Below are 72,089 nucleotides of genomic sequence, written 5' to 3' on the forward strand. Positions count from 1 at the left end.
TACTTACTGTATATAATTTTTCTTATATTAATAAAAGCCTTTTTATTTTAGGCAAAATGTAGAACTATACTGTTATATATTTGTGTTTTAGTAAATAAAGCTTGCCTAAAGATCAGAGTGCAAAGCTTTTCACTCTTGTCAGACATACAAGAGTGATGCGGCTTAATAACCAGGCTAGCTTAATATGAAATGCAAACTTTAATGAAAGGATAGCTTACAACACCATGGATCCAGCAATGAGCAGGAAATACAAAGATGGCGGCGGGGCTCACGCCTGCCAGATTTATACATAAACATTAGCCCGAGGCAAACACGCCCCCTTTGGCTGGGCTTCCCCATTTTGTCTAAATAAGACAGAACCAAACCAAATACAATTATATACAATAGGAACAAATAGTAAATAAAAATTACAAATAGCAAACAATATTGAGCAGGAAACATATAACAAAAGTTTTACTAAACATTTTATTTCAAGGACTTTAAATAATGTAGAGAGTAACTACAATTATCTAACCTTCAACTCTGTCAAAGATCTGAGAAGGGAAGTAATATTACTTAAGCAACTAGGAAGTACAAACAAGAAACTTTCAAAACATACACAAATGTAGAGACAACTGACTACTTGGGCAATTACCCAAAGTCTCATTTGTAATGTTGAGTCAACCAACTTTGGCTAAGGCCTAACATAACTGACATACCATTATTAAAGGCAAGGAACTTTCTTAGAACTATCCTACCCTGTCTTGGCAGGATAAGACAATCCTGTTTTTTCCACTTATGGATATTCTGTATCTTTGTCAGAAGTTGAGGTATGGGCTTTTCTTAACCCAAAGGCCAGTTCTGTCAAGAAGATGAGCTCTCAGTGGAGTGTCTTTGGTGCTCAACATTCTCTCGGGAGTAGAGTGGCATTGCCAGGAGTAATTGTGTCTCGTTGGCACATAGTTCTAGGTTAGATTAAGAAGATTCTAGGTTAGATTAAAGGCCATTTTCTACAGCTCTTCAAAGAGGCTGAAGATTATACTATCTATACTAAATATAATCTCTGTGTATCTAAAAGACCTGATTAACCTAGAAATAAATATGACAAACATATAATTCTCAATACCTATCTAACTTGAAGACTAAGAGAATAAACAACTATGCAATATATGAAGACAATGATCTTCAACTGTAAACAATGTTATTATATAAATAGTATCAGAGGTAGAAATGTACATTGTAATATGGTAGATGTATCAATACAATATAAACAAAGTTATAAGCATATTCTTATACAAAAATAGAGGTAGGAACACTCACATTCAATATTCAATATATCAATATACAAGAAACAGTACCAATACAATTTTCTAAAAACAGTAATTCACAAATACCAATCATCACATCAAACCAGTTAATCCTTCCCCCCCTTTTTTTGTAAAAATATATACAGCTTTAATGGGGAAATAGACTTACAGAACCAGAGGTTCCCGTGGTGAACAGGAAAGCAGAAGGGGCGGCTGGGAGTGCACCCGCAATCTTTATAAGTAAAAAATATCCTCGGGGGACCCCGCCCCCAAGTAAAGTGATTGGCTGGGTTTCTCCTACATCTCCCCTTGTTGTCTAAATAAGATAGAGCCAGACCAAATACAACTATATACAATAGTAACAAATAATAAATATAACAAACAATATTGAAAACAAAAGTTTTGCTAAACATTCTATCTCAAGGAGTCTAAATAATGTAGAGAGTAACTACTATTAAATAATCTTCAACTCCATCAAAGATCTGAGAAGGGAATAAATATTACTTAACAAATGAGATATATCCAAAATGTGCAACAATTGACAGAGACAACTGACTACCTGGGCAGTCACCCAAAGTCTCGTTTGCAATGTTGAGTCAACCAACTTTGGCTAAGGCCTAACATAACTGACATACCATTATTAAAGGCAAGGAACATTTTTAGAACTATCCTACCCTGTCTTGGCAAGATAAGACAATCCTGTTTTTTCCACTTATGGATATTTTGTATTTTTGTTAGTAGTTGAGGTATGGGCTTTTTTTAACCTAACGGCCAGTTCTGTCAAGAAGACAAACTCCCAGTGGAGTGTCTTTGGTGTTCAGCGTTCTCTCAGGAGTAGAGCGGTGTTGTCGGGAGTATTTGTGTCTTGTTTGCATGGAATTTTAGGTTAAATTAAAGGCCATTTTTTTACAGCTCTTTGAAGAGGTTGAAGATTATACTATCCATACTAAATATAATCTCTATGTATCTAAAAAACCTGATTATCCTAAATATAAATATGACAAACATATATGACTATTGATTTATAATTGTTTTAGTGCCATAGTCAAATGTATCAACATATAGTATATGTAAGACCTATTCTTTAAAGGGCTCTGATCTGATCTTTAAAGGCTCCAAGACCCTTTTGTATTCCACATTTGTATTTTTGTAAGCCAAAGACTCAATTATTATACATCTTGTTTTGGGGTCAGATATCCCTATTTGTACAGCTTTAGTTAGTCTTTGTAGAAAGTTACTAAAGGGTTCTTTCTGACCCTGTTTTAACTCTGATATATGATTCCATTCTCTGTCCTAGGTCTTGAACCCTGTCCCAAGCCCTTAAGGTTGCTGTAGTACGTATGGATAGGGTATGGTCATCATAATTAGCTTGTTCCTGAGGGTCGGAAAAGAGCCCTTCACCTAGAATTTGATCTAGGGAAATCTCAATTCCCTTTGCTCTTTTATGCTGTTTTAAAATTCTAGCCTCTTGCCTGAAGAAGCATTTTTAATTTAATTGTGGTCCACTCTCAAGGACAGCAGAAGCCAATTGAATCCAGTCATAGGGCATGGCCTTGTTGGTTACAGACCATGTTTTTAGCATCTCTTTAACAAAGGAGGCATGCATCCCAAAATTTATAACAGCCTGTTTAATTTCTTTTAGATCATTTATATGGACAGGCTTCCATGTATGTTCCTTGATGACCCTAGGGTTTCTGGAACCAGTCATTTTTTCTGTTGTCAATATTGGAAAGGCAGGTAGAGCTTCACGGGAAGTATCCCAGAGAGTTTTACTCATTGGTAGAGTTAAATTTTTCCTTTTTTACCATTTGTTCCTGTTCATCAGAATTTAGAATTTCCTCAATCTTTTTAAATAATTTTTTACCATTGCCTTCTGTAAGGCCTGAATCTCCTGTCAAGAATTATGCTCCAAAGCCTTCACTGAGGATTCTAAGGCATGAAGTTTGTCCATTAGAGATAACATCTCATCTTTGGACATAATTTTCATGGCATGAATTGTGTCTTCTTGTATTGACAATCTGTCAGCCAATCTGTCATATCCTTTAGACAAAATCTGATTGTCATTTTTAGCAGTTTTGATTCTCTCAGTTAATGTTTCAGTTCCTACAGAAAGGGACTGAGGTTTACGATCCAAATCAGCTGTTCCCTCTTTTATAGTAACGAATTTCTCCTTAATATCAGACTGTACCTTTTTAAAATTTTGTTCAGTTGACCGAGTCATGTTAGACAAAGATCTATTCTCTTTCTGGAGAACTTTAAATTGATTTTTGAGGAGATTGTTGTCAGTCTCAATTGTTTTTAACCGTTTAACCTCTGCCTTAAGAATCCTGGATTCGTCTTGTAAGGACTTAACATATTTTTATTATCAAACCATATAGTACCAAGGAAAACTACGAATGCCAGAAAGATCCATAGATTTGGGGTGGCAGACACCTCTTGTAAAATCTCCCATATGGTATAGTCAAAAAGGCTGTGAAAGCCTTGAACAGTGATGTTTTTAGACATTTTTAATCAAATCTGTATTTATTTTTATCTTTATTTATTGATGGATTGATTAAAAGAAATTTTTACCTGTAATGACCGTTGTCTGTCAGTAGGTGGCAGGGTGCACCTGAGTCCCTGTGACTGGGAAGTCAGAGCGGGTCTCAGCCCCTGCGGGGAGGGAACGTAGAGCAGTCACGTGCATGGAGTGGCTTTGTGTTGCTGCTAGGCGCTCAGGGAGGGTCCCTAGGAACAAAGGGGCTTGTGCAGCTGTTGCTGCTAGGCATGAACAAGTCCAGCGGGTGGGGCGGGTCTGCACTGCGCAGGAGACTCACTCCACAGTCACTGGGCAGAGGGGTTAGAGTGGCCACGGAAGGGCACCAGTCGAGTCCCGTGCCCTGCGTGCCTTTTGCCTTATTTCCACAATCGCCTGCGGGTGGCTGCTCAGCCTGATGGTGGGAGAACCAGGCCAAGTCTGCTGCTGTGGCGGCTGTGGTGGGACAAATGGGGGACTGCCCTGGTGCCATAGAGCAGCAGGGGCCTGAGCTCCATTTGCTCGTGCGTGTGACCCGGAGCTAGGCACTGTAGGTGCTGGCGCCTGTGGTTGGGGGCGCGCTGTAAAAGCTGTGGCAGGCTAGCTGGCTAGGTGCCGTCTAGCCGAGTCACTCTCCCTGAGCTCCAACAGCTCGCAAGCTCTGGAAAAAATCAGGCGAAGCTGGAGCCGCCACCGCAGCCTTTGTTGCTAGGCACCGGCAAGTCCTGCAAGTGGTCCTGCATTGGACTGAGGGAGGAGTATTTTCCAGTGGAGAAGTCACCGGGTTCGACCGGGGTGGTCGAAAAACACCAAGTTGGGTGCCAAATTGATGTGGCTTAATAACCAGGCTAGCTTAATATGAAATAGCAAACTTCAATGTAAGGATAGCTTACACCACCATGGATCCAGCAATGGGCAAGAAATACAAAGAGGGCTGCAGGGCTCATGCCTGCCAAATTTATACATAAACATTAGCCTGAGGTGAACACGCCCCCTTGGGCTGGGCTTCCCCTACACAAGAGAGGCAATGGTTGCACATGCCTTTAATCCCAACAGTCACACTAGGTAGCCATTGAAGCCAGGCAGTGTTGGTTTACTTCTCTAATCCCAGCACTAGAAAGGAATAGAAGATAGAAGGTGAGAGGAACTCAGGTTCTCAATCTAGATTCTGCAGTAATGCTGTAGACAGGATCACCCAGTCTTAGTAGAGGTTTGAACTCTCTATTATTTGTTTTTCTAATCTTCATATTGAACCCTAGTATCTCTTACAGGATTCTCATCATTACCATTATACTCCTTGCTCCCCTATTTTCAGAGTAGATGGACAACCTTTTCTTCCTCACAAAACCCTACCATTTAGTTGTATTTTTAGTGATATCCCCCTTGTTCAATTCTTCCTAGTAGTAACAACCTGTGCTGTGCTTTGCAGAGTACGGATCTAATAGCCAGAGTGGGAAAATCTATTTCTTTTGATCCCCCATCTGCTTGATGCCAGATCCCTGACATTCCCCTGTCCTTCAAACCACACAATCTGACACACCGTTCCCTTACTGGCCTCCTAGGTGTATCCCTAAATATGGGACATCCAAAAACCCTTCTAGACCCAAATATCATTCCCCACATATCATCCAATTGCAAAATACTACCAGTTACATCACCTAGGCTCAATATCCACTCTCTCTTAAAATTTTTACAGGACTTAAGTCTTTTACCTTTGACCACTTAAGGAAGACTCTTCTGTCCTCCCACATCTTTCCCCATAGTTACTGTTAAAAACCCCAACTGAACCACCTACTTGTTTCAGGGTCCCCAACTTAATCAACTTGGATTAAGTCTCCCTTCAACCTGTAGTAGTCCACCCATATAAGCTACATTGGGCCGTCCCAGCATGAAACTAACCAAAAGGATAAACATTTCTTACTCATGTCTTTCAAGTATTATGAAGACATGGTAACTCAGAACCAAGATTCATACTTGTTGAATAAAACCAAGATTTTATTCAAGTTGCTGGTTTGACTATCTTAAAGTGCATAGAGACCAGTTGTTTCTGATGATTTATTCTACCCGCTTATCATTGGTTCCAAATTATAGTGTCTGTCTCTTCAGCTGTTTCTTCCCTCTATGTGTGTTAACCATCTGTCTCTTTTTGCTTCTCTCTGTTACCTTGAGCCCTCTATGCCCTCCAGTGCCTGACCACATTGGCAACTCTCTAGTTATTAAAACACTGACTCCTCACCCTCTATTAGAACCCTCCCTGTTTCCTTGTCTCCTCATCTTAGTGATTGCCTGCTAAATTTGTAGCATCCTTCAGCACTTCTGGGTCTCTGTGATCTTGTTCTCCTGTCTGTCAGCTCTGTCCTAAAAGTATCACAGTTTTTCTGTCTCATCATGGCCTTCTCTCTTGCCTCCTCAGGTACCACTTGGAGCTTATAGAAACTCCCTCTGCTGGAGTTAATTTTATAATCTTTCTTCTCTTCCTCCATGAACTTGAATTTATTAAAACCCCACTCTATAAATACAAACAACGTGACCAAAGTACAGCTCAATGGCCAAAACTGGCATGCTCAATTTTGAATGGTGGCAACTTCTGTCACTGCATAAAAACATGACTTGAAAAATCACTTGAATCTAAACTGGCTCCGTCTTCCTCTATTTCTTCCTATCTATACCTGTTTGCAGTATATCTTCTATATGGATGTTTATTGTCCAAAGGACTCTCCCCTCTAAACGACAGCCTATTCTAATAAGTAAAAAGGTTTGTGGCCCAGTAAGCCTCTCTGCCGATGCAATAATCTAAATCAAAACAAAGCAAACCAAATTAGAAATAGCCAAAATTTAATGGGTGCCAATGCTTTCTGGTGGCCAGTAAGGAAGACCACAAAGTCAGGGATATGGGAAAAGAAGACTAGGAAATCCATGTGTTCATTCTCTGGGGGTCAGTTTAAATAACCTGTGGAAGTGGTCTTGAGCATGTCTGAGGAAGGGTCACCATTTGGTGGGCTTTCTGTGAGATGGAATCTGGACTGAGGCAGTTCCCAGGGGAGGGGGCATGGAATGGATGTTTTTGCCCAGATATTCCAGAATCCTTAGATGTATGGATGTCAGTTTCTGGAGTGTAGCCTGTACCCAACTATTCTATTCTCTTTGGGTATAAGGATGTCAGTGGCTGAGGTGAATCTTCCAACCAAACATCCCAGACTCTGCGCATAGGAGCACTGGCTCAATCTGGTTACTTCTTGTGAGCATGGGGCAACATGGGAGAGGGGAGAGTTAGGAGATGGTGGGCACATGCTCAGCTGAAGGTGTGGTTGTAGAAGCATACAGTTTCTTGTTATCTTGGGGTCCTTGGGCATATTTTTCTCAGGGTATATGAGAAGACACATTGCTAAGAGAAAAAATAGATTGCTGTCACTGATACTATGAATGGGGCTAGCCATGGAAAAGGTCAATCACTGCCAGAAAGAATGAGGCAGGGAAATTTTCCAGATATACAGGAGAGGTTCAGATGAATAAGATTTGGATCCACCTTATCTACATGTGCCTCCTGTAATTTTTCCTCAACCATAGTCAGTTCCTTTTCTGCTTCATCTATTAACTCTCTGGGACTATTCAAATCTTTGTCACCATCTAAGGTTTTGTTTAAATGAATTATTAGATCAGGTGTTATCTCAGCAGACAGTCATAGACTGGAAATGTCTCCTAACAATCTTTGAAAATCATTAAGACTCTGTAATCAGTCTCTCCTAATTTGTGCCTTTTGTGTCCTAATTTTCTGTAAACCTATTCTGTAACCTAGGTAATTAACAGAATCTCTTCTTTGAATCTTTTCAGGAGCAATTTGTAATCCCCATTTAGGCAAAATTATCTTTACTTTCTCAAACATTCTTTCTAAAGTATCTATGTTTGAATTAGATAGCAAAATGTCATCCATGTAATAGTATATTATAGATTTAGGGAATTGCTTATGTATTATTTCCAATGGTTGACTTACAAAGTATTGACACAGGCTGGGGCTATTGAGCATTCCCTGTGGGAGGATAGTCTACTGGTATCTCTTGTAGGCTGGGAGTTATTATAACTAGGCACTGTGAAGGCAAATTTTTCTCTATCCTTTTCTTGTAATGGTAAGGGGAAGAAGCAATCCTTCAAGTCAATAACTATAAGGGGCCATTCTTTGGGTAACAGAGAAGGCAGAGGAAGTCCAGACTGTAGAGGGCACATAGGTTGAATTACCTTATTGACAGCCCTTAGATCTGTCACCATTCTCCATTTGCCTGATTTCTTTTTTACAACAAACACAGGAGAATTCCAAGGGCTAGTTGACTCTTCAATATGTCGAGCATCTAATTGCTCCTGTACCAATTGTTCTAAAGCCTGCAATTTATGTTCAGCTAAAGGCCATTGTTTAACCCATAATGGCTTCTCAGTTAGCCATTTTAAAGATAGGGCTGTTGGTACCTCTAAAGGTTTGTTAGTTGCTTTATGTTCTTGTTCACCTCCATGTACATACTCATATACAGGAATGTAAATCGTGCTGGTACCTGAACTTTGCAATGTAACTGTCTCCTACTTCATATTAGGTTTTAAAAGACAAAGAGTTCATGGAGAGCAACTGAGACTTGTCACTGTGATGCAGAACTGAAATTCTTAAAGAGAGCACAGGAGAGGCTATAGTCCAAAATGCAGCTTAGTTGCAATGAAAGTGTAATAATGTCTGAGGATGAGAAAGCACAAGAAAGTTTTGAAGCTATAAGAATGTTGTTAAAGTATGTAATTAAAAGTTCTGCAAAATTCATAAGAGATTTAAGAAGGTAAATAATGTCTCAGACTTCTTTCCCTATCTATGCCATTGTTAAATAAATATTTCAACAGCTCAGGAAACCTATACCAAAAGGTTTAACCAGAATACCCATGTGGTGGAGTCTAGAGACTGCTTACCAGCAGGTTGCCAAATGGAGATAATTATTCTTATATAACCTAAATATATTTCTAAAACACCTGTAACCTTTACTTGCTTTCTCTATGATCAACTAGATCTTGCAGTTTACATTGAGCAGAAACTTATGAAGGTTGTTTTTATTGGCTTTGAAAAAACATGATCCATATTCAAGAGCATTTAACTTTTATGCAATGTGGGGATTTTCTTTTTTGTATCATAGTTGAGGACCCATGGCACCCCTGATGAAAAGTAGTTATTGGTAATCTTTACTATAGCATCTAACATAACCATCCACTGATTATAGCAAATTTTACAAGAAGATGTGATAGCATTTAGGAAAGTTAGATTGTCAGGTTTGGGCTGTAAAAACGTTTTAACTAAATGAGAGAAAGCCTGGCTATTAGGGTGAAAGAATTCATGCACACAAGATAGAATCTATGGAGCATCTGAGCATAATAGTATAAATGTGGTATATAAAGTAAATATGTGTTTGGGGTGTGAGAGAGATGCAGCCCTGTGAGAGACATGGCTCTAGTCATCTCACAGGCTTGGTTATTTCTGTTAGAGGTAATGAAATTGTCTGCTTTGTACTTTTGGCAATGGGCATTTTCTATGACTGTAGAAAAATGATAGAACTTTAGCAGGTCCATAATTTGGTCCAAATTACTGACCTTCTGTTTGTTGTTAGTTCATGTTTATTCCAGATAACTGTATGTGATAAGAGAATATGGAAGGTACTTTTGGAATCCTTATTAAGGTTTAGGGACTGCCTCTTTACTAATTGAGAGGCACAAGTAAAAGTCACAAGTTTGGCCAGCTGGCTTGTAGTTCATGCTAGAAGGGTCTGCTGAACCTTACCAAATAGTTTAATAAGCAGTGCAAGAAGGGGATCATGTGAGGTGTCAAGGGCTGCCTCACATAGGTGCTGAGAAAAAAAGGGAGAAAGAAGGGTTCTTAGAGTATAAGAAACCAGATAACACATATGGCAGGCAACAACAATCTATAACACCCTCTTCTGATGTGGAACTCACCTCTTTGTGCTGTGATTACCATTAATGAATAAAGAAAACTGCTTTAGCCTGTTGATAGGGCAGAACTTAGGTAGGTGGGGAAGACAGAACTTGATGCTGAGAGAAAGGAGTGTCAGGAGAGATGCTATGGAGCCTCTGGAGACAGAAGCTGGAAATTTTATCTGGTAAGCCACTGCCACATGATGATATGAAGATTATTAGTAATGGGTTAAATTAAGATGTAAGCGTTAGCCAATAAGAAACTAGAGAAGGGGGGCCTAGCAGTGATTTAATGAATAGAGTTTCTATGTGATTATTTCATGTGTAAGCTAGCCAGGTGGCCCAAAAGAACAAGCAGCTCACCACAACAGATTGGTACTCATGTGACCAACTAAGTCCACATAAAACCTGAGAGGGCTTGAAAAGGAATGTTAGACACAAAAATACAGAGTTTAAGACATCTTCTTGCTGTTTGCTAGTGGCTTGCCACAGCTCCTTTAACAAAGACTTTTCTGAATTAGCCTCATCAGAAAAAAAAAGTGGCTGTTTTGAAATGGTGGCTTTCTGGGTTAAGCTTCCAGCCTGACCTCTGGTTCTATCTGTAGCAAGGAGCTGTGAGGTTGCCTCCCTGCCACCCCAGCTCGCAGCCATCTGCTAGCTTTACCCGAAATAATTACATGGAAACTGTATTCTTTTAAACATTGCTTGGCCCATTAGTTTTAACCTCTTATTGGCTAGCTCTTACATATTGATCTAACCCATTTCTGATATTCTGTGTAGCCCCATGAGGTGCTTACCAGGGAGATCTTAACCTATGTCGATGTCTGGTGGGAGAATCATAGCAACTGCCTGACTCGGCTTCTTTCTCCAAGCATTCTGTTCTGTCTACTCCACCTACCTAATATTCTGTCCTATCAGGGCCAAGGCAATCTCTTTATTTAACCAATGAAATTAACACAAAACAGAAGGCTCTCCCCCATCATCTATCAGGAGAAGGAACATTTGGATGGGGTTTGTGAGTAGTGTGCTTCAATTTGCTTGATCACAACATGGACCAGCTTTATGCCTGGAACCGAAGTAGTATATGTGGCTCAGAGGTTCAAGCTGTTTTGCCATGCTGGACTGTGTTGATCAAGCAGGGAGTACCATAAACACCATAGTAATACACAGATCATTTTTTAGACTGGGCTGGCAAGCAGGAAGTATTGTATATGCCATACTACTGACACATCTTAAATTTAATAAACACTTCCCATTTTAAAAAAAAGTGTTCTTGGACAGTAAATAATCATAGATATGCAATAAAGCCAAATCCAGATCAGTCAAAGTGTTGGATAAATACACATAGGCTTAGAAGAGAGAAGAAAAAGAGTATAGAGAGTTTAAAAAGGAGTAAAAAAAGGCTTTAAAGAGAGAGAGCGTACAGACAGTCAAAGATTAAAAGAAGTAAAGAAAAATAAGCCAGTAAAAATGGAAAATTCACAGAGTCTGGATTATGCACATTATTGTGTGTTCTTTGAATTTTTTGACTGTGAAGGAGCTAAGTACAGAGAGACATTTCATTGTATGGACTGTCAAGCTAAACAAGCACGTATATTATAAAGGTATCATAACTTACAAATTTGAATCTAAGAATATGTTGCTTTGGAAAAGAGTTTTTCTCTTGTTTCCACAGAAGATGAGAACCTGTGTATTGCTTCCAGACCAATATGGTTTCATGGAACAAGACCGCCTGAAAGGTGACTGTGAACACCCCCACAAAGAAAATACGTTGCCCAACTGCTGACAGAGATGAACTTAGCAAACACTATATACCATGAAACACCTGATAACAAAGAGTCCCCAAACATCAGAAAGTAGTATGGATAGAACGAGGCTTATATTTCCAAATATCATTTATAATTGTTTGTTTATATTTAAAGGGTGATATGATATAGATATGAATGCTTTGCATTAATATGGATCTTGGTTTCTTGATACAAATTAAGGGCAATTTTTATGTGTATTTGTATGTATATTTCTGTGTGAATATTTGTATGTTTATATATGTATATATTTACATGTGTGTGTAAATATATGTATGAATATTTGCATGTATATTTGTACATATTTCTGTATGAAATTTGTATGTATATTTCTGCTCTTTATTAAGATATTGTGATTGTGTAGTTCATTTAAAACTATAATGTATAATTAAGAAATATAGGTTAATAGATAGTCATCTAAATAATAGTCAAGATTTTAGTCATGTTAGTTACATGTTTTAGGAATAAAAATATAGTACCTGTTCTACCAACTGCTTACAAATTACCACACAGAGACTTAAAATTATTTATAAATGCTCAGGCTTACTGTGAACTAACTCTTACACTTAAATTAACCCATATTTCTACTTATGCTTTGTCAAAATCTCAAAGTATTAGGTATTCTTCAAATCTTTCAGAGAACTTCAGAATATGGCATTTAAAATGCTTTAAGCAGTTAGGACTTTTCATGATGGTGAGACACATCTGCTCCTGGCAGTACCAAGCTACTTCAGAAAGATGATGGGCATTGAAAAGGCTCTTTATGGAGGTGGTTAGCCATTTGGGCAAGAAACTGCTCTAGCCTGGACTGCTTCAGTGGACATGCAGGACCCACGGAAAAATGACTGCTGAACTTGCCTTAAGGTGAGAAGTCTTTTCAGAGTTCTGGCTTCAGGAAAGAATCTGCTAGAAATTGTGCATGACACAGAAAATTTTGATAGACATAGAGGTAGGACTGTCATAAAATTTCCTGCTTTGTAGAAAAGTCTGCTGGATATTGTGGGCCTGTATGATGGATGCCCCAATGGTACAGAAAACTTTGGGTGACTGTTCAGATATTGAGAAGTCTCTGTCAATTCTAGAGTTTTGGAAATTGCTTACAATGTACTTTTAATTTACTTAGGTAATATCATATCCTTTTGGAGTCTTTGATGGAGTTGAAGAATTTATAGTTATAGTTTTCCTTAGTTACGATAAAAGATAAGGTAGATATAAATATTGTAACTGTAATTCTTAATTGATACCATTTTTATATGTAATTTTACTATGTTAAAGTTAAAGCTTTTCTTTCTGTTTAAACAGAAAAAGGGAGGTGATGTGGGAGTCCCCTCTGTGTGCTGTGATTACCTTTAATGAATAAATAACCTGCCTTGGCCTCAACAGGTAACTTATGTAGGTGGGGAAAATGTAACTGAATCCCGGGAGAAAAGAGGGCAGGAAAGATGCTATGGTGCCACTGGAAACAGATGCTGGAAATATTACCAGTTAAGCCACTGCCATGTGGCAATACATAGAATAATAGAAATGGGTTAAATTTAGATGTAAGAATTAGCCAATAAAAAGCTAGAGCTAATGTATCAAGTAGTAATTTAATTAGTACAGTTTCTTTGTGATTATTTCAGATGTAAGCTAATCAGGCAGCTGGAAAGAACTGGTAGCCTCCTCCTACACTCTTCTGACATGCAGGCATATAAGTAGACAGAACACTAATATATGTAAATGAATAAGTTTTAAAACAAACAAAAAATTAATATGAAAATAGTAGGTATTTAAAAATAAATACTAAGATAAACCCTATGTGGTGATACATAACTATAATTCTAGCATCTGAGAATTAAAGAGAAACCATATTACAAAATAAAGATTATAGAAAGGAATGGTATAAGAGATTAATAGGGTATGCTTGCCAAACATGTGTGAGTAGATTCAGCATATATATACAAGTCTGTAGCATGAGGGTCAGGCTTGTTGGGGTTTCTGTCCTGCTCAATCCCCCCAGCCATTTAGTCCCAGAGAAAAATCACACATAGATTCCACATTAGATATAAACTGATTGGCCCGTTAGCTCAGACTTTGTATTAGCTCTTATAACTATATTAACCCATTATTTTAGTATATGTTAGCCACATGGCTCAATACCTTTTTCAGTGGGGTAGGTCACATCCTGCTTCTTTGGTGTCTGGGAAGAACTGGGGGGAAGAGCTTTCTTCTTCCCAGAATACTCCCAATTTCATTTCTCTGCCTCTTCTTCCTGTCTGGTTTTCCTGCCTGTACTTTCTTCCTGGCTATCAGCCAATCAGCATTTATTTAAAATATAATTGATAGAATATAGAATTGTCTCACACCATTTTCCCTTCTTTTATTTTTTAAGAAAACAAGAACATCCATAGTCGATTTTTTGGGAATGTGGGCGTAGTTTTCCAGGCTACTTCTGGCTGGTTTGGGGCACTGATAATCTTATGGGGACCTAAAGAAAATTTAGAGTTATGACCAAGTCCTGACTGGAATATCCTGTGAGTCTTGATCATCTTAGGCAGCAGTCTTGAATCTGTTCTGGTTGTAGAACTCTGACATCTGGGCCACCTGTTCCTACTGGAGATTTCTCAGGTGGTCTTCTTTCATCAAACATGATTTTTCTTAACTCAGAATGAATCCATGGCCTCTCATTTCCTGTGGAAACAAAATCAAATCCTCTTCTCCAAAGTAACACACCTTTTGACTTCAGTTTTGTAGTAAAGGTATTTTCAAAATACATATCTTGGATTAGTTCAGCAGCATTTGCAAACAAATGTATTTTAGCAAGTGTTGCTCCTTCCTCAACATTCAAACAATTTAAAGAGAGTATAATAACGTACAGTATGCAGATTCTCTGTGTTTTTTCCATCTTTATGCGGCTTTATTTTAAACTCTATTTCTTTTATTTTTAATTTTTGGAGTTTTGAGACATGGTTTCTGTGTATCTTTGTCCTGGAACTCAGTCTGTAAACTGGACTGTCCTTGAACTTACAGAGATCCACCTGCCTAAGCCTCCCAAGTGCTGAGAAAAAAGGTGTGTGCCATCAAACCTTGAACTCAGAAGAATCTGTCTACCTCTGCCTCCTAGGCATTGGGATTAAAGGCACAAATCAAAAGACAATTTTAACTAAACAGATGTTTGTGACCCATAATCTTGTTCTTGTGGGGACTTATCAGTGCAGTGCAGTGAAAGATCAAACAAAAACTTAAGTATTTTGTACTTAGAACTCAATAATATGTTAACATTAGAAGTCAAATGTTTATGGTGCTTCAGTATCAAATAAAATACATTAAAATGGCACTCTTAAATGTGGAATTTTTAAAAATTAAATAGATAAAGTAAAATGGCATTACTTGTAATTGTTATTGATCACTTGTAATTAAAAAATTGTACTGAGAATATTCCAAAAACATTTTGAACTAAATTATAGTTTGTATGGTATTGATTTTAATCCCATCTAGATTTCCCTTTATGTTTGTCATTCAATTTTGTAAAATATGTTGAATGTTCCAGAAAATATTCAAAGGAATAACAAATTATCTTTCCTGGGATTATTGAAATATTTACATGGTTTCACTCGCCCATCAATTCTTAAAGTGCCAGGCCTTCAAAAGAGGAAGTAATGACAAATGTTTATAAGTGGACATAAAGTAGAGGTCACTAATATTGTTTTTGTACTTTAGCTTTCAGATACGTGTACCAACTTCTACCTGAACACCTATTTAACTTAAAATCATCTATGGTCTCCCAAACACCTCTAAGGGTTGTACTCTAAGATAGTTTTTATCCTTAATGTTATCACACAATACAAATTGATTTTGTATACTGGTATTAGCAGTTCAAAAATGAGGACTCACCATGGGTAACATGTAATAGATTTCCAACAAATGCTTTGACACTTTCCCTACCTTAAAGAACAATGGACATTGAGTAGTGTAAAGTACGGTTGTTGAACTTGTTACAAATCCAATATCTTCTTGAGTAGCCGAAGTCATTGGCAATTATATAGTAATACAGTGTACCTATAGGGCCACCTCCTAAAACAGGTTCCCTAAAACAAACAAACAAAAAAAAACTAAATTTCTACAGAGGCCAACACTCTTGCAATGAAATTTTACCCACCTCCATTGCTTATTTCCAGAATGAATCAAAGAAAGGCAGAATCCATGAGGAATCAACAACACTGGTTTTCATCTAGTGTCTTTTATATCCCATGGTTCAACTTGAACACTACATCTTTATTATTGATCCATATTCAACCTTGAAATGTGTATCTAAGGCATTTGATAGGTGCTTGCTGCCATGTTAAAAGGAATTGCCACTACCCTGACTTGCCTCACTGAGGGTGATGTTAAATTCTACCTTGAAGTATTTTACAAATGTATACTAATGCTGAAATCTCCCTTCATAGTAAATTGCTAACAGGGATTTAATGATGGAAATGACTGGGCATATGTTTTGTCATTTCAGTAAAGTGGCTCCATTCAAAATGGCTATCAATGCTCATGACTAAGAGCTGTCTTAGTGCAGACTTTCTAGGAGGTTCCTAATGTGCCAGGAGTCTCTGTATGTGAGAACAGGTACAACTGTGTAAACAGTTGCCTGGCAAGTCTTGCCCCAGCCATTCTGCAATGGCTTTCTGAAATTTTAGAACCCTCGTAGCCCATCTGCAGTTCTGTAGACATGCCACAAGGTCATTTCTCAGGAGAAAGTGTTTTACATTGATGATGGAGCAGAAAAGCTTATCCCCAGATGCCATCAAAATGTTAAAGATTTTGAGTCAAATCACACAAGGTAAATGCTTTGAAGATGATGGCTAATAAATAGGAGAGCAAGTAGTTGGAAGGTTTCCTGCCTTTACCTTCCACTCCCTGTTCCAGCGACTGCTTATAAATTACCACACAGAGACTTTAAATTATTTATAAATGCTCAGGCTTACTATGGGATAACTCTTACACTTAAATTAACCCATATTTTTATTTATGGTTTGTCAAAATCTCATAGCTTGCTACCTCATTTTTTACACATCCTGCTTGCTAGGGGCTGGCATCTTTGGAGACTCCCCTAACTCTGGCATTCCTCCTCCCATCATTCTCTTTGTGTCACTCTGTTTTGTTCAAACTCTTCTTGTCCTGCTATCTGTCAATCAATTTCTTAAAAACAATAAGTATAATTCAAAGTATTGAGCATCCAATGATGTAAATATGTAAGACTGTGGAGCTTGCTAGGGATTGGCTCTTGCATTTAACCACATACCCCGCCTCAGAGCCAACCTCAAGACCACAGGCTTATGTTTCTTGCTTTCCAGAACAATTGGCAGAACATGACATTGACTTTTATTTCTCATAGCCACAATTCACACATCACAACACAGGAAAGCAGTAGGAAAAAATAATCTGAAAACGTACAAATTATTATATTCAGTGTTGTCTGTCCACTTCCAAGGGTGTTGCAATGACTCTCTATACAAGCCAATCCAGTGGGGAGGGTAGGATGCACATCTCTTCAGGAAATTCTGTCATAAAACATTAAAAGTAAAATCAAGTGTCCCTCTGTTTCAAATGATCCTTCCGTCTCTCTGCCCTACAGCCTCCTTTCTGAAATGCAGCAGGTTGTATTTGATGGTAATCATCTTTGGAACATCATAACACTCTGTTTTCACTCTATGAAATTATATTAATAATCCAAAGTATATTGTTGGCTCCTCAATTTTTACATGGCTAAAAACACCCCTCATTAAACCTATTCTTTCCATTATTAACAATTACTACATTCACTATGTAATACCTGCCAACTTGGATAAAGACGTCCATGATTATCTTGTATCTAAGTGGATTGTCCGGCCATGTGCATTGACTGCCAGAACTACATGAGAACATGTCTTTGGGAGAGCTCAGGGCTCCAGTCAGAAGCAACAACTTTAGAGATAATACACATTCAACAGAACAAACAACAAACCAATTCTTGATCATTCTTACCAGCTCCTCCAGGCTGTCAAATCGAGCTAGTTCGGCTGCCTGTGCCCTACAGTAGGCTTGGCTGACTGTCCAGTTTCTTTGTTCATCAGAAAAATAAAAACATTTGTTTCCAAATCCAATCCAGCCATTTGGGCAGTTCGCATAACAAGATCCAGGGGTCAACACGACTTGTTTTTCCTTTCTCACTAAAATGCAGACAGTGCAATGAAATAAAGCAAAGAAACATTTTCATGGTACATCTCTTTTGCTAGCCATGCAAATCTCATTTGGGGTTTATGTGTTTATACTGTGCTCCAGTTTATCACTAGAGGACCCGTTCAAGCATGATGGTCCCAAATCCAAGGTCTTCCAGTGGGCTATGAAGAAATGCTTTATTTTCTTTCTTTATAAATATAAAGAAGAATTTAAGAAAGAATTTTAAGAAAGAGTCTTGTTACATCCCCTTTCCTGGATCTCACTGTGTAGACTACACTTGTCTGAAGCTTGTATTTATCCTGCTGTCTGTGCCTCCCATGTGCTGGAACTAAAGACACAGTGCCATACAAGTAAATCATTTCTAGGCCATCAGCTCCTTAGAACTGAGAAGTTTAAACTTCTTTCATTTTAAAAGTTAAGATGCAGTATCTTACAAAATGGGCTATTGATAAACAACATCCTGAACACAAGGACAAGAGAGAGAGCACAGAACATGTCCATGGCCTCAATCAACCCCACAGTACCTCAAAGCAATGACTAAAGAAGGACAATTCCTGTAACCCCTCAAACAAGCCTGGACTTGCCCAAGTATGCCCAAATCTGAAAAACAATAGTCAAAAAAATCTCTTAATGAAACATGAGAAATGATACAGCTTTTTTCCTAGAATTTACCTAGCTATGCTAAAATGGACCTGTGGGTCTTTGTTTGCAGGTTACCATTTTGTACATGTAGTAGATCCTGCATCCTGGAATAAGTGCTGTTTGTCTTTGCCTACTGTTTGAGTCTGGGCCTTCTTCAGTGGTTCTCATTCCCTTAAAAAGACTATTCTTTACTCCTGGACCCTATATCTTCCTTTCCGATAATACTTCACTTCCTCTTTTCTCTTCAAAAAAAGGTTTTCTCACCTTGCCTGAATTTTACTATAGAAGAAATGACAGTGTGTAGAACATGGGCATATCAAAATAGATCTTTTATATCAAGTTCCCTATAATTCTTCCTCACTAGCATTGTGTGTGTGTATGAGTGTGTGTGTGTGTGTGTGTGTGTGTGTGTGTGTGTGTGTGTGTACGCGCACATGCTGGTTTTTGTTAGAGCAACACAGAATGGCTATCTTAAAAAAATCTGACAATTGATGTTAGAAAAGTGTGCAGAAATATGTATAGTAATTCTCTGATGGTGGGAGTATAAATTGATAGTCAGCTGAAGGTTCCTCAAAGAAATTTGAAGTAAACATATTATGTGTCACAGCTTTGCCATTCCTGGGCATATATAGAGACAATCTGACATCCTACTACAGAGATATTTGTACATCCATATTTACTGTGTCATTATGTACAATAGATATGATATAAACATGACCTGAATAGCTATCAGCCGGAAAGATCATTAAATGTGTTACACATACAAAACATAATGTTACTCATTCATAAAGAAGAATGAAATTTAGGGAAAGTGAGTGTATTCCAAATGTTTGATATCAAGTGCGGTCACCCAAACTTAAAAATAAAGAAACCCATGTACTCTATTACAAGGAGTCCTGTCCTGTGATGTACAGTGTAAATATCTGTGAGTGTGCGTATTTTTACTACATTGTAAGGGGAACAAGGAAGAGTAGTGTAAAGTGACAACGAATGACAGGAGGCAGTAAGTGGCTTGTAGTTGTAAGAAAGGGTTATAAAGAGAATTGTTTTTGTAATTTCAACTCTACCATGTTTTTGTGTGTGTGTGTGAATAAGTGAATAAAAATGTGATTGACAGTGAAAGTCTAAAACAATAACCAAAGCTCCATAGCATCAGAATTGCTATTATGTGTGGGAGTTCAGTGAGATACATAGGGTTCGGGACTTGACAGGTCTTGGAGTGGCTATGATAATGTAGCTGTATGATGTGTTTATTTGTAAGTCTATCACAATAGATTGATTGTGTATGTGCATGAGTGTGTATGTGTATAAGAAGCTCTGAATTTCAGAGAACAGCTTAGAAGAATAACATTTTTTTTCATACCTTCATCTTTTTCATCCTTTAAATGAGTAGAGGGAAGGCACTGTTCTTCTAATGGTCTTCTAAATCCTAGAAATAAGTGATTTCATAAGAGAAATTAAATATCAGAAATGGCTCCCCTACTAATTTTTAGTAGAAGGAAATTTTCTGTCTTTGTCCCCAGTTCTCATACCACATACACCGAGGCTTCAGTGAAAGGGACAAATGTAACAGACAGTGAGGATGACTGTAACTTCTTTTGATTTGACTCTTTTCACATCTGTGTAATACTTTATGTTATACTGAGTAAGATTTTTTGGAAGTTGTTTGTAGATGTTTAGGCCTGCTTATTATTCACTGACTTGGATAACGTTGATTTTATGAAACAATATCATAAAACATTTATTTGAGCTATGACAAAAAGCTGTACAAAATTTTATCAGATAATTCTGAACAGTCCACACCTAAAAAAAGCTTATGAAAAGCATACTTCTAGAACTGTCTGTTTAATATTTTCAAACCGTGGTTGAAGACATTAACTGAAATCAAGAGTCATGTGGTGTGGGGTTCTGTACATTCTTCCAACCAAACACTCTTCACTTCCTCACATCTCTCAGGTGCATCAGCCCTCTTGAGCTTTCTTCCTTGAGCTTACTTGCTCACTGAATTGAATAGTTCTGCTGCTCCTGTTTAAAGGTTGCTGAATGTCCTCTTCCTCGCCTCCTGTGCACACCACAGCCTGTGCTGTTTTTTCACTGCATCTTTCTGCTACACCCTAAATTTCCAGAGAAGAGGAATTTCCTGTATGTTACCTCTAGAGCCTTTCCCACAATGCTTGGCTCACAGGGATCAGTAAGAGTGACTGAAATGTGAGTGTATCAGAGACCAGCTTTGACAATAATACCACTTACAAGGTTAGGGACATGGGGATTAGAAAAGTTGATAAAGGGTACAAAGACATGAGTGAAAATAATAAAACAGAAAACATAGGATAGTACTGGTGGGATGTTCAAGTGAATACTGAAATCATCCACGTTCAATATTCTATATATTTTTATATCTCAATACTAAGAAGACAAAAGACTTCTTTAACATGGTCAAAAGGACAACTAGAACAGTTATTTACTTCAATACTTTGAGTCATCAAGCCATTACTCCAATAAGCATTTTGTGGTCTATGCAGTGAAACCACCCTAGACCAAGTATCTTGAAGGCAGCAACTCCCAAGGCCAAACCTCCTATTTCAGAAGAAAGAGCCAAAGTATGTTTGAATTTCCTGACACTAGTCCGGGGGGGGGGGGTGTACCTACTTGTATAGTATATCTTAAGGTCAGAAAGGCCAAGAAGCCACACCCTAGTTCAGGGTGTGTAGTCACACTCTTTGTTAACAACTATCAACAAGGTGAAACTCTCTGACCTTCAGTCAGTGTAGAAATAGGTTCACCTTTTTGGGTCTCCACATCAATGTATAGAATGTTGCAGAATTTAGACAACGAGTCACATACCTGACAAAGCAACAGAAAGTGCAATTACAGCTACAGTGAGAACCATGATCACTACATAGCAACAATAAAGCTTAACAGGAGGCTCAGTTGAGATGATTCTGAGACATTTTCCTTGATGCCTTTTACCTGAAAATATAAATATCAGAATATCAACCTCAGGAAACTTTCAGGAAAAAAATACCCAGAATTAACTGTAAATTTCACTTCTGCTCCACTTGAGCAAATGCCCTTCACAAAAGTTCCTGGTCCATAAATGATGTCCTTGGCTTGCAAAACACTAGAGAAAAGAGAAACACTTTTTTTGCCACAATTATCTAGTTATTTTCTCTAGGAAAATGGTCTCATACTTTGTTTCTTTTGTTTGTTTGTTTTTATTTTTTTTTTGTTTTTGTTTTTCGAGACAGGGTTTCTCTGTGGCTTTGGAGCCTGTCCTGGAACTAGCTCTGTAGACCAGGCTGGTCTCAAACTCACAGAGATCCACCTGCCTCTGCCTCCCGAGTGCTGGGATTAAAGGCGTGCGCCACCATCGTCTGGCTGGTCTCATACTTTGTAAAGATTTGTCACTTGTATTTTAATGAAATACTGATTGCCAGTAGCCATGCAGGAAGTATATGTGGGGTGACCAGGCAGGAAGTAGTGGCAGGGAGACCAGGAAGAAAATAGAGGTTAGGCAGCAAAAAGGGAGAATTCTGGTAAGAGGAAAGCTCAGTCTGTAGTCATGATCTAGCCACAGAGGAAGCAAGATGAGAATGCCTTACTGATAAAGGTAAAAAGCCATGTGGCTTACAAAGACAAGACTTATGGGCTACTATAAGTTATAAGAGTTAATAAAAAGCCTGAGATAATAGGCCAACAAGTTCATGGCTAATGTAGATCTCTGTGTTTTCTTTGGTACTAAATGGCTGCAAAACTGGGCAGGACAGAAATCTCAGTCAATAGTTATTGAATTAGGCACAAATGAAAGAGGAATAAACAGAAACAGTGAAGATAATGGTAAATAGAAAATAACAACAAAAAAAACTTTTAGTGCTATAAGAAGAGAACAGGTTAGGACGGATGGGTCTGTAATAATAATATTAATGAAAGAAAATCAGTGTGTAAGCTGGGGTGACAAAGGAGTGTTCTTCGGGCACTTAGGAGGTGGAGGCAGGAGAGTCAGGAGTTTGACATAATTCTCGGCTAAATATTGAGTTTGAAGCTTAGATGGACTAAAATAGACCTCATTCTATATATCTGTCTTTCTGTCTGTCTATAATTTATCTATCTATCTTTCTATCTATCTCTTTATTTATCTATTCATCCATCCATCATCTGTCTATCTATCTATCTATCTATCTATCTATCTATCTATCTATCAATCTATCAGTCTATCTATCAGTCTATCTATCTATCAATCTTTCTATCGCTGTATCTTCTATTTCTCTATAATGAACTAACTAAATGCAGTTTGACATATAAGCAGAATAAGAAAATAAAAAAAGATCATTTCAGCAAAGTACACACACAAGTTACTGTAAATCCATAGTAAGAACTTTCAACATATTAGTAATTAAATGAATTTTTTGAACCTAACAGGAGCTATCCAGAATAAATGAAAACACAACTATAACTAAAGTCAGCATGAATGCTCTCCCCCAGTCACCCAGAGAAAGGCAAGGATGTCTGCTCACCATTCTAGCATGACTCTTGGGTTACTATGCAGGACATAAGGATGAGAAAGTGAAATAAGTGTCATGCTCCACAAAGAGAGATGCAAGTGTTGCTATTCAGACAACATGGATGGATCTACATACAAAGTTCTAAAGAGTCTTTTGGAAGAGCCCTAAAAAGAATGAATGAGTTTACAATGAGGCAGGACACAATATCAATGCTTAAAATAATTTGCATTTTTATACACTAGCAATTGTCAAATGTAAACAAATATAAGTACTACAGCTCTCAGAGTACTGCCAAACACAAAACTGTACATGTAGTAGAACATGGTCATATTCAGTTGTTGGCAGAGCAACAAGGGCTTTTAAACTCTGAGTCAATTCTCTGTTTCCTTTCATTGGGTTCCTAAAGATCTCAACATATTGTAGGTACAATTTCTTTTGAGAGAATGAAAAAAATAAACATTAACAAGAAAATATAAAATTCTTGTCAGTACATGTTTACCTTTTGATTCTTTTGTCAGGGATCAGAAATACTAAATCTATTTTATTTTTCTATGTGTGGGTTAAGAAATCTCTGTCTGAGACAAGTGCACTGACAAGTTTCTTCTTCAAATAGATTTAAAGTTCTAGTCTTCCTGTTTGTGTCTTTTGTCCATTTTTAGTCATTTATTATACAATGAATGAGGTATGAGTCATCATCATGGGAAACAGCTGTCTTAGCATCATATGCAGAGGAAATATCATCCTTTCTTTACCCATGAAACTTGCAAACTGAGACTGCTTTTTTGTTTCCCGGCTGTCCATACTCTAATAATCACACAGAAACTATATCAATTACGACACTGTTTGGTCAATGACTCAAGCATTTTCCTAGTTAGCTCTTATACCTTAAATTAACCCTTTTTTATTTCTGTACCACTATGAGGCTGTGGCCTACCAGTAAGTTTCTTGTATCTTTCTATATTGGCAGCTACATGGCACTTGGCTGACTCCACCTTTTTTCCTCCTCTATCTCTGCTTGGATTTCCTGATTTGCTATATTCTATACTGCCATAGGTCAAAGCAGATTGTTTATTAACCAATGGTAATAAAACAAATTCATAGCATACAACAGACTTCATATTTACATCGTTTTCCCTTTTGCATGATTTATTGTTCAATAAATGAGGTATGGAAGAAACTGTCTTAGCATCATATATAGAAGAGATACCTTCCATTCTCTACCTAAAAAACTGTCCACCTTACCTAGTTTACAGTTCATAGACATACACATTTAATAAAACCCACATTGATTTCTAAAAACAAAAATATACCAAAAGTGAGAAGCTGCAGTAAATACATCTTTTTAAAATGGTCAATATTACCAATGTTTGGGAGAAACATAGTTTAGTGGTTTGCTAAAATTTGAATACGTTTCTCTCATAACCTAGATCTAAGGGAAATGCCTTTGTTTACATAAAGAAGCCTGTCTGCATTCTAGCAGCTTTATGAATGTAGTCTGTGTTTGCAACAACTCAAATATCCCTGAGCTTGTGACAAAGTGAAACAATATTACTCAAACCTGGGGAAGTGACTGAAAAGAAAAACTGGACCTCGGGCTTGCATTTGCCCATTTCTTCTTGTGCTTGCTAAATGTTTTTCAGCTTTCTCTTCCCAGAGATCCTTAAGCAAAAATTTGATGCCCACTTTAGTAACCCTTAAGTAGTTGGCAACAAAAGTAGTCATTCATGGCTAGCAAGGTGGCTTAGTGGAAAAAAAAGTGTATTATATTCAAGCCTGATATCCTGGATTTAGTCCCTGGAACATGCACAAAAGCAGGAGATAACCAAATACAGGTAACTGTTTTATTGACTTTAGATGTGAGTTAAAACTCATGTGTGAAGTCACCACGACTACCATCACCACCAAATCCCAAACAGCAATAAAATCTCACCCAGTCCATGTGCAGTTTACTTGGAGAATCTGATGACAGGTCACTAGTTTTCTGCTGATAAATTTCAATTACCTGCTCTCTTTTTGCTCATTCTCTTACCCGCTAGTTTCCTGAAAGGTTTCCCTGACCTGTTTGAAAATATTTTTTGTGTTCAGGTTTGAAATACAAACTCTGAATTTACATCTCACACCTCAATCAATCATGTTATCAAACCTCTTCTACTATAGCTACTGTGTTCACAGTTGACATATGACTGGAATGTACTGTGGATTAATCTCAAATGCATGATTTCAGCAGGGATCCAGCTTTAAGACATTCTTGAAAAGCAAGTGTTTCAGCACTGAAAAGGCAAAGATGCCATAGGCTGTGTACAGAGGAAAAGAGTTTCTAGAGAAGGGCACTGGGGTACTAGAGTGGGGTCTGAGTCTATAATGTGACTATGATGAAGACTTCATAGTTACATATGTTCTAAAAGTTTATGAACATATAAACTTTTATGCAGTGGTATAGTTAAGGGGAAGGTTTAAATTGTAGACATAAAGAAGAGTACAGTGAGAGGCTTCAGGAAAAGTTCAGAGCTGTGAGAGAATATAGTGGACTAACATGGCCAGCAGCTGGAAGTGGATGACAAAGAGAAAGGGAGGGGGCAGAGATGAAGACAAGGGAGGGGGAGAGACCAGGGGAGAAGAAGATAAGAGTGAAGACCAAGAGAAGGAGTAAAGAGGAGGGTAAGAGAAAGCATGGCAGGACTATAGGGCACCAAGACTGGGAGAGGGAAGCCCAAGATATGGAGTTTAGGGTAGGGTGCAGATTGAAAAGAACTGAGATGGGCCACAGGCACTGAGTAAGCCTGGAGGTCAGCATGTGCTTTGGTGTGCTGAAAGTCACCAGAAGCTGTTTTCTAACTGACAACTCTCACTGCTTTCTTTCTTTACTTTTTGTTTTGCTTTGTTTCTGTTTTGATTTTTTTTAATTAAAACAAAAATGTTGTTATGGAAAATATCAAAGCACATAGAAAAAATGGTAAGAAAAAGCCACAGGCTGTGCTACCTTGTCTCAAATGAACTGTGGAGTGTTTGTTTGGGGATGGGGGGTCTGTAAGGAGGATGGAAATATTTTCAGTTATGGAACTATTTGACCTAGCTGAAAAACATCTATGTTTTATGAACTTGCTTTCAATGGAAAGTACGAATGTTGCTTTCCAGAAAATTCAATATTCTTTCACTAAAACACACAAAGAAAAATTAAAGTGATGGAAAAGGGAAGAAAGAAGTAGAAATAAAAATGAAGCCAATAGTTTTCAAACAGAGAAAACAGTTTTCTCCCTAAAGACTAAAACAGAAATCCCACAAGATTCTTCATTTCCATAATTTTCTGTAGAGTGAAAATACCAGACGATTTAGTGCTGTGGATATGTGTGTGTGTGTATGATTTGCCAGGGGGAGAAGTGGCCACACAACCAACCACTGCACCTTATTCCTCCCTGAGTTTTCTTTGAATCACTCTGGATCTGAAAACCTCAGGTTCTAGCTTCATAGGGAACTTCCTTAGCTGAAAATATTGAAAGGTATTGTGTTTGAAATTCCTTCCATCTGAGAAATAAAATGTATGGTATACAGCACTTTCCTGTAACTCACGAGATCAAGATGGGAAAAGAAAACTACAAACACACACACACACACACACACAAACACACACACACACACGAACACACCAAAACCAAGATCAAAACAAATAACTAATGAAAAACCAAACAACAACAAAAAGTCCAATTACCTAAAATACAATCAAACAAGAACTATTCCTCAGGCTCTTAAAATTAACTCATCATTCATTTTTGTCTTGCCTATTTGAGTACTATACACTCGATAGAGTAAGTAAGGTATTAGAGGCCTCCAAGCACTTCCACTTCTACAAAGTCCTACCATGGCAAACTTAACAGACTGGGGATTCAGTTCCTCTCAAGCCCTGGGAAGGCTCCTCTCTGCCTTTTCAGTTTGCTTCAAATTTTATCAAATACATACCCATGTCTCCCTCTGGAATGTGGTCTGGGGCAGACATTTCTGCCTTTACCATGCCCATGGAAGTCTCTTCAACCTCTTCAGCAGGCATCTCTGAACTGAGAGGAAGAAACTTGCCTGAACTAAGGAGGAGGGATGAAACCTGAAACCCTGGAGAGGGAGACAAAGCTTTGTATTCTGAGTTTCCTAATAAGCACTCTGCAAGCACAACCCAGCTGTCTGTGTGACTCATTAACCACTCCTTAACAGTTCTGAACACATCACCTCTCAGCACATAGCGTTTTGTTCCTGGAGGAAACAGAATTACAAAGTAGGACTATGTGAAGTGAAATTAAGTGGACTATAGTACAGTAAACATTTCAGATTCATCACTACTACTTTAAGAAAAGTATTACTTGGATGAAAGTCACTGTTATTCAGTGGGGAAATGTTGATTGATTGTCTGACTGATTGAATCAGGGTTTCACTATGTAGCTCAGTTTAGCCTCAAATAAACCCACATTGGACCTGCATTTCTTGTCTATGTCCTATATTTAAAGATCAGGATTGCTGTAAGTCCTGAAATTCCAGATCATATAGGTGAGGGCAGATCAGACCTGGACAGGGAGGCAGAGAGGAAAGTGGCATCGAATTAAAGGGCAAAATGACAAACTTCTGGAGTCAGAGATACTTGTGCCTGAGGTTATTATAGATGCAAAAATCCCAGCAAAAAGAGTAAAAAAATAATAATTTTCCTAAAGTTAGGTAGAAGCTTCACCAGCTGCATGTGTTAATTCCTGCTCTGGATTCAGTCAACTGTGATGAGGGGGTGTCTTTCTTCACCTCGTTCTCTATATGGCTGAAGACACTAACTGATGATGTTGTGGGCTTCAAAGCAAATCTGAATTCTGGAGTTAGGGAGCAGACACTAAAAACTACACTTCCATTTAACTGTACACACATCTTAAAATGTGTTGTCAAATATAAATCACAAACACTTTGGGAGAAGAACCAAGACTCAAATCTCTTTCCCTCCCACTTTGTCACCCCATAAGGCTCCTCACTATGTAAAACCTCAGCATAGTTTGCCAGAGACTGTGTTGCACTGGATTGGGAAGATTTATGGCCCAACCATTACCCAGGAACCTTGTTGACATGCAGATTCAGACTGTCTGCACTTGGTAACAATCTCCAGGTGACATCTGCATTTCTGAGAAGCCTTTCCAGAAACACTCCTTCCTGAGGAAACAGACAGAGCCACTCAAATCTGTTGTACAGAGGTCAGTTCCTAGATTGTTTTACGTTTAAGCAGTTATTAAAAAAATGTACATACCCAGACATCATAGAGGATGAACTCTTACCTCAATCAGCTGTGGATCCCACTTTCTATTCCCTGGTAATTGTCTTATTTTAAAAAAGATCGAAGTGCCAGCATTTCCTCTCCTAAGCCTTTGATATGCTCTTACACTTTTACAACTCCCCTGTCAGTACTTGAAGATAAGCTTTGACTAAAGCTGCAGGGGCTTCCAAGTTTAATGACCTCCTTCTGTGATAGAAAAATATTTTCTTTCTTTTTATTTATTTATTAAAAATTTCAACCTCCTCCCTTCCTCCCATTTTTCTCCTCCTCCCCCCACTCCTCTTCCCCCTCCCTCTCCACTCCTAAGAGCAGTCAGGGTTCCCTGCCCTGTGGGAAGTCCAAGGTCCTCCCCCCTCCATCCAGGTCTAGGCAGGAGAGCATCCAAACAGACTAGGCTCCCAGAAAGCTAGTCCATGCAGTAGAATCAAAACCCAGTGTCATTGTCCTTGGCTTCTCAGTCAGCCCTCATTGTGAGCCACATTCAGAGAGTCAGGATTGATCACATGCTAGTTCAGCCTCAGTCCAGCTGGCCTTGGACTCTCCGTGGTGGACAAATCCCTTGCCTTCCTGACTTAGATAGCCCAGACCCCAAAAGATGAATATGGTATGTCCTCACTCACAAGTGGATTCTAGCCATAAATAAAGGACATTGAGCCTATCATTTGTGATCCCAGAGAAGCTAAATAAGAAGGTGAACCCAAAGAAAAACATATAGTTATCCCTCTGGATATTGGAAGTAGACAAGATTGCCAGGCAAAAGTTGGGAGCACGGGGGTGGGACTGGGGTGGAAGCAGAAGAAGATGGGGAGAGAGAAGGGAGAAGGGGAGGATTGGGGAGAGCTTGGGGAAATGGGATGCTTGAGATGGAGGAAGGGTGGATATGGGAGCAAGGGAAGTAGATATCTTAATTAAGGGAGCCATTTTAGGGTTGGCAAGAGACTTTATTATAGAGGGGTTCCCAGGTGTCCAAGGAGATGTCACCACCTTGTTCCTTGGGCAGCATAGGAGAGGGTGCCTGAACTGGCCTTTTCCCATATCCACACTGATGACTATCTTGCATATCACCATAGAACCTTCACTGGCGATGGATGAAGATAGAAACAGAGACCCACATTGGAGCACTGGACTGAGGTCCTAAGGTCCAATTGAAGAGCAGAAGGCGGGAGTAAAATATTTTCTTACAGCCAAAAGATAGCCTGAAGTCAGAAGGAGGAAAGAAACATGATGGTAAGAATAAGTGTTCACTCAACGAAAAGCACACTTATCCAGTCCTGAACCTCTGCCTTCTCAAGATAGGGGGGACTGCAGTTATGAGCCTACAGCCAGTCTCTGAGGGTCTCAGGAAAGAGGCAGGGAATGGAATGGGGAGGAATTGTGGCCACAGAGAAGTGAGCTATCACAGATTTAATATCCTTATGTCTTAGTATTCTAATGCCATAAAGAGACACTTTGACCATGGGATCTCTTAAAAAGAATAGCATTAGCCGGGTGATGGTGGCCCACACCTTTAATCCCAGCACTCGGGAGGCAGAGGCAGGCGGATCTCTGTGAGTTCAAGACCAGCCTGGTCTACAGAGCTAGTTCCAGGACAGGTTCCAAAGCCACAGAGAAACTCTGTCTCGAAAAACAAAACAAACAAACAAAAAATAAATAAATAAAGGATAGCATTACACTGGACTCTGCTTACAATTTCAGATTTTTAGTCCATTGTCCTCATAGTGGGGAATATGGAGGTATGCATGTGGACATGGTGTAGCTGAAGAGTTCTAAATCCAGATCTACAGACAGCATGAAGAGAGAGAAGAAGAGAGTGAGAGGAAGCCACTAGGTCTGCCTTGGACTTCTGAAACCCCAAAGATCACCCCCAGGGATATACTTCCTCCAACAAGGTAGCACTCCTTGATCCCTTGCAAGTAGCTCCACTCCCTAAAGATCAAATATTCAAATATATGAGCCTATGAAGGTTATTTCTATTCAAGTCAGGAATCTGCCTGACTCCATTCTAAATGCAGGATTCATTATGCTGTATTTTAAAAATAAGTTTCTTTTTACAGTGTGAATTGAGTTGCTCCGTTTCCTGGTACTTGTCCTTCCCAAGCCCATGATCTTGATTTGCTTTTGAGAATATCCTGAATATCTTTCTTTCTCTCTGAGTTTCCCTGACCTCCCCTTTTCTCTCCTAACCACATGGGGGAAGGAATCACACAGTTTTTTAAAATATTTTTTAAAATTGTCTCTTGGCCCTTTGTCTCAATTCTATAAAACTACTAGTGATTTTACTCCTTAAAAGGGGCAAATAGGTGAATTTGGGCTGTTTGTTCTCTCTTTAACTTACCTTAGGAGGCAGTGGCTTGTCAGCCCACAGTTGTACCCCAATAAAATTCAAGCTTACTTGAAATTTGGCTCAAATTGTGGAGGTGGTCTCCTATTCTCACCGTTTGGATAAACACCAGCACCCCTTGTTTCAGATATGAACAAAGTACAGGAGATTTTTTTTTCATCCTATAACTTGACTTCCCTGGATGTGGCTCTGGAGAAGAGAAGAAGCAGACTCTGTGGTTTGGAAAGCCAAGGAAATGTGGGAAAAAAACCTCCATGATATGGAAGGAGTCTTTGATGGAGGTAGGGTAGGCCAGGAGAAATTGTTGGCTTTTCTGGGCTGTTCAATCCCACCTATGTTAGAGTTAAAGGAGGAAACATGGAATTAACTTCATGAGCTGATGAAAAGTATCCAAGCATTGAAGAGGTCAATGCAGCCAGAGAGCTAGTAAGGCCACAGCAAGGGCAATATAATGATATTTTCTTTCAAAAAATTAATTAGTTGAAGGTTAAATAGGCATGATGGTTTACACCCATAATCTCAGCACTGGTGAAACTGAGGGAGGAGGATTGCGGTGAGTTTCTCATGAGATTAGGCTACAGAGAAAGTTCTATCTCAGAAAAACAAAGTTAATTAATTAGGAGTTCGTAGAACCGAGCTAAATGGATGAGATTTCCAGGGATCTGGTTAGAGATGAGCTTATGGGTTCCTGTGGTCAGGTCTACATGTGTCTCACCACCTGAATTCATATCACATCTTTAACAATCATGTCGCTGATGGTCAGAACAGGATTTATTCCCCATTACAAGGGCTTCCTGTGTAAAACTCAAAGTAAGAGCCCATTGCAGGTTAGAAATGTAATGGACACATAGAATATTTTCTTTTCCTTCTTAAATTACTTAAAAGAAGCAATAGGTTTAGAATATCTGAAGTATGCCACATACATTTTGTATACATGGTCATCTTTTTATTGGCTGTGACTGCCAGAATTAAGGCATTATGCTGGCCTTCCCCGTCATCTGACAGGATGTACACAGGTTGTACTCTCGCCAGCACAAGGTCCTAATAGGTACTCAATTGTAGAGGTCCTCTTAAGAAGCAAATCCTGCTGATTTAGACCTCTCTCTTCTCACCAAGGAAAACAGGTCTTGAACTCTCTCTCTCTCTTTCTCTCTCTCTCTCTGTCTCTCTCTCTGTCTCTGTCTCTCTGTCTCTCTCTCTGTCTCTGTCTCTCTCTTTCATCTTCTCTCTCTTCTCTTCCCCTCTCTCTATGTCTATCCTTTTTCTCCTTCACCCTAAACTCCTAATACCCTCTTCTTAATGAAACTCCACACTCAAGCTCTCTTTGCATGGAGTATTCTGTCACCCACTGTGATTCTCACCAGTGGTGGGACCTATCAGGTCCTTACTCACGCTGTATATTAATAGTGACTGTCTAAAGTAGACAATGTAACTTGAAAGATTGGGCCTGCCAGAGGGTGTTCAACCCCATCTTAAGCCAGAAGCCTGTTCATCTTATTGGCGATAGCACTACACACTCCATAGAGCACTCTTATCTTCATCAAGGACTGATTAACAAACACACTTTAAGTATTTAAAAATCATATCCAAGTTCCCAGAAGAAGTAATTAGGAAACCTTGGGCTCAATTTCATTGAAAACAAGCACAGAAGTTTAGGCCCTATGCCCTGCTGGCATCTTCTTCTGTCTGGACAGGCCTAGTCTATTCTAGTCAAAAGTAAGCATAACCTGGAATGGACATAGATAACAACTACACAAGTCAAAGTACTTAAATGCAAACATTAGTAACTATGATTAAATCAAGGAAAATTAAAGAAATAAAAAAGCATTTGTTAGTGAACCTCATATTTGAGAGGAGGGATTCAGTATCAGTGACACAGTAAAGTCAAAATATCTATTGTTAATTTTTTTCTCTCTGTTTCCATCCAACTGACAGATACAATGTTTGGGTAAATTCATTCTGGCTCACAGATGAAAGAATACAGTCCATTATGGTATGGGAACCTTAGAAGAAACACTGTAGCAGCCTGTTGCCACAGGACTGTACAGAAACTGCTTATTAGCTGACAATAGCCAGGAATGGAGTGAGATGGGCCCAAGGTGGAAGCCCCCACCTGTGTCAATCAGCACTAGAAATCACGCCCAAAGGTCTCAAAACTCTCAGACAGCACCATGAAATGTAGGGGACATTTCACCTTTAAAGAAAAACAGTCTTGAGCACTGTTCCCTTCATGAGTCCAGGAAGAATTCATATAAAAATTATTTCATGAGACACTGGAGACTCACCAAAAGGCACTTGCCTTTCTGGAGAATGACTTGAAATCAGACCAATTATTTACCTCCACTCTGTTCATCAAGGAAAATCTTCTCTCTGTCAACAATGGTCCTGTGAGAGGTCAAGGGCCCATTGCATCCTATTCACCATTGGGTTGACCACTGATGGCTGGACTAAACTTGATTAGAATTGTGTATAGCACACTGTTGTTTGCTTGTTTGTTTGAGTCAGGAATTCTCTCTAGAGTCTGAATGTCCTGAAATTCATTCTATCGACCAGGCTGGCCTCAAACACATTCAGCTACCACTCCTAACTTTCAAGAGCACTTTTACTCAATTGGATCTGTTACACACAAAGGTATTCAGAGGGATTGTCTGGATGGTAAAGGGAGAAAGGAGAGTGTTTGCCATGCCTGTCGGTGAACTTGAAGCTGGTATACACAGGGATAAAATGTCTTTATTGTCGTGGATACAGTGGAGCTCCTACTAAAAAAAGCAAAAAAAAAAAAAAAAAGATGGATTATTGAATATCCACTCAGCCAATGATCAATGCAACGAATGAGTCAGTGATAAAGAACATTAAAAGATCCAGCAGTCTGGCACTGTGTGTGTATCCTAGGTAAGAAGTCAGGGACCGTGGCCATTATCACAGGATTCACAACAGTCAAAAGGCAGCAGCATGCAGGTTTGCTCCCCAGGAACAGTGACACAGTGAGTGTCGTGTGCATAGATCACAATCATCAGCCTCAAAGAGGAATGACCAAGTAGGTTTTGTGGCCCACATGCTATTCATGCTAATGAAGACTACAAACTATAGATCTGTCTGAACCTCTGACAACTCTATCCTGTCTCTAAGAACAGAGAGCTGGGGTCCTAGATCTAGGTATCATTTTTGACCTTAGGGAAGTAGGCAGGAGGCTAGATAGCTCTAAGACAAGTTAAGAGTTACTGCTTAAAAATCAGCCCTGATACATGAGGACTTGTCACATGTCCAAGTTCAATAGCTGTCCTGACAGGAAGGCTTCTCTGCCTACCTAAGTGTAAATCTGGAAAATTCTACAGGAGTATGTTGTAGGGTATCCCTAAGGACATGCTGCTTTGTGGGTACAGCTCATCACAAATCCTTGGACAGATGAGAGGTGTTAGGAGTGCCTGTGCCCTGGTAGCTTTACAAAAGTTCATGTGTGAGGGGAGCAGAAGGAGGCAGAAGAGATGATGGAGCTGGGAAAATGCAACAGATATAATTAAGATGAAACCAGGTCTTAATTTATGCCAAATGATGTACAACAAACAAAAAAGATAAATGTTTGGGTCCTATGTAGAATGTTGGACCATAGGTTTGGGTCCTATGTAGGATGAGGGATAGGTGGTTTGGGCTCAATATAGGATATTGGGCAAAAAGCCTGTGGTAAGCATGCTTCCCTTTGGCTGAATATTTCCTGTAGCCCCACACTGCTCTGAAGCCTAAAACTGATGCACAGACCACCAAGGACCTGTACCAGTACCAGGATGATGCTGATGACACACAGAAATGGAGCACTATGTATTATTCAAAATATGTCACTTGCAAGAATATTCTCTGTTTCAAGCTGAACTTTAAAGTTAATTAATTGAAATGAATTTAATGTTCTAAAGGTAACTCAGTAGAATTAGGTTAGGCTTAAAAGATGATTTTTAAATTTAAAATTAAAAAGAAGGGTTTTTTTTGTTTTGTTTTGTAAAGATCCCAAAAGGAAATGAGAAATATAGCACCTGGAGCAACAGCTGTGGGTGCAGAAAACCAAGCTCTTACTCTTTGGTTTTGAGCCTGGCCTCTAAAGGCTGAATCATCTCCTTAACCCATCCCCCATTCTGCTCAAGGCCTTCCTGTTCTTCCCTGAAGAACATAAGGGCTGCCAGTGCGAAACAACACTTCTGTTGATCATATTCATATTGCTGATCCCTGAAAAACTGTTTCCTGAGTTGGATGTAAAAACAAAGACTGGATAAGTCATGAGTATTTGCAGTGATCACATCTGATCTGGGGGATGCTTGATCTCTGCTTCTCACCAGGAAGAATAAAAGACAAAGAACCAGAGGGCCAGGTGGCTGATCCGGCGGATCTGTGGAAACCTAGTTTGATAGGAGAGGAATGTGGCCTGCAGTCACGGATGTGGGAGGGTGTCTGATGTGCCCTCTGGACATAGGCAAAGACATCTCTGCTGTAGAATGGAGCTTGTGTGACTGGAGCAGCTGATTAGAGCAGGGTAAAGGTAGCTGAGCACAGCTGGAGTGCAAGGAGGAGCTTTATGGCTTTTGGAAGGATGCTTTGGATTCAGACTTTTCATGCTGAAAATATTTGGAATAATAAAAAAATCCCAAGCTGGGCTCAAACTTCAAATCCTCCTCTCTCTGCCTCTTCAGTGAATCCTCCTGTAGCACATCTCAACTGAAGGAAACAATGTGAGTTAGAGGTCTAGTTGAGTAAGCTATGCTGTAACATTACAGGACCCACAAGGATGGGAGGAGCTCAGAATTTGGAATGTAAAATGGCCTGTCCACCCTCTTGCAAAACAAGTTCTTGGAGTGGTTCACATAATCCTAGCTTCACACTAGATTCCCTCACTTCAGGGAAACAGATCCCCTAAGCCTCAGTGTCCTTTCTAAAGCCTTTTGCCTCCTGCTGGCGACTCTGAAAAATGCACCACCACCCCCTACTCCTTAGGCATACAAGTTCTGCTGAACAACCCATTCATGGAATCTCCATACTCTTTTCCTCTGTCCTGGGGCTCATCATTCACAGCAGAACATCAGCACCCAGTTGGAGGGGGTACACACAGGTGGCCTCCCTTAGTGGTGATTGGCTGGCGTCAGAATTCAAAACTCAATTCTATTTCAAGTGCTGCTGTGGCTATGAGCACTTGAACCCTTGACACTTTACACTAACTTCTAAGTTCCAAGACACCCAGAGATATCTGTTCAAGGTGGGAAGAGAACACCACAGGACTAGTGCGTGCACACCCCTGGTTCATACCTAGTGGTTTCCCACCACCAAAACAATTGCCCTCCCTCAGCTGTAAACACCTCCTTCAAAGATGCTGGGGACATAGTATGTGTCTCATTCCAACTTTACATTTCTTTGTCAGGATTAGGTTCAGAATTTCCATCTAGGTGTGTGTCATGGACTATGTGTGCCCTGGACTTGGCCATCTTCTGTGAAGGGTGACTGGGTAGTTCATTTCATGCTATTAATGGTTTAGAAATTTCCTTGTGATGGGCATTGGTGGCACACCTTTTAAACATAGAACTTGGGAGTAGAGGCAGGCAGATCTTTGTGAATTTGAGGCCACCTTGTCTTACAAGAGGGCAGCAGGGCAACACAGAGAAACCCTGTCTTGAAAACCAAAGACAAATCAAAGAAACACAAATCTAAAACAAAAAAAAAATAATTTTTTTGACAGCTGTGGAGGCTCCTGCCCTCTTACATAAATGTCCAAAATATAAAATGATAGTTCATCATTGATTTAAATTGTTTTAAAATATAGGATTTATGGGAGAGCTATCTCATTATCTCAGACCTCTACCAACTGCAACTCCCAGGTAAGAAGATCCTTTACCTTGCCAGGGCAGCTACAGATCCAACTGTACTGGAGATGGTGTGGGTAAACCTGCCTCTACACAGTGAGCAAGGAAGCTGGGACAGATAGTAGACTTGGTCACAATATAGCCAGCCTTCTTGTCAGAGGTGTGGTTAAGCCAGCCCCAAAGTTTTAAATGTGGGAGAGCTATCCCCACTTCTTTTCTGTCACACTGTAGTGTAAGTGGGGAAGATAAATGCCCCTTAACACTTTCCCCTACTCTCCTGCAACAGAGGAGAGATCAGACCCAAATGATTACCATGTGCAGCACCCAGGAAAATGGGCCCTGTTCCTCACAAAGGCAGCTCAGCAGAGACGGCCCTGTTGTCAGACTTGTGAGTGACCCAGTCCCCATGTTGGGAGCAAGGTGGGGATGTCCCCATTACTCATATGATAGAGGCCTCATACCAGACCAGTTACTCTTTGCAATGAACCCTTGCAAGTAAAGATATATGTAAAAAGTGGTTTATTGTTTAACTCCATGTATCACACGGCAGCTTCCATGATAAGGATTTAATTTCATTTCTTTTTAAAAAAATATTTATTTTTATATTATGTGGGGGGTGTTGCAAGGGCAAAGGACAGATTTGAGAGGACAGAGAAATGAATGGGATCATGATGCATGATGGGAAAAACACACAGAATACATGAAAAGAAAGAGAATACAAGTAAAAATTTAATAATGAATAAGGGCATATAACTTTAATAAGCACAACAGAAAAAAAAAGATTCACATATGACCAATCAGTGATTGAAACAGGGAATACTGAACACACAATCCTGAAGAAAGTATAAGTCAGAGCCTCATGGGAAATCGTTTCCTACCTATCAACAACAATAAAAAGGAACACAAGTATCAGAGAAGAGAGAGAGCATGGAGCCTAAGAACACTATTCTAAAGACCCTGGGAAACAATGGAAATTCCTCAAAAAAAATTAAGAGGGACTGCAGTTTGATCCACCAATCTGTCGTTTAGATGTTTACACAAAGGATTAAATTTCATAACTTTCAGAGATATGACCATTTCTTTTTCATTAAAACACTATTCATAACAAAGTTACAAGATAAACAACAAGCCTAGATTCCTGTTAACAGCTGAGTTAGGTATATTTGTTAGAGTGAAACTGTAGACAGAGTTTAGAGAGAAAGGGATATGTGGATCAGGAACCTAATGTGAACCTGAAGGACTTTACCCAAAATAAATAAGTGACTCAAGGAAGCATACATTGCCTGATTCCATACACGGGAAACACCCACAGTAGTCAAATGTAAACTTCAAAGAAAAGAGAAATGATCACCAGGGAATAGGGATGGATGGGGAATAACTAAGTACATGCAGAAACTCAAGCAGATTCAGTAAACTCTAGAGACCTGTTGTATTGCATTCCACCTGTCATCCCCAGTTATCTACTGAGTACTAAAAATTTCATAATAGAGTGGGCTGGAGAGATATCTCAGTTGTTACAAAGATCCAGGATAAGCTCTCAGCACCCACATGGCAGCTCACACTCCCCTTACTCTGCTTTAAACGAACCCGGCATTCTCTTCTGGCCTCCTTGGGCACCATGCATGAAAGTGGTGCCCATGTAAACAGGTATTGTCGTAAGTCACAAGACAATCCCACACCATTTTGTAATTATGATTAATAAAACAGTTATTTATTAAAAGAAAAAACCTACAGATCACTTTCCTTGACAATAACCTTCTGCACGACCAGGAAAGGAATCTATTAGTTGGAAGTGGAGTCTGAAGCAAGAGAGAAAAGCATGGCTACTGCTGTTTTTTCAAGCCAAAGAGACCATGCCCAAGTGGGCTGGTATCTTAAAGGCTATTGGCTGAAGAAGTGGAAGGAGCTCCCGCAGTACCTCCCCCTTTTGTTTAAGTAAGAGAGTTCTAAACCTACTACAAAATTTTATACAATAAGAACAAATATCCTATTCTAACTAGCTTAAGTCTTGTATAATAAATAACTTGTCCAAATCATGAGAGGAAAGTAACTACAGTTTTCTAGTCTTCAACCCCGTAGAAGATCCAAGAAGGGAAATAATGTTACCCGAGTAATTAGGAAGTGCAATCAAACAACTTTGAAAACATGTAACAAATCACAGAGACAACTGGCTGCCTGAGCAATCACCCAAAGTCATGCTTGCATTGTTGAAGCAACCATCTTTGGTTAAGGCCTAGAATAACTGACAGATTATTTTTAAAGGCAAGAATATTTTCAAAACCGTCTTACTCTGTCTTGGCAAGATTTGACAGTTCTGCTTATTCATTTCTGGATACTATGTATTTTGTCAGTAGTTGAGGTATGGGCAGTTCCTTGCCCAGATGCGGGTTTTGTCAAGAAGAAGACAAGCTCCAAGTGGAGTGTCTTTGGTGCTCATCACTGTCTTGGGAATAGATACATTTTACCAGGAACGATTGTGTCTCACTACCACAGAACTCTAAGTTAGATTAAATGCCATTTTCTACAGCTCTTTGAAGAGGTTGAAGATTATCTATTTATATAGAATATAATGTCTATGTATCTAAAGAACCTGATTTATCTAACAATAGATATCACAAACATAGATGACTATTGAATTATAATCCCTAATACCTATCTACCTTAAATACTACGACAAAAGAAAACTGTGCACTAAATGAGAGCAATTGTTGTAATATGAGCGGTAGGCTATGTCCCACCACCCAGGAGGGCTCCCAGAGCAGTGGGCTGTGACGCGCCACCTGGATAGCTTTACCCAAAATAATTACATGGAAACTGTATTCTTTTAAACACTGCCTGGCCCATTAGTTACAGCCTCTTATTGGCTAACTCTTACATATTGATCTAACCCATTTCTAATAATCTGTGTAGCCCACGAGGTGGCTTACCAGGGAAGATCTTAACCTGCATCTGTCTGGAGTGGGAGAATTATGGCGACTCGCTGACTCAGCTTCTTTCTCCCAGCATTCTGTTCTGTCTACTCTGCCTACCTAATTTTCTGTCCTATCAGGGTCAAGCAGTTTCTTTATTAATTAACCAATGAAAGCAACAGATTAGAAAGAAGTTACTCCCACTTCATTTCACCTTTTTCTGTTTAAACAAAAAAGAAAGGCTTTAACTTTAACATAGTAAAATTACATATAGCAAAACAGTTAACAAGCAAGAATTACAGTTACAATATTTATGTCTATTTTATCTTTTATTATAACTAAGGAAAACTATAATTATCTATTCATCAACTCCATCAAAGACTCCAGAAGGATATAATACTACCTAAGTAAACAAGAAATAAGAAAACTCTAGAAATGACAGAGACATCTCGCTGTCTGGACAGTCACCCAAAGTTCTTTTGTACTATTGGGGCATCCATCTTCAGCCTACAGGCCCATAGTACCCAGCAGACATTTCCATGAAGCAGGAAAATTCAAAGACAGTTCAGTCACTATCTGCTTTGTCCTGTGTCTTGCAGACTCTTTCATGAGTCAGGAACCCCAAAGACCATCTCACCTATAGGCAAGTTCAGCAATCTTCTCTCTGTGGGTTCTTTGTGTCCAGTTTATGCATCAGTCCAAGCAAGAGCAGTTTCTTACCCAAATGACTATCAAACTCTCTAAGGAGCCTCTTTGATGCCCATCTTCCTCTTGAAGTAGCTTGTTGCTGCCAGGAGCAGACGTGTCTCATTGTCATGAAAAGCCCTAAGTTATTAAAACATTAAATGCCATATTCTGTAGTCTTTGAAAGATATGAAGAATGCCTATCTTTCTGCACTGTATGTATGCACATCTATAGAACCTAACATGACTACAAACTTGACTATTCTAGATGAATATTCATTAACAACCTATATACATTACATTTTTAAATGAACTACACAGTCACAATACCTTAATCAATATCAGAAATACATATATATATATAACAAAATTGACCTTAACTTAATAGCAATAAAGCAAAATTTATACCAATGCAAATTATTCATATCTATATCATATCCCCTTTAAATGTAAAAGAGCATTTAAAAATAATATTTGGGAACATGGGCACAGTTTTTTCTCTCCAAACTGCTTCCTGCTGAATGAGGGCACTGTTATTCAGGTCTTTTAGGGTGTAACCTGTGTGCCAGGTTCATCTCAGTTGGCAGTTGACTGAAGTCAACCTTTTTTGAGGGTTTTCACAGCAACTTTTCCGGAGGTCATGGTCTATCATACCATATTGGGATAGAATCAATCCACAGGGTCTGGTCCTCTATGAAAACAAAAGAAGACCCTCTCCAAATCATCATATCCTTAGACCCAAATTTTGAAATCATAATACCCTTTTATCCATTCTGGTTTAGCTTGGCAGCCCATGTAATAAAATGTCTGTCTGTACTTAGCTCCTTCACAGTCAAAAATTTTAAAGAAAACACAATGTACATAATCCAGACTCTCTGTGAATTTTTCATTTTTACGTGGCTTATTTTTCTTTATTTCTTTTAATCTCTTAACTATCTGTACTCTGTCTCTTTAAAGACTTTATCCCCCCCACCACCATTTTAAGGGCATTAACTTTATTCTCTCTCTAGCCTACGTATACTCATCCAACAGTGTGATCCATTTAGTGGTCTTCTATGTCTGAAATTTGTTCTATTGTGAATCTGCAACTTTTTACTATCTAGGAACACTTTGTTTTGAGCTTTTAAATCATTAAGCACTTAAGAATCTAAGCTGTGACATTCCTAGGTCAAAAATAGGTACTGCCTGCTTGCCCTACCCGGTCCAACATGGCAGAGCCGCTCATGCCTCTGATCCTTACACATTGCACCAGTAGCATAGTGGAGCTGCTTGTGCCTCTGAGCCATAGCACACAATGACTTGCTTATAGGCACACAGCAAGTCTAGTTGCCATCAAACAAATCCAAATGCTCCATTCAAAGATTCTGCCTCCCGCAGGAGCCAGACAGAGATTGCAATGGCGGCACAGCCCAGAAAGCCGGCATTTTAAAAGAGACAGTTTTTCCTGCTGCTGAGTCAGCACAATTTCTTTGCGGCACGCAACCCACAAACAACAAAAAGCTGTCTTAAATTCTCTCTCTCTTCTTTTTAAGCCCTCTCAGGTTTTACGTGGAGTTCATTGCCACACTGGGTGCCACTCTGTTGTAGTGGGAGCGGTGGGCTGTGTTCCACAACCTGGGAGGGCTCCCGGAGCTGCGGGTTGCATTGCGCCACCTGGCTAGATTTACCCAAAATAATTATACGGAAATGTATTTTCCCTTATGAGCCCATTCCTAATTTTGCTTCTGCTACTGATTATAGGCCCATGTATATTAAATAAAGTAATTGCTTTCATTAGAGAAGAATAAGTGCTGTTAAGATTTTGATGTTAAGCCACCAATATAGTGCTTTACAAGGTCAAGAAGATCCTGAAATCTAGTTCTATGATTAGAACTAGGTACTAGAAGAAGTGGGGAGATGAAAGGCCTGGATAAATCCAGACCCCTCTAGCAGGAAAAATAAAGCCAAGAATCTAGGTTCAGTGACTCTGTTTCAGGAACTAGCTGAAGATAAAGATAGATTATAATCTTGAGAATAATCTTGAGAAACAGGGAGTTACCCCCTTGTGATCCCCACAGGTATTTTCAGAATTTCCTATGATGCCTTCCCTACCCCTTTCGGATTACAGGGCTGTGGTTTCTTCCCTTAAAAATCCCTTCTCCCAGTTACTCGAGGTCGAACTCCTCCCCTGTGTGGGCTATGAGTCTTGGCCCCAGTGCACTGGCTCCTGTCCTATCAATCAACTTCATGTGATTGCAGCAAGGATGGTGTCTAGTGAATTACAGAGGTGGTCATGTTATCCTGAGACTTGAGTGAGAGTCTCCCCACACCAGGGATCTTTCAGATGAAATTGGTCCTTATGCTAAATGAAGTACAACAACCAAAAAAAGATAAATGTTTGGGTCCTATGTATGATATGGAACAGTAAGTTTTAATCCTACGTAGGATGAGGGCTGGGCCCTTTATAGGATTTTGGGCAGAAGGCCTATGGTAAGCATGCTCCTTGTGGCTGGACATTTCCTGTAGCCCCACACTGCTCTGAAGTCTAAAGGTGATGCAAAGACAACCAAGGAACTGTACCTCAAGTACAAGGATGACACAGACCACACACCACACACGGAAATGGAACACTATTCAAAATACGTCACTCCCAAGACTATTCTCTGTGTCAACCTGAACTTTAAAGTTAATTAATCGAAATGATTTTAATGTTCTAAAGGAAACTCAGTAGAATTAGGTTAGGCTTAAAAGATGAATTTTACATAAATTTAAAATGAAAAAGAAGGGGGTTTTGTTTTGTAAAGATCCCAAAAGGAAATGAGAAATATAGCACCTGGAGCAACAGCTGTGGGTGCAGGAAACCAAGATCTTACTGCTTGGTTTTGAGACTGGCCTCTAAAGGCTGAATCATCTCTGTAGCCCATCCCCCATTCTGCTCAATGCCTTCCAGAGCTTCTCTGAAGCACGTAAGGGCTGCCATTGCAAAACAACATTTCTGTTGCGCTTATTCACATTTATGATCACTGATGAACTTTTCCTGGGTTGGATGTAAAAACAAAGACTGGATAAGTCATGAGTATTTGCAGTGATCACATCTGATCTGGGGGATGCCTACTCTCTGCTTCTCACCATGAGGAATAAGAGTCAGAGAACCAAAGGGGCATGATATCACAGATATGAGGAAACCTAGTTTGAAAGGAGAGGAATGTGGCCTGCAGTCACGGATGTGGGAGGGTGTCTGATGTGTACTCTGGACTCAAGCAAGGACATTTTCGCTGTAGAATGGTGCTTGTGTGACTGGAGCAGCTAATTAAAGCAGGGTAAAGGTAGCTGAGCACAGCTGGAGTGCAAGGAGGAGCTTTATGGCTTTTGGAAGGATGCTTTGGATTCAGACTTTTTATGCTGAAAATGTTTGGAATAATAAAAAATCCCAAGCTGGGCTCAAACTTCAAATCCTCCTCTCTCTGACTCTTCAGTGAATCCTCTTGTAGCACATCTCAACTGAAGGAAACAATGTAAGTTAGAGGTCTAGTTGAGTACCTATCATGTGATGTTACAGTTCCCTCCAGGATAAAAGGAGCTCAGAGTTTGAAATGTGAAATAGCCTGTCTACCCTGCTCCAAACCCAAGCTCATGGAGTGGATCAAGCAATCCCTCCTCACTTCAGGGAACCAGATTCCCTAGGCTTGGAGACCCTTATTTTCCCATGCCTTCTTCTGGTCACTATGAAAAAATGCACCTCCCTACTTCTTAGGCATGTGAGCTCTGCTGAGCAACCCATTCATGGAATCTCCATACTCTTTTCCTCTGTCCTGGGGCTCATCATTCACAGCAGAACATCAGCACCAAGATGGAGGGGGCACCCACAGGTGGCCTCCCTTAGTGGTGATTGGCCGGCGTCAAAATTCAAAACTCAATTCTATTTCAAGTGCTGCTGTGGCTTTGAGCACTTGAACCCTTGACACTTTACACTAAGTTCCAAGACACCCAGAGATATCTGGTCAGGGTGGGAAGAGAATGTCATAGGACTAATGTGTGGACACCCCTGGTTCATGCCTAGTGGTTTCCCACCACCAGAACACTTGCCCTCCCTCAGCTGTAAACACCTCCTTCAAAGATGCTGGGGACATAGTATGTGTCTCATCCCAACTTTACATTTCTTTGTCAGGATTCGGTTAAGGATTTGGATCTATCTGCGTGCCAGGGACTATGTGTGCCCTGGACTTGGCCATCTTCTGTGAAGGGCGACTGGGTAGTTCGTTTCATGCTATTAATGGTTTAGAAATTTCCTTGAGATGGGCATTGGTGGCTCACCTTTTAAACCTAGAACTTGGGAGCAGAGGCAGGCAGATCTTTGTGAGTCAGAGGCCACATTGTTCTACAAGAGGATAGTCAGGGTAACACAGAGTAGCCCTGTCTTGAATAACAAAAACAAATCAAAGAAACAAGAACCTAAAACAAAACAAAAATAAATTTCCTTGACATCTGTGGAGGCTCCTGCCCTCTTACACGAATGTCCAAAATATAAAAGGATAGTTCATGATTGATTTAAATTGTTTTAAATGTAGCAATTATGGGAGAGCTATCTCATTAACCCAGATCTCCACCAGCTACAACTCCCAGGAAAGAGGATCCCTTACCTTGCCAGGGCAGCAACAGATGCAACTATACTGGAGACAGTGTGGTGAACCTGCCCTGCATAGTGAGCACGGAAGCTGGGGCAGATGGGAGACTTGGTCACAATATAGCCAACCTTCTTGTCAGTGGTGTGGTTAAGCCAGCCCCAAAGTTTTAATGTGGGAGAGTTATCCTCACTACTTTTCAGTCACAAAGCAATATAAATGGTGAAGACAAATGCCCCTTAACACTTGCCCTTACTGTCTTGCAACAGAGGAGAGATCAGACCCATGTCATTACCAGGTGTAGCACTCAGGAAAGTGGGCCCTGTTCCTCACAAAGGCAGCACAACAAAGATGGCCCTGTTGTCAGACTTGTGAGTGACCCAGTCCCCATGATGGTAGCAAGGGGGGAATATCCCCATTACTCACATGACAGAGGCCTCAATCCAGACCAATAACTCTTAGCAATGAACACTTGCAAATGAAGAAATATGTTAAAGGGGTTTTCTGTGTAACTCCATGTGTCACGCTGCAGCTTCCATGATGAGGTTTTAATTTCTTTTCTTTTAAAACAAATTTAATTTTGTATTAAGTAGTGGCTGTTGCAAGGGCAGAGGGCAGATTTGAGAGGACAGAGAAATGAATGGGATCATGATGCATGATGGGAAAAACACACAGAATACATAAAAAGAAAAAAACGTAAGTAAAAATTTTAATGAATAAAAGTGGGCATATGACTTTAATAAGCACTACAGAAAAAAAGATTCACATATGGCCAATCATTATATGAAAGTAGGAATACTGAACACATAATCCTAAAGGAAGTAGAAATCAGAGCTTCATGGGAAATCGCTTACTGCCTATCAACAACAATAAAAAAATCACAATTTTCAGAGAAGAGAGAGAGCATGGAGCCCAAGAACACTATGGGAATTCTAAAGACCCTGGAAAACAATAGAAATTCCTGAAAAAATTCCAAAGGACTCCAGTTCGACCCACCAATCTTTCTTCAAGACTTTTAGACAAAGGACAATATACCATAACTTTAAGAGATATGACCATTTCTTTTTCATTAAAGCAGTATTCAAAACAAAGTTGCATGATGCACAACCAGCCTAGATCCTTGTTAATGGCTGAGTGTGGTATATTTGTACAGTGGAATGATAGTCAGACTTTAGAGAGAAGGCGACATGTGGATCAGGAACCTAGGTGAACCTGAAGGACTTTACACAAAATAAATAAGTGACTTAGGGTAACATACGTTTCCTGATTCCACACACAGGAAACGCCTGCAGTAGTCAAATATGAACTTCAAAGAAAAGCGACATGGTCACCACGTAATAGGGATGGATGGGGACTAACTAAGTACATGCAGAAACTCAAGCAGGTTCAGCAAACTAGAGACATGCTGTACTGCATTGCACCTATCATCCCCAGTTATAGATTGGATACTGGAAGTCTCAAAATAGAGTGGGCTGGAGAGATAGCTCAGTTGTTACAAAGATTCAGAATAAGCTTCCAGCACCTACATGGCAGCTCACAGCCACCTCTAACTCTGCCGGGTTCTTTAATGGAACCTGGCACTCTCTTCTGGGCTTCTTGGGTACCAGGCTTTAAAGTGGTGCACATGCAAACAGAGAAACTCACATACACGTAAAAATGCACTCTAAAAATCTTTAAAGATAAATTTTGAATTGGACTCCTGTAATAAAGTAAATAGAAAAAAAGTGAATTGGCATTGTGATATATTAAGAATCTTATTAAATAATGCAGCTTTTAAAAGTAGTTAGGAAGATGTCAAGAGAGCTATGTGTTGAACATTGTGGTGTTCATCTCTATTCCTAGCAATCAAGAGGCTGGTGGGTCTCTGAGCCCTACTCCATAATGGTCTACCTAATGAGTTGCAGGATAATAGGAGTACATACTTACATACACCCCACTCAAACACATACACAAACACACACACACACAGACAGAGACAGAGACAAAGACAGAGACAGAGAGATACAAATTCCAGAGATTTATAACCAAAAGATAAATTATACAGACAATATCCAATTCTCCTGATTATTTCACAGGGAGCACATAGGTTGTGGTACCTGAAAGTTCTAAAACCTTGTTTATTGGTCATACATTCTAAAATCTCACCACTATATTCTCAATTCTGTAATGCTTTGGAGGAATACTACTAGTTGTTAGGAACTTATTCTCTGTTGGTATCTTCCTTCTATTCAGGGTGTCTTTGTTGACTTTATATCTATATTCAAATTTAGCCAAGAAAATAACTTGAAGCAGGAAAAACTTATCTGTCCCAGTTTAAGAATTTTCAGCTCTAGTTTGTTCTTCTGGTTCCATGGAATGCAGAATATGATGGTAGAGACCATATGTCAACTTGGATTTAGAAAAGCTTGGCCAAAGCAGGACCAAGAGTGAATTAGAGCCACTGATGACACAGAGTCTACCTCCCTCCAAACCTGATCTCAGAGCTTCCCTCATCCCCCAGTTTGATTATCAAGTTATAACCTAATCAGTGTATTAAAATGAGGCAGAGCCCTCATTCTCTAACAACTTTTCAGTGACTGCATCTGTAATTAGTATGGAGATCAAGACATCAACACATGACCCTACTTCACAGGGCACTTCCTATCTAAAATATAAGAAAGACTGTGATAGGATTACACTATGCTTCCTTGATTCTAGTCTTGGCCACTTACTGTTACAGTCAAATGAATGTGTAAATTATATGTTAGAGTTAGAGTCTTAAGAACCAGGTAAGATTGGCCAAGATCAAAAACACTGATGACAACTTATGCTGGAGAGGTTGAAAGGTACATGGAACACTTCTGCATTTCTGGTTGGAATGCAAGTTGGTACAGCCCCTTTGGATGTTCATATGGAAATTTCTCAGAAAATCAGGAAACAACCTTCCTCAAGACCCATTAATACCACATTTGGGTATATATATCCAAGGATGCTAAATCGTGCCACAAAGATATGTGCTCAACTATGTTCATAACAGCTTTGTTTGTCATAACCAGAACCTGGAAGCAACTTAAATGCCCCTCAAACAAAGATCGGATAAGGAAAATGTGGTACATTTGCACAATGCGGTACTACACAGTAGAAAAAAAATAATGAAATCGTGAATTTTGCAGGCAAAAGGATGAACTAGAAAACATTATTTTGAGTGAGGTAACTCAGATACAGAAAGACAATTATCACATGTACTTACTCATAAGTGGTTTTTAAACATAAAACAAATATAATCAGTCCACAAATCAAAATGCCAGAGAACTTAGACAACAATGAGGACACTAAGAGAGACATACATAGATCTAATCTACATGGGAAGTAGAAAAAGACAAGATCTCCTGAGTAAATTGGGAGCATGGGAATTTTGGAGGAGGACTGAAAGGTAGGGGGATAGGCAGGGAGGAATGCAGAGAAAAATGAAGAGCTCAATAAAAATCAAGAAAAAATAAAAGCAAAAAATAAAAGAACCAGGTTTAATTTGAGAGTTTTTGCCAAAACTATAATCTGCCTGTAGATCAGGGAGTAAAACAGAGGCAAAGCAGGAGAATGCAGTGTACATTGTGATTCTCAAATTTATGACAAGAAACTTCTCTTCTGTCTTCTCCCCTTCATTCTTCTCTCCGCTCCCATCCTTACCATTTCTCCTCCTCTTGTTCTCTCTTGCTCTGTAACTCAAACTCAGGGCCTCATAAACTGGAAAGACACTCAAATGCCAGAACTTTTATCAAATCCCCTTCATTTTAAAACAGACTTGACTTTTCTTACATGGAAGTACTCTGACAGGCACACTGAAAAAACTAGGCCCGTAATTCTTTAATGCTTACCTAATAATAATCTCTGGGGAAGAGATATATGGGAAATGACTGGAGCCATGCTTTTCCCTGATTTATGATAGCTAAGAGCTCATGACAGGAACCTAAACCCCACCTCCAAACAAAACGGGCTGTTTTGACTTTCTCATCCGTAAAATTTAAAAGGAAATACGTGAACCCTTATGGGTCTAACAATAGCCTCTTAAACAAAGGAAACTGTGATGTGCTCAGGAGTTAGTAGAACAAATACAAATGGGACAAGTTGAACTCAGCCTTCATCCCTGGATGTCATTCAGGAAAAAATCTAAAGGTAAAGGGAAATTAATACATGACTTAAGGTCTATTAATTTAAAAAATGAAAACAGTGGGTTCTTACAGCATGGCCTTTCAAGAAGAACTGCTATCACTATTAATAAATATATTCCAGTATTATATATAAAAAGGCGATAGAGAAAGATTTGCTTTTTTCATACCAGTGCCAAATATATAAATCCTGATCAAAGATAGTAGTGGAAAATTTTTCCCTTGAAGGATAAAACATAACCCTACTATCCATCAATATCACAGGCTTCAAGCCTTAAATCCCCTGTTAAATGTCCCATCTATTATATTTATTCATCATATGGATGATATTTTGCATGCTCAGTATGATTCTACCAAATTACGGGAAGGTTTTCAAATACCTCAAACAATTATAAGTGATACCTGCCTTAAAACAATTTTGTCTCCAGTGACATTATTTACTTTAATGTTTTTGATAATAAATGACAGCTCATTATATTGCAAAACTTAGTCAAGGCCTATGAGTTTATCTCTGGTTACTGGGAAAGATATAATAACAGATAATAGTAATCAACAGCCCTATTACCTATTATTGCAAGAGTTTCCTTTTGTCTTTTCAGAAAACATACTGCAGGAATCTGTAACCTTGCCCAGCTGAACAGATCTTGGACAGCTGATAACATTGAAGAGATGCAAGAGAAAACAGCAAGCACCTATCATACTTGTGTGTTTGCTTACTGAACTAAGTCCAAATAATGCCAAATCCAGAATGTATTAGGCATTAGTACCTAGCCCTCCCTTGTTACTAGGGTGAAGATCAGAGGCCCTTGCTTTCAGCTCTTTGCTAATGGCTTCAACCTATTTTGATATGGGTCCTAGAAGAGAAGATTCAAACTTTGAAATGACACTATTGCTTCTCCCAGATACTCTCCTTGCTTTCACAACCTCTCTAATTTATATACCTCTTTTAATATCTCTTTAGTTGTAATACTTTGGCTAGCATATTCTGTCCCTGAATGAGAATGTTCTGCTCTCAGGAAAGCAAAATGATATAGAGGTGAGAATTGTGGGAGAAAATGCAGGCATGGCCAGGGAACCAACCCACCTGTTCACTGGGCTAATAAATAAGTAGCATGGAATACCATATACTCCTGTGTATATCCAGAAGTAAGAACACTGAATTCTGAAACACTGTGAGTAGATAGCAGTTGTCCTGATGAACAGATTGCATTCTAGGTCTCTTTTTGGTGCTTCTTCAGTAAAAAGACAAAAATGGCATGTGTCCTCACTGTCAAATCTGAGATGGTGCACTGATTAATCACAGTCCATAAGATTCCAATATATATTTTTAGTTGTTCGAGTACAATAAAGCAAAAGCTATTCCCTGTAACTGTCTCCAGAGGCGTTTATCTCTGGACTCTCTCCTGACCTACAGGCTTGTGTGTGTGTGTGTGTGTGTGTGTGTGTGTGTGTGTGTGTGTGTGTGTGTGTGTGTGTTTGGGAGCTTTGGGGAATGACAGTAAGAAAACATTTGTCATCTCCGTGTGGTCCTAAAAGGAAAAGGGAGTCAGAGACAGAACCATTTTCAGGTGATCCTGGACAGGTGATTCAGACTAATGGAGCAGCAATAAGACACTGTATCCAACAAGGAAGAAAGGTGAGAGGATTCATGCTCACAGTTTTCCTCTGAACACCATAGTCATATGTGTACTCAGGTACATATGTTCGCACATTCATAACTCAAAAACGTAGATGCACATTCACTCCTACGTACCACACATACACATGGAGGCATGCACACATACATACACACATACACACACTGCATTTGTTTAATACAATCACTAAATTTGGTTTAGCTGTTGGGAACAGTTTTAACCAGACTATTTGCTAGCAGAAGATTCAGCTACCTCTACATGGCTTTGCAATGGTTTTCACCCAGTTCAAAGGAGAAATACATTCACTGATAGTTTAAGAAAAACACTTCTATGATTGATGCTAAGAATTCAGCCTATAATTCCAAAACATAAGCCTCTCAGAATATGGTAGGTACAAAATCAAGGTTGTGGTATATCTACACAAAGTGCTGTGACTTGTCAGAAACAGCTGAAGAAGAGTAAATTTAACCATTTTCTAGCATCCAAATAAGGAGGGAGAAGAAGAGGAGGAAAGAGAAGACAAACAGGGCAGAGACTGAGCCCGAATAAGGATAAAGAGCTGTAAGGAGAGAGAGAGGAGACACTAAAGGTACTTGTTATGAGAAGGGTCTCAAGAGCTATCTTGATGGACAAATATCTAAGGCATGGTGTTGAAAGCTGTAACACAAGCTTATGATAAAGATTGAAGAAGGTTGTAGAGTCCTAGGAACTAAACCTTTGAGGGCTGAGGGCCATGATTATTGAGGCCTGTACAAGGACTGAACACTTAAGGACACCAGTTGCTTCTGATTCCCACACAGCTGCTGTGGCTCACTTCTACAAAAAGAAATGAAAGAACTTCTAGTCATCAAGGTGGAGGAAGGAAACTTCAGCCTGCTAGTTTCTGACATTTTTCACATACTATGCATAAAATGTGTGATTAAAAAAAAATTACTTGGGGACGTCAAAAGGCAGTGTTCTGATATTCCTTTACCACAAACTACACCAGAATCTAGGGAAAACAAATCTAAAAGTAGACAAAATTTACACAAGAATAAACATTTTAGAATAAATAAAATATACTGATATGGAAAGCTCTCCATACATCAATGAATAAGAGACAACTTCAATAAAAGCACCCATAGTAGCTTAAATCAAGGTACTAAAGCAAAATGGTGGAGGAAATAAATGAGTTTTCATTGGTCAGGAGAGACATGAAAGAATGAAAAGATTAAAGGAGGACTCCATTAAAAATGGTGAATATGAAATTCATTCAGCCAGCCAAGCTAAAGCAATGAAAGGGGTAATTGTTGGAAGAATTAAGAGATTTTGATGATATTCCAAATAATAGTAAGGAGAGAGGACAATGAAAGAAGCTGAATTTTAATACAGCAAACTTTCTGGAAATGACAGACAAGTCAGACCAATCCCAATATTTCCAAAGAAGCCTCATCAAGAACTGCTGTGGAAAATGCTCTTGTACACCGTAAAGATTTGTCACTCTTATTGGATTAATAAAATACTTATTGGCCAGTAACAAGGCAGGAAATAGATGCAGGGCAACTACACTTGGAGAATTTTAGGAAGAAGGAAGACAGAGTCAGTCACCAGCCGTGTGCAGAAGAAGCAAGTTGAAAATGTTGCACTGAGAAAAGGTACCATGACACATGGCTAAACATAGTCAGAGACTATGTGTTAATTTAAGGTATAAGAGCTAGTTAATAATAAGCCTGAGGTAGTAGGTCAAACAGTTTATAAATAATATAACCCTCTGTATGTTTCATTGCGACTGAACAGCTGTGGGAATGAGTGAGACAGAATCTTATGTCTGCAAAGAACCTCACTTTCTATATTAGTACTGATTGAGATGAGACTAGTGAAAACACCAGACCTGATTCAAACTCTGTCACAGTCACCTCAGGACCAGTTGTAAAAGTCTAGTGTGTGTCTTCTGAGGAGAATCAGTGAGCAAGCCATCTTCTTATGCCTGTGCACATCTTAGACACATGTATTAGTGGTCATCACTTTCTGTAAAGAACTTACTAAGTACTATGCAATAAAAATTGTATCCCACTTTGGACCTTCTACAAACCCTGATTATCTGATTAGAACTTTTGTGATAGTGGAGAGGTAGGGATATGGTTATAATTTATCTTTAAAATGATATCCATTCACTGTCTACTTCTGTGTCTGACTTGATATATTTGTAGCTGACATACAAAACATGTTTGGAAAGTGTTAACAGACTCCTAGTTTCCACCAACCAACAAGAAAAGAATGCTACCGGGTAGCATACGAGAGTTATAGCTTAGGTTCCCCATGTTACTGGAACATGCCCATTTGATGTTTCTGCCATAATTGAAAAGTTTCTTGATTCATGGCATTCTTTGTTCTATTCCAATAAAAACTTCATGAAACTGCCACCATAATGGATCATGGAGTTTGAAGTAACTTGTATCTGTGTTATTGGACCATGAGTATTCATGTTTGACTCTGGAATAAACTATCTCTCACCCATTTATGAGAAGACTTACATTTTTCATATTGACAAATGCATATTGAAAGTACATAAAGAGAGAGCATGGCATTCTATGCAAAGATGGAGACTATAGGTTTTCCATGAAGGCCACCATGACACAAAAGTACATTAATTACAACACTCTTTGGTCAAAGGCTTAGCCATATTCCTAACTAGCTCATATATATTAATTGAGCCCATTTCTAGTAATCTTTGTATTTCCACAAACGTGAGGAAACTATGTCCTTCAGCCAAAACATGGTGTCTCTTTATATTCTGATTAGTCTTTCTATATATCTCTGTTTGGTCTTCCTGAATAAGGACACTTTAAAAAATCACACATTAGGTCAGAATTGAGAATAATAGAGAGTTATCTATTTTAGCAGTAGACTCACAAATCACAATCCTCTAAGGAGAGTGGACTTCTTCTTCTATAATTATGTAAAGCTGTCATGGGGGCGATGTTCTATCTATGGAATCCTGTGTAAGTAACATGATGATTAAGTTCTAATATTATTGTCTGATATAATTGCAAATAGTCTATGAATATTTGGTAGGCTTTTTTTGAGGTTCGTATTTGGAGTTCTTGTCAGAGCATTGTAAGAAGTGCACCATTTCAGCTAACCAAGTCAAAATCAACTTGAGCAGCCGGTACCCAAACAGGTCTTATAGCAGCACTATCAGCATCATGAATCATTTCAAACACCTGGAGTTGTTATGGACCCCATCTTTTTCCTCCAAACTTCAAAGATTACTGCAGTAAAATTTATTGTTTATTATGAAGAACTTAAACATTATTTATACAGACCTATATATTCAAAGAAATATAAGTTAGAGACAAAAATATGTGTGAAGAAATGTAAACTTTTTTCTAAATTCTTTCTTCTTTCTGTCCCATACCAGTCATGTCTTCACATAAGACAGAAATTCTGAATATTTATTTTATTTTTTTTTATTTTTATTTTATTTTTTTTTTGGTTTTTCGAGACAGGGTTTCTCTGTGGTTTTGGAGCCTGTCCTGGAACTAGCTATTGTAGACCAGGCTGGTCTCGAACTCACAGAGATCCACCTGCCTCTGCCCCCCAAGTGCTGGGATTAAAGGCGTGCGCCACCACTGCCCGGCGTATGAATATTTATTTTAATATCATGCTTAAATTTAAAAAATGACAGAGCCCTTGTCCAACTCCAAAGCCAGATCTATATAGTTATAAATTTAAGTGTATATTTTGATCACATGTCCTTACTAGTCATACTCCTTTTTCTTGATGATCCTTATTGGATAGCTATTTTTCCTTCTGTCAGCACCCAAACATCCAGGGTCTCTTGAAGTTTTGAATATGTTCATTTTCCTGAAAAGGGAAGAACAGAACCCTGTCCCAATCCTTATTAGGCTTCCTTACCACCAGTATGGTTGTTACTGATGTGGATGAGCTGTCATTTCTTTTTACAAGAGGTTACCCCTTTTGAAGGTGAATCTTTATTAATTTTGATGGTATTCATAGTTTCTCTTCTGCTGTGGAAACAAGAGCAAAGCCCTTCCCCCAATATAGAACATTTCTTGGTTTCTATTCTGAGGTCAATACATCCGTGAAATACACTGGCTGATTTAATTCAGAAGACTTTTCTCTTAATCAATGTCTTTCTACTGCTATTGTCCCTTTCCCATTAGTTTTAAGAGATTCAAAGTTAATAAAGCATTATGTAATCTATTTTTGGGATTATTGCCCATCCCTTTTTGTTGTTTAACATATCCTCATAGTTCAATTTGATCTTTCTATAACTGCCTGAACTGTAGGATTCTGTGGTATATCTGTAATATGCTTAATATTATAATAAGCAAAAATGTTTCATTTTCTTAAAAGATATATGCTAGATGATTATCTGTCTTTAATTGTACATGTATACCTATGATGGCCATCACTTCTAATAAATGTGTGATTACTAAATGAGCCTTTTCTGAACTTAAAGCTGTTGTCCACAGAAAACCCAAGTGTCAATGGTGTGGTTCACATATTTTAATTTTCTAAATTCTGCAAAGTGAAAACATCCATGTGCCAGATTTCATTCCTTTGAGAACCCATTGGGTTAGTCTCTGAAAGCAATGGTGTTTGGTTATAGAAAGAGCAAATAGGACATCTCTTTAAAAATCTCTTTAGCTTGCAGGCATGTAAGAGAAAACTCTTTCTTTAAACATTTGCTATTGGCATGATTTTCTTAATGAAGTTATGAGGCCTGCAACAAACTTACAACCAATAATTGATCAATTTCTGTATTGTCTTGTGATAGAAACCTAGCAGATCCATATGGGGTTGGATGTATGTCATTTATATGGGAAAATTCTATTCCCAATTGTATCTCGAAACTGTATGAATAATAAATTCAATTCGTCATGATCTGGTATAAATTCAGTTGTTTCAATATGCAGAACAACTCTTTCTGCATATTGTGATTCAGTAACTATATTAAAATGTTCTTAATATCCCATAGCACCATAAGCATAGCATATAATAATTTAGCCTTTTGAGAGGAATTATAAAGACTTTGTTCCAACTAACTTAATTATCCTGATTAGTAACCTGCCTTCCCTGATTTATTTGCATCAATATAAAATGTATGGGCTCCAGGTATTGATGCATCACATACAGTTCAGTGAAAATCCAAGAATTTCTCTTTACAAGGTTAAGTCTATTGCTTTTGGCAAAATTGCTATTAATTCCTTCAAAAAATTAGCAGAAGCCCTTTGCCAGAGTTCACTATCTTCCAATAACTTTTTTTTTATTTATCAATAGTAAACGGCACTACAATCTCTGCTGTGTCTATACCTGCTAATTGATGAAGTCTTAATTTACATTTTATAATTAATTCAGAGGTTTTTTTTCCATATAAGTTTTAATTTTTACTTGGCTTACATGTAAAAAGATTCCTTCTAGGATAATATTGTCTCTCTGCACTAAAATTGGTGTGGGAGAAATTCTGGAAAGCAATATGTCTAAAATACAATTAAAATTTGAATTCACCCTATCCACATATGCCTCCTGTCAGTTCTCCTTAACAAATGTCAATTCCTTTTCTGATACACCTATTAATTCTATGGGACTATTCAAGTCTTTATCACCTTCTAAGGTTTTGTTTAAATGGATTATTAGATCAGGTGTTATTGCAACAGCCAGTCATAAACTGGAAATGTCTCCTAACAATCTTAGAAAGTCATTAAGAATCTGTAGCCAGTCTCTCCTAACTTGTGCCTTTTGTATTCTAATATTTTGTAAACCTATTTTATTCTCTATGGAACTGACAGAATCTCTTCTCTGTATTTTTCAGGAGCAATTTGTAATACCCATTTTGGCAAAACTTTCTTTAGTTCTTCAAAGATTTTTTTTTAAAGTATGTGTGTGAATCAGATAGCCAAATGTCATCCATGTAATGGTAGATTATAGACTCTGGAAATTGTTTACATATTATTTCCTATGGCTGACTTACAAAGTATTGGCACAGAGTGGAGCTATTGAGCATTTTCTGTGAGAGAGTGGTCTGTTGATATCTCCCAATAGAATGAGAATTATTATAAGTAGGCACTGTGATGGCAAATTTTTCTTTATCCTTTTCTGGTAAAGGTATAATGAAGAAACAGTCTTTTAAATCAATGACTATAACAGGCCATCCTTTTGGTAATAGAGAAGGCAGAGGAATTTCAGATTGTAGAGGGCTCATAGGTTGAATTACTTTGTTGACAGCTCTTAGATCTGTCACCATTCTCCATTTACCAGATTCCTTATTAACAACAAATACAGGAGAATTCTAAGGGCTGGTTGATTCTTCAATATGGTGAGCATCTAGTGCTCTTGTACAAGTTGTTCTAAAGCCTTCAGCTTTTCTTCAGGGAGTGGCCATTGTTTAACCCATATTGGTTTCACAGTTAATCATAGTAAAATGGTATCTACAAAGCAGTTATCAAGCAAGAATTAAAGTAACAATATTTAGTCCATTTACATTTGGCAAATTAAGGAAGTAATCTATTATCTATCCCATCTTTATGATTCTAAAGTTTTATATCTACTTTATCTTTTATCAGAACTAAGGAACTATAATTATAATATCTTGTCTTCAACTCCATCCAATACTTCAGAAAAATATAATATTGCCTAAGTAAACAGAAAGTGCATTGTAAGCTACTATCAAATTCTGTAAATGACAGAGACATCTCACTGCTTAGGAAGTCATCCAAAGATATTTTGTAATGTTGGGCAATCCATCTTCTGACAGCAGTAACAATGACAAACATTCATCAATGTACATCCACATAAAATCCAAGAAAGTATTAACAAAAATACTTCTAGACCCACAAAAAATGGAGTCAATTACAACTTCTTGGAAGCTAAATTTCTTAGATAGGCTCTGTTTGTTGGTGGTGAGCAGAAGCATGGTTTATTTACAAGGTGGTTTCCTGGCTCATGTTAGTGTCATGGACAGCTCTGGCTTTTATAGGAGTTCCTGTTATGTAACAATTAAGTGGGGTTTGTGAGCAGCATGCTACTAGTTGCTTAATGGTGAAATATACCTGCTGCATCCCTGGAGCTCGGGGGTGAGCATGGCTCACAGAGGCAGTAAGCATACCTCTGCCTTGTTGGAAGAGGTGGAGCCTATAGGCAAAGCCAAAACATTAGTCCTGGACATGCCAACTCAGCAATTTAAAAAAATGCTTTTAGTCAGAAAAGAATTAGGGGACACAAAAATTTGATAAATTTGCATGGGCTTGAGACAAATAGAATAAAGGATAGTAATAGTTAATTATAATTTAGTGATATTAAACTAATGTTTAGGTTTAAGCTGCCTTTCTGTCTTGACAGACACAAGGTGTTTCTTTGACTCTGCCGTCTCTCTCTCTCTCTCTCCATCTCTGTTAAAATTTGTCACCCAACTTTATTCTGCTAAGTCATTGGCCAAAGCAACTTTTTTCTTCAACCAATAAAAGCAGCACATATACAAAATGGCACCCCACATCAAGATACTTTAGAAATTTTTTTTACTTTAAAAAAGTTAAAAAAACATATTTGTCAAATAGAAATCAAATATGAGTTGAAGGAGAAGTTTCTCTTTTGTTTCCACAAAAAGTAAGAGGCTGTGGATTTGTTCCAGGTGAATATGGATCTGGTTTGATGCAGGAAGACTGCCTGAAACTTGACAAGTGATAGCCATCAACAAAAATTATAGCTAGTCTTCCAAGGACTTGGTCATGATCTCAAAATTATCTTGTGGACCTTTAGAGAATCTTTGCCTAAAATCAGTAAGAAACAGTCTACAGAACACAATTTCCACACACACAAGAACTGGATTGTGGAATGCTTTTAGCTAATTGGTGGGTCATGGATGTCCTTTATAGTGGGAGTATTACAGGAATATAGGAACAATAAGATAAAAGGGTAGTGATGGAGGAGGATCATCTGTCTATCTGTTATTTCATTTTTTAATTAATAAAGAAAACTGTTTGGCCTGATAGGTCAGAACATAGGTAGGTATAGAAGACAGAACAGAATGCTGGGAGGAAGAAGGCAGTGAGGCAGATGCCATAGCTCTCCTCTCTGAGATGGACACAGGTTAGAATTTACCCGGTAAGCCACCACTTCGTGGTGCTACACAGATTATTAGAAATGGGTTAAGCAAGATATGAGAGTTAACCAAGAAGAGGCTGAAACTAATGGGCCAAGCAGTGTTTAAAAGAATACAGTTTGTATGTTGTTTTTTCAGGTATAAAGCTAGCCATGTGGGAGCCAGGTAGGACAAAAAGCAGGCCTGCTTGCCTCATCACTACAGGGTAGATTGTTGATTCTACTTTAAACAAAAAAGCAACTATTAATCTCAAATATTTTGCATTGAATTCGACTTTTCTATACTAAAACAAATTTAATATAATTTTTGTTATAGCACACTGTATATATGTTTATAGTCTTGTTTATTGGATTTTTATATGTAGATAAAAATTTAATGATATTTTTGCTATAACAGATTATAAGTAAGTTTCTATATTTATCTAAGGTATTATGTCTATGCAATTCACTTAGAAATGTAGTGTGAAGTTCTAGTCTTTGAAAACTATTCTTATAAACTATATATGATAATCAAGAAATATAGGTTAGTAGTTTAAGTCATAGATAACAGTAAATTTTGTAGATATGTTAGGCATGTTTTAAATATAGTTTAGATTGATAAATGGTCTACAAATAATTAATGACCTTTAGATTATGGCATTTAAAATGTTGCATTAATCTGAGGTCTCTCATAACACTAAGACACATCTCTTCCTGGTAGAACCAGTTTACTTCAGAGATGAAGGCCATTTAAAAAGATCCTTATGGAATTTGCTGTCATTGTGGCAAGATTAATCATTTGAGCAAAAACCTGCCCTTGCTTGAACTTCTTACAGTATGTTGTACAAACTGGACATGCAGGATCTATAATAGAGTGACCACCGAGCTTTGACAAATCAAGGCAGAATGATACTTTTGTGTTCTGATTCCTGGAAGGTACTGTCAGGCATTCTACAGGACACAGGGGAAAGTAATTGACAAACAGCCAATATGGATGCCAGAGTTTTTCAAATTTCCTGCTTCATTGAAAAGTCTTGCCAGATATGATGGGCCTGTAGGAGGAAGATGAATGCCCAATGTTATAAACCTATTTTGGCTGACTGCAATCAGTTCTCTTTGTCATTTCTAGAAATTTGGAAGTCATTTGCAATGTATTTTTTGTTTACTTAAATAATATTATATCTCTCTGGTGTCTTTGGTGGAGGTGAAGACTAGATAATTATAATTGTAATGTTCCTCAGATATGATAAGAAGTAAATTAGTGTAAGAATACATGTGCTGCGGTAGCACATTCTGCTCCTTTAGGATTCCAACCTACTTGGATGTGGTTTCTTATACGGTAAATGCAGCTGTTAAGCCTATGCTTTCGCTCTTGCTTCCAGATCTCACTTCTGGCAGCTAGACTCTGCTCCTGTTCATGCAGAGGTCTGTAATATAGAAAAGTGATCTGCAAGTTTCCCCTAAATAAATAACCCCTTATTATTCATAATTCTGAACTGGTGAGGGATCATTTTGTGACTTCTGCCATCATCTGGTGCCCAATCATTTGGTTTTAGAATCCCCATCTCTGAGTGTCTACCTGTATTCCACCAAGGCTTAAGCATGGCCCAGCTTGGCACAAGTCCTCTCTCAGCAATGCTCAGCTGTGGCCTATATGTCAAGCCAGCAGTTCATTTGGATATAGAATTCATATACAGTGATTTTTCTTGCTATGGATTGGCCACAGTTCTTTATATTTTCTCATTATATGCCTTGGAGCATCTTCAAGTTTCCATGCACCCTACCACTAGCCTCTCAACAGCATGCACTGTGGATACTCAGGCAAAATTTGGGCTTCCTTGGTCTGAGACAGCTGTTCTGCAGCTTCTAACAGTTTGTCTGCATTTGCTATTTCAGTTCTCTAGGAACATCTGTAGAGCACACAGTCTGTGATTTTTTTATAAAATAATGGTTTTTAATCAGAACATATCTTTCAGCTATCACCCTAAAATCAGATTCAGACCAACCAAATGACTCCAAGAGCACCAGTAAGCTCCTCTTAGTTTGTTTTATAGTGGCCTGCGACACCTACTGCCAGGTAATGGCTATTGCACCTACTCCAACTCAAACTCAACCATAGGAAGTTTCATAATTTGAAATATAAATCATAAATTAATAATTTAAAAGGGAAATATGCCAGACAACCTAACTGTCCAGGGTATCAATAGCCTCTTTACTGACACCATATATGAGGTTTTACAAGAGTTATATGATTTTCCTCCTACATCACTACTTTTGATTTTGGGGATAGTCTTCAATATTTTTCCTTAAAAATATGGTTTGATAAGATGGCTTAGATTAAGGCACTTTTAGAAATGGCACAGTCTTTACAGAGTGAAACCAAGCTTCTAAAAGAAGAGGTTGGAACTCTTAAGAAGAATACAAACAATTTAACTAACAAAATTCAGTCATCTGTGGTACTTTTTGAAATGGTACAGACTGATAGTAATTTATTAAAATGAAAATTCAGCACCATGGAGAAAGAAAGAGTCAATTTGGCACACAAAACTCAGTCAATGACAGTGGGTGCTGAAACATAATTAGAGAGAATTAGTACTATTGAATGTACCAATCGGATTCTGTCAAAGGGGTATAAGAGATTGACTGATAGAATGTCTCTCCAGGAAGATAATATGCATACTATAAAGATTATGCCCAAGGATGAGACATTATCTCTATTGGACAGACTTCATACTGTGGAATCTCCTCAATAAGGGCATTAGAACAGAACACTGGAAAGGAGATCGAGTCTTTAAAAAAGGTGATGGTAAACAGATTTGAGAAGATTGAGGAACTTATCCAATTTGATAACCAGGGACAAATGGTACAAAGACAAAATTTAGCCTCATCAGTACATAAAATCCTCAAGGATAACTTCCCCACAGTTCTGCCTTTCTTTCCAGTAATGACATCAGAAAGAGTATCTGGCCTCAAATACCCTAATGTTGTCAAAGAATATTCATGGGAGTCCATACATATGACTGATCTAAAGGAAATTAAACAAGCAATTGTTAGCTTGCAGTACTTTGTTAAGAAAATGGTCAAAACATGGGCTTCTAGTAACAAAGCAATGTCACAAGACTGGACTCAGTTAATCTCAGCAGTCCTAGAAAGTGGAAAGCAGTTGCTTTGGAGTTGCTATGTTAAAGAAGAAGCTAAAATTTTAAAGCAACTCAAAAAAGCAAAAGAACTTGAGATTTTTCTAGATCAGATTCTAGGAGAGGAACTTTACTCTGATTCTCAAGATCAATAGCACACCAGTTTTAAAGGCTTGGGGCAGGATTCAGGAACCAGAAAAGTGATTTGAATTATATCTTAGGGTTAAACAGCATCAGCGAGAAACTGTCAGAGACTTTTTTTTTTACAAAGACTAAGGTTGTACAAATGGGGGTAACTGACCCAGAAGCTAGACATATAATTATTGAATCTTTGTCTTATGAGAATGCCAACTTAGAATGCAAAAGAATGTTTGGGCCTTTAAAGAACAGATCAGCACCCACAAATGGGTCTTGCAAACAAGGAATGTTGTGACACTTGACTATGGTACTGAAGCTTGGGTAGGAGAAGCAATTTCTAATGGTAAGAGTAGACAAGAAAATACCAAATATTATAATATTTAATATTTAAATATTTAACTGTGGTAGAATGGGACATCTGAGGAGGGATTGTAGACAAGGGACTCCTAGGAATAATGTCTCTTCAGGGAATGTAAGGAATAGGAGGACTCACCCTTCAGGTATAAGCAGGAAGTGTGACAAAGGCTGATATTAGACCAATGAATGTAGGTCAATGAAAGACAGACAAGGTAACCTGATACCACTGGGAAATGCTGTGGGGGCCATCTTGCAGGCCCCCATGACAAATGAAGGCCAGTTATTCCTACTTACTCTGGAGAACGTATCTCACTAGGAAATTTTAAAAATTCAATGCTTAGTAAATGTGATCATGTCAGGGGGAAGTATCCAGCAATTGAAGTTCGTGAAGCAGGCCCAACAGCAAACCTAGCTCTCATGGGTGAATATTGGATAGGAAAGGCCCTAATGGCATTGGTTGCAGAATGTCTTCTTGCTACATCTATGCCTTTATATCTTTGCCGCTGATTTTTTCTTTGTTATCTCTCATGGTGAGGATGGATATGGTGAGATTCCCACTGCCCTTAATGTAGTGTGATTATCTTATAAAAATATCCCATTCTAATGAACATTTTACCTATATATTATTATGAAGATGATTTCCTCTTAAGCAATGTACTTTATATTGTTGAACTGAAGCAAAGATTTTATAGAATAATAGAGTTACTTTAAATAGACTTTTGATGATTGAGGTTCTTAAAAATAGAATAGAGAATCATAATAGAGGTTAGCTTAGTGAGAAAATTAATAAAGGTAAAAGCAAGATAAGGCGTTGTCTCTGCCCCTGATAATTCATGAGTACATAGGATACAAAATGAAAACAAGAAAATGTCATATAACTAATTTTCCTTCAGGAGTTGTATATACTGTGATTAGATTATTACAAGAAACAACTTAGATATTGTGTCCCAGATGCTAAGTTAGCTCAAGTTCTTTTTATCTTAATGTTGAGAGGTGTACTCACAGGTTTGGTGTACATCATAGCTGAAACAAATCTTTTAAATGACTTATTGTTAAGTAAAGCTGGTTCTGTTAATAGTCTTGTGGTGAAAAACCTGGGGAAGCAACCTAAAGTTACAAATGCACAAAGTTGAGTTTGGGACTCATTGAGATCAAGGATCAAGAGCAAATGAGCCTGGTTATTACTAGCTGCCATGACTTTTTTGTTAGACTAGGTTGGAGATTAAAGATGATCCCTTGTGCCCATTTCTGCCCTTAGTTACCTGACATAAGAGGTTGTTGATGAGTGGGTCTGTATCCTGACCATTTAAAGAAGATATGACTGATTGTTTTTCATATATAAAATTTTAGTTTTAGATTATTTTAAGATTTCTTATACAATTGCCTTTTGAGATAAAAATAAAATGAGGTCCATTATTATAACCACAAAATGCAGTCTGCCAAAAAAAAAAAGAACTGGTTGAGGAAAATACCTTGCTTCCTTACGCTCTGTTAATATAACAATTTGTATTGGTATAAATGTATTTAGGATCTTGGTACAACTTGCTTTTTATTGGTAATACATGAAGTCTTCAGTCATGTAAGTGATATGAAAACATGTTGCATTTTGCTTGTATTCATTGTAATCTTTAACTTGGAAAATAGAATGTAACCATATTGTAAGTTTTATACTGCTTGAGGGATTTTTCTGGTATATGTGTGTGTGTGTGTGTGTGTGTGTCTGTGTGTGTGTCTGTGTATATATATATATATATATATATATATATATATATATATATATATATGGTATAAGAGAAAAAACTAAGTTAGTTAGAAGGAAAACATTAAGAGACACAAGGGATACATCTGAATAGAGGAAAGAAAAGATGATGGAGAATGTTAATGGTATGTCTGTGTGTGTGTGTGGTTTCTTTTTTCAGTAGCCTCAGAGAATTAGTTCAGCCCCCTTTCTAGTCACAGAGAATTAAGTTTTACACCATCAGATAAAAAAGTCAAATTTTGTGATTAATTTGCCATCTCTGTGGCTTCCCTCTAAACCTCTAAGATTCTAGAGACTGGTACTCATGGCAGCAATAGAAGATGGAAGAGCATTGATTCCATCTTTTTACACTAGGATACTGTCAGATTTTGATCTTGAGAGCTATTTCCTGGAGAAATCAATAATTGGTACTATCTTTTAATCAAATCTGTCAATATGTTTTCTTTGATTGGGAAATGTGAACCATTGAATTGCATGATATTGGTAAAAAGTGTGTATTATTTCCTGTGACTTTGTCGTATTTTCCCCCATTATTTTTTTTCACAATTTTCTTTTTAAGAAAAGACATATTCTCATATGTAATACATCTCAACCATGCTTTCCCCTCTTTTCACTCATCCAATTCTCCTGCCATTACCCCTCTCCCCTTGTAGTAATGAGACAAACAGGCCCACTTTTGTTCCACCTGGCTCCTGCATGGCTAGCTTTGCACCCAGAATAACAACACACAAATTGTATTCTTTTAAACACTGCTTGGCCCATTAGTTCTTCCCCTTATTGTCTAATTCTCACATCTTGATTAACCTATGTGTAATAATCTGTGTACCACCACGAAGTGGTGGCTTACTGGGAAAGATTCAGCATGTCTGTCCTGGTGGTTGGCTCCATGTTGTCTGCATCACTGCCTTCTTCCTCCCAGGATTCATTTCAGTTTACTCCACCTACCTAATTTTCTGTCCTATCAAATGGTTAGGCAGTTTCTTTATTAACCAATGAAAGTAACACATAGACAGATGATCCTCCTCCATCATTTCCCATTTTTCTGTTTAAACATATAAAAAGGCTTTAACTTTAACATAGTAAAATTACATATAACAAAACAGTTATCAAGCAAGAATTACAGTTACAATATTTATATCTACTTTATCTTTTTTCATAACTAAAGAAAACTATAACTATCTCTTTATTCTTCACCTCCATCAAAGACTCCAGAAGGATATAATATTACCTGCATAAACAAGAAATAAACAACTTACAAACTCTAGAAATGACAGAAACATCTCGCTGCCTAGACAGTCACCCAAAGTTCTTTTGTACCATTGGGGCATCCATCTTCAGCTTACAGGCTCATAGTATCCAGCAGACATTTCCATGAAGCAGCAAAATTCAAAGACAGTTCAGTCATTTTTTTCTGTGTTCTGCAAAATGTCTCACAGACTCTTTCATGAGTTAGGAACCCTAGAGAATCATCTCACCTCTAGGCAAGTTAAGCAGTCCTCTCTCTGTGGGTTCTTTGTGTCCAGTTTATGCAACAGACCAGGAAAGAGCAGTTTCTGCCCAAATGGCTAGCAAACTCCATAAGGAGCCTCTTAGATGCCCATCTTCCTCTCGAAGTAGATTGGTGCTGCCAGGAGTAGACATGTCTCATTGTCATGAAAAGTCCTAAGTTATTAAAACATTTATAATGCGATATTATATAATCTTTGAAAGATATGAAGAATGCCTATCTAACTGAAATATATGTCTATATATCTAGAAAACCCAACTAACATGAGTACAGGCTTGATTATTATCAATGATTGTCCATTAACCACCTATACTTCCTAATTATACATCACATTTTTAAATGAACTACACAATCACAATACCTTAGTCAAGAGCAGAAACACATATACATATGACAAAATTGACCCTTACTTTATACCAATAAAGCTAAATTTATGCCAATGTAAATTATTCATATTTATATCATATCCCCCTTTAAATGTAAAAGAACATTTATAAACAATTTTTGGGAATATGGGCACAGTTATTTCTCTCCAAACTGCTTCGTGCTGAATGGGGGTGCTGTTGTTTAGGTCTTTCATGGTATAACCTGTGTGCTAGATTCATCTCAGTCGGCAGTTGAGCAAAGTGATTTCTTGAGGGTGTTCACAGCAAAATTTCAGGAGGGCGTGGTCTATCATACCATATTGGGATAGAAGCAATCCATAGGGTCTCATCCTCTGTGAAAACAAAAGAACTTGTCAAAAGCATCATAACCTTAAATCCAAATTTTCAAGTCAAGGTATTTTCAAAATATCTATCTTGGATTAGTTCAGCAGCATTTATAAACAAATATCATTTAGCATCTGTTGCTCCTTCCTCAACATTCAAACAATTCAAAGAAAGCATAACAGCATACATTATCAAGATTATCTGTTTATTTTCCATCTTTGCAGTTTTCCTTTAACCTCTATTTCTTTTATTTTTACTTTTACTTTTTGAGACAGATTCTCTGTATATCTTTCTGCTGGAATAACTCTGTAGACCAGGCTGTCCTTGAACACACAGAGATCCTCCTATCTCTGCCTCCCAGGCATTGGGATTAAAAGTGTGTGCTGCCACACCTTGAAGTCACAGAGGTCAATATACCTCTGCCCCTTGAAGTCACAGAGGTCAATCTACCTCTGCCTCCCAAGTGTTGGGATTAAAGGTGTGTATGACCACACCCAACTACTCTCTTTCTTTCTTTACTTTAAGAACTTTAACTTTTTTTTCAAGCCTGCATATCTTTTTAAACACTGTAAACCATTTAGACTCTTTCTTCAACTTTAAATCTTTCTTTTAGTGTATATGTCTCTTTTTTGGCCACATGAGTCTTTAATTTATCAAGAAATATCAGTAGGACTAAAGGCGTAGCTTTGGTGGCTGGATGCAGCCCATTCCTTAGCTTTCCAGCCTCATTGTGGAGGTACCGGCTGTAGCCATTTTTATTGCCACAACTCTATGGTGTTTCAAGGTCCCTGCTAGCAAGCAAGCTGCAACAATATGCACACAGACCAAACTCAGTTGGACTGCCTGAAAGAGTCAGAGTTTGCCCTGGCCGGACGGCCCAGAAAGCTGGCATTTTAAAACACTGCAGCTTTTTTCCTGCTATGGCTGAAAACCAAAAAACATGTGTTCAGCTTTTCATCAACACCTTTTATGTGTTTTGTGGCAGGACCTCTTAAAAGAGCTGCAAACTTTTGAAGCTAAAGCTGAGTCAGGAAGCCTCTCTTAGATGAGAGCACTTGATTGCCTCTAGCAAACAGAGCAGACCCGAGAAATTGCTACTATAAGAAAACATGCTTTATTCTATTCTTTCCCAAGCTTTCTCAGTCTTTCTGTGGATTCAGTTATCTACATCTGGGTTCCCTTTTGTAGTAATGAGGCATGCAGGTCTGCTTTTCATCCTGCCTGGCTCTTTCACAGCTAGCTTTACACCCAAAATAACGACACACAAATGGTATTCTTTTAAATACTGCTTATCCCATTAGTTCTAGTCTCTTATTGTCTAATTCTCATATCTTGATTAACCCATTTCTAGTAATCTGTGTACCACCACGAAGTGGTGGCTTATCAGGTAGATTCAGCATGTCTGACATGGTGGTTGGCTCCATGGTGTCTGCCTCACTGCCTTCTTCCTCCCAGGATTCAGTTCTGTTTTCTCTGCCTACCTAATTTTCTGTCCTATCAAAGGGCCAAGGCCGTTTCTTTATTAACCAATGAAAGTAACATATAGACAGATGACACTGCTCCATCATCCCCCATATCCACTTGTTTTGTTTCCCTTCAGAAGAAAGCGGGCCTCCAAGGAATATCAACCAAACACAGCACAACAAAGTATCAGTAAGTCTAGGCAAAACCCTCATATCCAGGCTGGGTAAGATAACCCTGTAGGAGGACAACAGTCCCCCCAAGAACTCGCTAAGAAGTCAGCGATATCCCTGCTCTCACTGTTAAAATTTCTACAAAAACACCAAGCTAACAACTATAACGTACATTCAGAGAATCTATGTCAGACCAATGTAGGCACTGTAACTGTTACATCAGTTTCTATGAGCCCCTATGTGTCCCTATTAGCTGATTCTGTGGATTGTGCTCTCCTAATACGCTTGACTCTTTTAACTTTTAAAAGTCTTCCTTCCCCTCTTCTTTAGGATTTTCTGAGCTCCAAGCAGAGGTTACCCAATGGAAATCTATAATTTAGGCTCTAATTCTATCTAAAGGTTAGCTGTGGGACTGTGCATTGCTCCTGTCAGCTGCCAGAGATAGGCTTTCTGATAACAATTAGGCTAGGCACCCATCAATAAGTGTAGTAGAATACCATTAGTAGTCATTTTTGTTTGTTTTGTTTTGTTTTCTATCTTAGGTATCTGGTCTATTCAGTCTCCAGATCTTAGTCCTCTAGGCAGTATCAGTCATGGGCTCTGTCTCCTGAGGTGGGTCTAAATTTAAATCAGTCATTGATAAGTCATTACCCACAAGGTCTTCACCTCCATTACCTCAGGAATTCTGGAATTCTGGAATTCTGGAAGGAAGGAAGGAAGGAAGGAAGGAAGGAAGGAAGGACAGTTTATAAATTGAAGGTTTTGTGGCATTGTGTAGTAATAAGGAGCGGCGGCGGGGCTGCCTGCCCGGCTAGCTCTTGCCCCGAAATAACTACACAGACACTGTATTCTTTTAAACACCGCTTGGCTCATTTCTACCTAGCATCTTCTAGGCTAACTCTCCCACCTGGACTAGCCCATTTCTTATCATCTGTATAGCACCGGTCTTACCGGGAAGATTCTAGCCTAAGTCCATCCTGGGTCGGAGCTTCATAACGTGCGTCTTCCCTGGAGCAGGTAGCATGGAGTCTCTCTGAAGCATCTGCTCCGGAGAGGAGAGCTGTCGAGTCTGAGCTCACTTCCTCTTCCTCCCAGCGTTCTGTTCTGTTTACTCCACCCACCTAAGGGTGGGCCTATCAAATGGGCCTAGCAGTTTCTTTATTGCTTAACCAATGAAATCAACAGATTGATATATGACACTCCCCCATCACTTCCCCTTTTTCTGTTTAAACAAAAAAGAAAGGCTTTAACTTTAACATAGCAAAATTACATATAACGAAACAGTTATCAAGTAAAAGTTACAATAATCTTTATCATAACTAAAGAAAACTATAACTATAACTAACTATTCTTAACTTCATCAAAGACTCCAGAAAGATACAATACTACATAAGCAAACAAGAAAAAAGCAACTTTTAAAACTCTAGAAATGACAGAGACATCTCGCTGCCTGGACAGTCACCCAAAGTTCCTCTGTACCGTTGGGGCATCCATCTTCAGCCTTCAGGCCCATGGTATTCAGCAGACATTTCCATAAAGCAGGAAAATTCAAAGTCAGTTCAGTCACTATCTGTTGTGTCCTGCAGAATGTCTCGCAGACTCTTTCATGAATCAGGAACCCCAAAAGATCATCTCACCTTAGGCAAGTTCAGTAGTCCTTTCTCTGTGGGTTCTCTATGTCCAGTTTATGCAACAGTCCAGGCAAGAGCAGTTTCTTGCCCAAATGGCTATCAAACTCCATAAGGATCCTCTTCGATGCCCATCTTCCTCTTGAAGTAGATTGGTGCTGCCAGGAGCAGAGTGTCTCATTGTCATGAAAAATCCTATGTTATTAAAACATTAAATGTCCTATTCTGTAATCTTTGAAAGACATGAAGAATGTCTATCTAAAATATATCTCTATATATCTAGAAAATCTAACTAACATGACTACAAGCTTTACTATTATCGATGATTATCCATTAACAACCTATATTTCTTAATTATACAGTACATATTTAAATGAACTACACAATCACAATACCTTAATCAAAATCAGAAACTTTATACATATATCAAAATTGACCTTAAATCTCTACCAATAAAGCAAAATCTATACTAATGCAAATTATTCATATCTATATCATATCCCCCTTTAAATGTAAAAGAACATTTATAAACAATATTTTGGGAACATGGGCGCAGTTTTTTCTCTCCAAACTGCTTCCTGCTGAATGGGGGCGCTGTTAATCAGATCATTTAGGGTGTAACCTGTGTGCCAGGTTCATCTCAGTTGGCAGTTGAATGAAGTAATTTTCTGAAGATGTTCACAGCAACTTTTCGGGAGGTCGTGGTCTATCATACCAAATTGGGATAGATGCAATCCACAGGGTCTGGTCCTCTGTGAAAACAAAAGAACACCCTTTCCAAAGCATCATATCCTTAGACCCAAATTCTGAAGTCAAGATACCTTTAGAACATATGTGTAGGTTCAGCTTAGCAGCCCATATAATGAAATGTCTCTCTGTACTTAGCTCCTTCACAGTCAAAAATTTTAAAGAAAGCACAATGTACATAATCCAGACTTTCTGTGAATTTTCCATTTTTACGTGGCTTATTTTTCCTTAATATCTATAACTATCTCTACTCTGTCTCTTTAAAGACTTTACTTTTACTTTTTTCTTTTTAAACCATTAACTTTATTCTCTATATTCTTTTTCTTCTCTCTCCCAAGCCTACATACATTCATCCAACAGTGTGACTCGTTTAGCGGTCTGAATCTGTCCTATTGTGAATCTGCAATTTTTTACTATCCAGGAGCACTTTTGATTTGCGCCTTTAAATCACTAGGCGCTTAAGAATCTAAGCTGTGACATTTCTAGGTTAACTTTTTGCTTTTTGAGCGCATATCTTTGACCTGGAATAACCCTGTAGACCAGGCTGTCTTTGAACTCTCAGAGATCCGCCTGTCTCTGCATCCCAGGCATTGGGATTAAAGGGGTTTGCTACTATACCTTGAACTCACAGAGATCTGTTCGTCTCTGCCTTCTAGGCACTGGGATTAAAGGCGTGTGCTACCACACCTTGAAGTCACAGAGGTTTACTTTAAGAATTTTAACTTTTAGTCTGCATATATTTTTAACACACTTTAAACCATTCAGAAATTTTCTTTGTCTCTGAATCTCTCTTTACTGTATATCTCTCTTTGTTTTTCTGACCACATGAGTCTTTAATTTACCAAGCAGTCTCAGTAGGACTAAAGCCATGGCTTTGACGGCTGGATCCAGCCCATTCCTTAGCTTTCCAGCCTCATGGCGGATATACAGGCTGCAGCCATGTTTATAACAACACCTCTATGGCGTTTCAAGGTCCCTGCCAGCCAGCGAGCTACAACAGACAACACTCAAGTCCTCTCTCAGTAGCCGGCCCTCCTGCCTCAAACAGTCAGAGTTTGCCCTGGCAGGCTGGCCCAGAAAGCTGGCATTTTAAAACAACACAGGTTTGTTCCTGCTGCTGAGTCAGGAAAATTTCAAAATGGAGGACGTACCATTTTGTGCTAGCTCCATCACCAGGTAGGAGCAGCACTCAGCACTTTAATTCTGAGACTGAGCGTGCAGCACAGAAATTCTTTTCATCCAAGTAACATCCAAATCTGGCACGCAGAGCACTGCGCAGTCTGAAAACACGTCTCTGTACGGCGGCAGAATCCGCCATGCTCTTCCACCTGCCTAAGCCTGATTCGGCCGTCTGCCCAGGTGCAGGCGGGGAGCGCTGAGAGCCATCAGCATGGTCTCAGAGCACTCTCCTTCCGATCCCAAGTGGGAACACAACATAAAGCCAGAGTTTGCACTGGCAGCACAGCCCCAAGGAGCTGTGCTTTAAAATGACACAGCATTTTTTTCTGCTGCTGTTGCCGAATCAGGAAATCTCTCTACAGCACGCCACCAACAAACAGCAAAAATCTGTGTTAAACTCTCTCTCCATTATTTTTAAGCCTTCTCAGGTTTTTTAAGTGGGTTTAGTCCATCACGTGGGGCGCCATTTGTAGTAATAAGGAGCGGCGGCGGGGCTGCCTGCCCGGCTAGCTCTTGCCCCGAAATAACTACACAGACACTGTATTCTTTTAAACACCGCTTGGCTCATTTCTACCTAGCATCTTCTAGGCTAACTCTCCCACCTGGACTAGCCCATTTCTTATCATCTGTATAGCACCGGTCTTACCGGGAAGATTCTAGCCTAAGTCCATCCTGGGTCGGAGCTTCATAACGTGTGTCTTCCCTGGAGCAGGTAGCATGGATTCTCTCTGAAGCATCTGCTCCGGAGAGGAGAGCTGTCGAGTCTGAGCTCACTTCCTCTTCCTCCCAGCGTTCTGTTCTGTTTACTCTACCCACCTAAGGGTGGGCCTATCAAATGGGCCTAGCAGTTTCTTTATTGCTTAATCAATGAAATCAACA

At 38.7% G+C, this 72,089-nt stretch overlaps 1 protein-coding gene across 1 annotated transcript; it reads right to left on the minus strand.

The window, feature by feature from the left end:
- Positions 1–13,846: 13,846 nt before the first annotated feature.
- LOC142855693 (C-type lectin domain family 2 member E-like) lies at positions 13,847–41,235 on the minus strand. Its single transcript, XM_075982140.1, has 7 exons — positions 41,148–41,235; positions 26,843–27,127; positions 21,231–21,356; positions 19,750–19,815; positions 17,550–17,734; positions 16,980–17,086; positions 13,847–15,622 (listed from the first exon to the last, which is right to left on the minus strand). The coding sequence occupies exons 1-7, from the start codon at positions 41,233–41,235 to the stop codon at positions 15,481–15,483; spliced, it is 999 nt and encodes a 332-aa protein (XP_075838255.1). The 3' UTR covers positions 13,847–15,480.
- Positions 41,236–72,089: the final 30,854 nt, after the last annotated feature.

This window comes from Microtus pennsylvanicus, chromosome 8 (genome assembly GCF_037038515.1).
Source record: "Microtus pennsylvanicus isolate mMicPen1 chromosome 8, mMicPen1.hap1, whole genome shotgun sequence".
Taxonomy (NCBI): domain Eukaryota; kingdom Metazoa; phylum Chordata; class Mammalia; order Rodentia; family Cricetidae; genus Microtus; species Microtus pennsylvanicus.

Coding starts and splice junctions, on each gene's coding strand:
- LOC142855693 (XM_075982140.1), bottom strand. CDS start 41,235: ATGGCTCAGAGGCACAAGCAGCTCCACTATGCTACTGGTGCAATGTGT. Junction 17,735..19,749: donor AAAGGATGAAAAAGATGAAG/GTATGAAAAAAA, acceptor TCTGCATTTTAG/TGAGAAAGGAAAAACAAGTC. Junction 17,087..17,549: donor TTGACAGCCTGGAGGAGCTG/GTAAGAATGATC, acceptor GTTTTATGACAG/AATTTCCTGAAGAGATGTGC.